General features: G+C 42.4%; 4 protein-coding genes and 2 long non-coding RNA genes across 13 annotated transcripts; 1 reads left to right on the plus strand and 5 right to left on the minus strand.

Annotated features, from left to right (window-relative positions):
- Positions 1-1,808: 1,808 nt before the first annotated feature.
- On the minus strand, positions 1,809-5,183 carry LOC118375763 (CST complex subunit STN1-like). Of its 3 annotated transcripts, none has more exons than XM_052503216.1 (8): positions 4,843-5,183; positions 4,657-4,752; positions 4,255-4,527; positions 3,906-4,020; positions 3,604-3,754; positions 3,348-3,485; positions 3,044-3,116; positions 1,809-2,924 (listed from the first exon to the last, which is right to left on the minus strand). In XM_052503216.1, exons 1-8 carry the CDS (start codon positions 4,988-4,990, stop codon positions 2,767-2,769), a joined length of 1,152 nt encoding a protein of 383 aa, XP_052359176.1. In that variant the 5' UTR covers positions 4,991-5,183; the 3' UTR covers positions 1,809-2,766. The 3 variants fall into 3 exon arrangements, with proteins under 3 accessions (XP_052359176.1, XP_035618266.2, XP_052359175.1); XM_035762373.2 differs by having other exon boundaries at positions 1,814-2,924; positions 3,906-4,026; positions 4,255-4,431; positions 4,843-5,179; XM_052503215.1 differs by having other exon boundaries at positions 1,814-2,924; positions 3,906-4,026; positions 4,843-5,179.
- A 569-nt stretch (positions 5,184-5,752) lies between these two features.
- Positions 5,753-40,865, plus strand: LOC118375764 (STE20-like serine/threonine-protein kinase). Of its 3 annotated transcripts, XM_052503217.1 has the most exons (20): positions 5,753-6,566; positions 8,217-8,381; positions 15,898-15,946; positions 16,308-16,457; positions 19,245-19,317; positions 19,659-19,853; positions 20,168-20,249; positions 21,956-22,087; positions 22,353-23,462; positions 23,654-23,784; positions 24,164-24,287; positions 24,879-25,058; positions 29,420-29,512; positions 30,148-30,219; positions 31,481-31,610; positions 32,620-32,744; positions 33,089-33,280; positions 35,701-35,826; positions 37,400-37,513; positions 37,961-40,865. In XM_052503217.1, the coding sequence occupies exons 1-20, from the start codon at positions 6,414-6,416 to the stop codon at positions 38,105-38,107; spliced, it is 3,543 nt and encodes a 1,180-aa protein (XP_052359177.1). In that variant the 5' UTR covers positions 5,753-6,413; the 3' UTR covers positions 38,108-40,865. The 3 variants fall into 3 exon arrangements, with proteins under 3 accessions (XP_052359177.1, XP_052359178.1, XP_052359179.1); XM_052503218.1 differs by lacking the exon at positions 30,148-30,219; XM_052503219.1 differs by lacking the exons at positions 29,420-29,512; positions 30,148-30,219 and having other exon boundaries at positions 5,755-6,566.
- Positions 25,068-29,410, minus strand: LOC127919535 (uncharacterized). 4 transcript variants are annotated; one of them, XR_008103250.1, is made up of 4 exons: positions 26,383-29,410; positions 26,031-26,230; positions 25,651-25,954; positions 25,068-25,422 (listed from the first exon to the last, which is right to left on the minus strand). It is a non-coding gene; the product is annotated as an uncharacterized LOC127919535 (long non-coding RNA). The 4 variants fall into 4 exon arrangements; XR_008103252.1 differs by having other exon boundaries at positions 25,727-26,230; XR_008103251.1 differs by having other exon boundaries at positions 25,068-25,346; positions 25,651-26,230.
- A 138-nt stretch (positions 40,866-41,003) lies between the features above and the next one.
- LOC118375766 (collagen alpha-1(XVII) chain-like) lies at positions 41,004-48,846 on the minus strand. Its single transcript, XM_052503213.1, has 10 exons — positions 48,835-48,846; positions 48,725-48,784; positions 48,386-48,436; positions 48,167-48,274; positions 47,883-47,968; positions 47,723-47,732; positions 44,048-44,222; positions 43,611-43,772; positions 41,620-41,889; positions 41,004-41,425 (listed from the first exon to the last, which is right to left on the minus strand). Exons 1-10 carry the CDS (start codon positions 48,844-48,846, stop codon positions 41,376-41,378), a joined length of 984 nt encoding a protein of 327 aa, XP_052359173.1. The 3' UTR covers positions 41,004-41,375.
- A 1,029-nt stretch (positions 48,847-49,875) lies between these two features.
- On the minus strand, positions 49,876-57,675 carry LOC118375760 (collagen alpha-1(XVII) chain-like). Its single transcript, XM_052503284.1, has 13 exons — positions 57,501-57,675; positions 57,107-57,250; positions 56,713-56,784; positions 54,675-54,761; positions 54,548-54,595; positions 54,271-54,399; positions 53,730-54,041; positions 53,470-53,520; positions 53,306-53,332; positions 53,175-53,201; positions 53,016-53,078; positions 52,667-52,783; positions 49,876-49,940 (listed from the first exon to the last, which is right to left on the minus strand). The coding sequence occupies exons 1-13, from the start codon at positions 57,673-57,675 to the stop codon at positions 49,876-49,878; spliced, it is 1,317 nt and encodes a 438-aa protein (XP_052359244.1).
- Positions 57,676-58,202: 527 nt separating this feature from the next.
- LOC127919534 (uncharacterized) lies at positions 58,203-59,595 on the minus strand. Its single transcript, XR_008103248.1, has 3 exons — positions 59,474-59,595; positions 58,361-58,408; positions 58,203-58,253 (listed from the first exon to the last, which is right to left on the minus strand). It is a non-coding gene; the product is annotated as an uncharacterized LOC127919534 (long non-coding RNA).
- Positions 59,596-70,287: the final 10,692 nt, after the last annotated feature.

The following is a 70,287-nucleotide window of genomic DNA, read 5'->3' on the forward strand; positions in this document are numbered from 1 at the left end:
TATTGATGTCTAAGCACACTACAGGCAAATTCTGAAAATATAATATAATTGCCTGAGTGTATGATTATTTCAACAGCAGGGTGTTTGAGTTGACAACATCTAGTATGATCATATTTAATGAGATTTATAATAACTTGTTTGTTTGCGATGTAGAGCGGCCCCACGAGTCTGGAGTGTAATGAGATATTGATTCGTATGCCTGCTGAAGGCAAAGTTAAAAAATATCACTTTCCCAAGAGTACAGTAAGCTGCCTTGAGGGACCCATAGGTAGACTACAGTAGCTCTGTGTTCAATTGTACAACACCGAGGATGACTACTAAACTAATAGATGAGTTTATGATAAACATTTAAGGGTAGTCTATCCAATCATTCACTTTGGCTAATGCCTTCAGTACGGTACCAACAGTGAATCCGTCTAATTAAATTTGCTTTAGCTTGAATCGGCAATAAACTATGTCAGGTCTTGCGATTTATAATATAATATATGCCATTTGGCAGATGCTTTTATCCCAAAGCGACTTGCGTGCGTACATTTTACGAACGGGTGGCCCCGGGAATCAAACCCACAACCCTGCAAGCGCCATGCTCTACCAACTGAACCACACTGGACAACTTACGTCATAAGTAGTATGTCGTACCACCATTTATGACAAAGGTTGTTATCGTTCTCATGACATAGTCTCGACAGATGTGGTATTCTAAGAAACTCCCGATATATACCAAAATAGGCTATATTAGTTCCAGTTGAATAATGCATTACAGTTCGGGTTCTCATGTTATTGAAAAAGATACGCCACAGTCGTAACCTGTCATTACTTATAGTGTCTGTATTGTCACTAGTTATAACCCTTCTTTATATTCATGGGTTAGGTTTTAACACATTCAAATGAATGACTGGAATTACATATATGTTCTAAGAGGCCAGTGTCATACACAGATAATATAATCTCCTACACAATTTGATAAATGGAGATATTGATTGGCAGACTGAATCAATAACTCATGAATCATTGGCTAGTTTAATCAAAACTGTGATGAGCTGCGATGACTGGTCTAGGCTATAAGTGGCGAAACCTTTCACCGTGTATTCTATTCATAAATAGATACAGAATATATGAGGTAGTCATTGTAGTTCGGATTTTGAATGGACCCAGGTAGGTAGATAAAGGGTGAGGGGGGTATCCTACTCACGTAATGTTTGGACGGATTGCGCCGCTTCTCCACGTCCACGACTTTTACATCCAACACTGTCCGAAACTGCATCTTGACGTTGGAAATGGCTACAGCGTACACACACAATAAATGCAATATCCCAGTTCCTGTAGTGGGCTATAGCCTCTGCAGTTCAAGAAACGTTGAAGAAGAACTCAAAAAGGACATTCATTGATTGGGTTTGTCGAGTCTAAGGCGCAAGGAATCAAATGTCTTGGCTTGACGATGCGTAATATACCCAAATGCAGAATATATATATATATAGTCGCTATCAATTGAGAATCTATATTTATATGGCTAAAACATTCTGCCCGAAATCCAAAAGGCGATATCTTCACGTTGGACAACAAGGCAGGCTGGCCAGCGGTCGCATGCTGAGAAGGAGGTCACCTCAAATAGGAAAGTGGAGCGAGTTCCTTTGTGTGGACCACAATACCTTCGGCGAGGGGTGCATACCTGTAGGCTATATAGGGTCGGGGTAGGCAAAAAAAGCCACCGAATTCACCGACAAATGCCTCCAGAAGCAAGCAAGGCGCAGAGCAATAATTGTTTTTTTTGGGGGGGGGTTAGTGGGATGGGCTTGCTTGTCGTGTAATGAAGCACTAGGAGGTAAACTGTACTAGAGGGTTGAAGTCCCATTCCAACTCATAGTTTATGGAATACTTGCATGTAGTTCTGAGTATCTTGGCAATGTCTATACGTTTGTAAACATTTAGATATGTTGGAAGAGATGCGTAATCATTGTAATAATCTTCACAAGCTGTAACGGTTCCTTAAAGTGCTCCCAAGAGTGGCTACAATGTAGCTAATGAGAAGAAAAATGTGAACGTCACACTGCGCTTGGACCATGTAAGGATACTTTTTATGGATGTGATTGGTTTCAGCATAACACTTCAATTTCTCCATTATCAAAAGCATGCATGGTTAAATAGCCATTAAAAAGGCTACAAATAGCTATAACAACCTATTTGTTCCTTAGGCCTAGATAGCATAAAGCATTCCATATATTGCTTCTTATGCCTCGCAGTTTCTTTGACAACGGTGGCAACTGAGTCATAAGACGCTATAGGCTGCCCTCATCAATAGTTTGGACGTATGGATACAGATGTTTCAAAGTGGACCAATCAGCGAACGGGCTGCATCGCGTTGCATATTAAACGACGAAATACTGCCCCCGTGTGCAAAATGAACATATGCTCCAAGTTGAATTCTAAATCCAGGTATTATACACATAATTTACATAACTTTTGCACGTTGAAAAAAAAAAATATATATATATAGCACAAAACCGCTTGTCCTGTACTCTTTAAAAATACATTACAAATGTACATAGCTCTAGCATGATTGATAGCAACTGATATCTTGAAGATGGCCATGTTAAGTAATAATCAAATGCATTAAGGGTCATATTCATTAGGGCACACTTGTTATATAGATATATTTTTTCCCAACGGAAAACAAAAACATGCGTTTCTTATTGGACACGGTCAGATGGTACCTCCCCATTTCACTCCCATTTCAGACAGCTTGTCCCCAGAATGTCTAAGTCAGCATCAGAGGATAGTGTAATGACTGTCGATGGTGCTGATGATGTCACTATTACACTCCAGAGCTTTGAGGACCAGCACCAAGGCTGCCTTGCTCACGTTGCGACTGTACCTCTGTCTCACACTGGAAAGGATGTGTAGGATGTGGCAACCCTTTTCCGCATCTGGCAACGCGAGAGAAAGACCATCAATACATATTAGAATACACTGGTATAGCACTGGTGGAGCAGTGTATTTATTGTAAAGTACTCTAAATGAGTAAGAAGAGGGGAAATGCCCTTACATTTCTCTCGTCTGCAATCTTCCCGAAGAATGTCTCGGACTGCCATGAGAAGATCCTTGTCCCGTTCCGTTACCTAAAGGGGAGAAATACAGTAGAATCAAGACTTACTTGTGTCATTCCGATATAACCTTCAGTCACCACAGTAATACAATGAAAGATCAGTCTCAAAATCTTTCATTCTTGTATGCTGAGCACTTTGCTTGTGTCCCACATCCCATGAGCCTCAGGGTCAATGTGTTTGATGAGCGTCGCATAGCACTTAGTTCCTCTGTGATATCTATCTTCATGTGCTGCTGCTGCTTACATGGTAGACCTCATCCTGACATTTGACCTTGCGGAACACCAAGCCTTCGTCCTGCAGGATCTGAAGGCTCTTCTGGAGTAGCTCCCTGAGCTGTTTGAAAGATGTTGGTGGACCCGATGATGGACCAGCCTCAGGCTCCTAGCATCGAATCAGATTTGAAAAAAAAATACAGTCCCACTTTAAAATGAACAACTTAAAAGCTTAATGATGCCTTCGTAAACCCTAAGGCCTACATAGACGTCCATAGATGTTCGACCTGTTCTGATGCCGTCCTCAGAGGTTGTCTGGAGACCAGAGGCTGTAAAAGGTCCTGGACATCATAGGGTCTGAACCTGGTGACTTCTTTCTCTTTCAGGAAGTCCTTCAGGATACGAGTGGCTCTGCCAAGCAGGTATGAAGCAGAACCACTGCAGGAATACCAAATAAGCCATAAAGATATCCACAAAAACATCAGTAAATCAAAGTTTGAAGTAAATAAATATCATACATAATAGCCAAAATGATGCTGCACCTCACTGACCAGCAATTGAATACAGCTAAAGAGATTATCAGACCTACCCTTGAATGTTCTGTGCACTGCTGTCCAGATGGAATGGTTTATCATAGCACTGTCTGTAGAGCTGAGGAACCTCCATCATCCAGGATATCTGGACCGCCATCACCGGGTCTGACACTTTATCTACAACCAAAGAATGGGGGGGCATTAGAGATTGTATGGACAACAATAACTCAGGTTTAATAAACTATGTATAGTTGTGAAATGCAGAAGTGTGTGTGTGTGTGTGTGTGTGTGTGTGTGTGTGTGTGTGTGTGTGTGTGTGTGTGTGTGTGTGTGTGTCCATATGCACATGACCGTGCATGCCTGCGTCTGTGTGACCATATTCATGCGTGTCACCTCTCCACTCACAGTAAGTAGAGGCCATTATCTCTCGCTGTTGTCTGGAGGTCTTGACGGGCCCTCGCACCCTGAGCAGTTCTCCTATCTCCAGGTGGGAGCTGCTATGTTGGGCTTGCCGTAGTTTCTTCAGCTCGCTGGCTGGGTTGAAGTCTTCACGAGCGCTGCTACCGAAAGACCTTGCCCCTGCTGAAGATATTACAGCCAACCGTGAACCGTCACCTTGCTCCCTCCACTGTTCATCTTTCCAGCAAAGGCTGTTTATAACACCAGTACCGTCATCAACTGTGAAGCAATGATAACAGCAGCCATATTGGATTTACATGGACTCAATATTTGCATGTGGATGTTAGTTTGATATAAGGAGACAAAGTAGGAATATTTCAAAATGAATCAACTGAGCTTCATCATTACCTCCGTAACAGAAGAAGTCTTCTCGCTCTCGTTTGTACACCACAGTCCCGAGCACATCAACTTTGAATATCGGGTGAGAGTTGTAGAAGTATATCCCTAGGTTAGGGGAAGTGAAATGGGTTAGCTAGTGAAGTTGAATAAACATGACAGTGGCATTCATGTTGTCAAAACTGGAGGTAACAGTACCTGACACTTGACAGGACTCTCTCATATGTAGGATGTCTTTGACATAGAGCCTGTTGAAAGCGTTAAACATTGGGTCCAGTCCCCACAGCATTGAAGGTGGTTCCTCCCAGACACTATCCTCCTCTGGTTCTGTCGCTTCAGGCTGCATACCATCCTAGGCGACTCACTACACGCGATCAAAAACAACCAAAAGTAGCACGCTAACCTACTTAAGAAAGCTTTACTCGTCTCTCCCTCGCTTGGTTAATTTGTTTTGCTTCATTTTCCCGGGAAATGTTTTGAGATTTGAGCAAATATTTGCACAGCTTCCGCAAAAGTCCGAGTTTCCGGTCACGTGAAGAAGAAAATAGAACAGATGAAATAAACCAGGCATTTATGTAAACATCTTTTAATCGTGAAGGACGATTATTAATATGTAAATGTGGTAAAGACAACAATGTTGAAAAGTTTGCGGCTGTGCGTGCGAGTGCACGTCTCGCATGGATATCTGGGACATGTCGTTTTATGACATTGAATGAGAGAAGAAAGAAACCCATCATTGTATCAGAGACCTAATTATCTCTCATATTGATGCAATTATCAAAATTGAACATTTTCAATATTAGGGGAAATGTGCTATCCTTTTTAATGAGGCTATATGGCTTTTCTTTCTCGTTCAATTTGACTTAGGATTTACAAAACGTTGCAGGGCTGAACAATAGGCCTGGACTATAAATGTATTGAATAGGCTTCTACAAAATGTCGTACTCCTTAAAATATTATTTAAACGTTTCCTTTAATTTATGAATCGTTTCTAAACACATAATGCTGGCCTCCAGTGCTGAGGGTGGAAGCAACGCGCTCTAGATGGTCTTTCCTCCACCATCAATCAAGCGTGAAGAAGTGAAAGAACTACAGTTGCGGGCTCATGAACGCGCATTTGACACCAAATCCTCTAGATTACTGGACCCTGTGCCTCGCCAAGGGAAAGAAGATTGTCTTACCATACCAACGGTGTTTTTATTCGCTATATATACATTCAAGTGACGCTCGGGGATCGAATATAACATTTCATGGAATATAATTCTTTGGAAGGGTCGTTTCTGTATCTTCTCTGTCTCTGCTCTTTGGTTGAGGAAAGAGCCCTGCCGCTTGCGTTGTCAGGCCAGTTTTGGTTCTGAGGAACAACAGTAGCTTCCTGTGCTTATTTTGCACTGTCAAAGTCTATTCTTTGGACGGAAATACAATGCCAGGAGACATCAAAGTGAATATTGTTGGTGTAAGAATCAACAATAGGCCATGATGTCGGTGGAACTTCATTTTGTTATGGGATAACTGGGATATCGTTGCCATAATAACGGGTTGATCATCAATAATTTCAGTTGAACAGTATTTGAAATAATTCTGAATTGTTATAATACTGTAACATATTGAATATGCCACCTCAGAGTCTGCTTGACTCACAAGAACACCAAGGGACCTAAGTAAACACAACAGTTCAAGTCCTATGCGGTAGAACGCACGGATGATCTTCGTGTTGCTGGATATTCATTCCTTTGTCAACTGTCTATCTGAAGAAGGCAGGCGTGAAAATGGCATCCTTTTTCAATTTCCGTAAAATCTTTAAATTAGGTGCTGAGAAGAAGAAGAAACAGTATGAGCATGTCCACAGAGACGAGAACCCAGAGGAGATATGGGAGATCATTGGAGAACTGGGGGATGGAGCCTTTGGGAAAGTCTATAAGGTAGGACAGGTCCTTTTTGGGTCATTGTAGGCCTCTTCTGATTCATTGTAGCAATGATGATGACATAGTGAACACGTTACATTTTACAGGTTTGAAACCATGTTTCAAGAATCATCAATCATGTCATGTGTGTGTTCATCTCAGTCCACTCTGCTGTAACCAATTGGAGTAGTATATCTTACATCGTGTTCCTTGGAATTCTTCCCTTCGGCTACGACTGGAAGTGTTATTTCTTACTCTTATGATTAGGACTAAGCCCAACATCGGATTAATGACTGCCATTCTTTTCATTTTGGTCAACAATGGCAACTACACTGCCTCCAGTCCACGCACGCACGCACGCACACACCTACACAGCTATTTCTTCCCGAACTCTGATTGTTAGGCTATTCACAGCAGCCCTAAAACCATGCTAGATCGAGTCCCAATCAAATTGTGGCATTGTTTTCACCGACCTCGATGCATGGGCAGAGCAAAAAGCATTGTTTACATGAGTGACATTGAATGTGATCACCCGTGAGTGGAGGGCCAAGACCAGTAGCAGGGTGCTTTTGTCGACGCTATTCCAATTAGCGTGTTTGTTCTTCTGTAGCCACCAGCCTATTTATGGACATGGTGTAATGGTATAATAATAGCTATCTGGATCCCTACCATGATTGTGCTCTGTTTTCAATTTATTTCTGATCTATTAATAGAACTGTGTGGTCAGTTATGGTTTTCAAATCGAACTATTACTTGTTGTAGAGAATCCAATATGCCTTAAGTCAGTTTAGTAACAGATGCCATGTGAAGTTGCCTACTACTACAAACAAACTATTGGCTGCTCCATGAACAAAGCATAACAACATTTACTCTAAGACGACTCTCAAGAATAGTATATGATGGACCTTTCTGGCATCACTAGAGCTTCAACAGGCCAATCGAAGCACATCTGTGGAAAGTACATTTTCCAGTAATATTCTAACGTCCTGGGCGGAGAGGCATCGCTACGATACCAACTGCAATATGCTGCAATCTCATGATGAGTCGCCCTATTTGAACCAGCCTCCAAACACCCCATCGATTCATAGTGAAAGAGGTGTGTGTGTGTGTGTGTGTGTGTGTGTGTGTGTGTGTGTGTGTGTGTGTGTGTGTGTGTGTGTGTGCTAAATATGGATCCATCGTGTGTAATGTGATAATACAGGATAAGGTATTGAAATCATTCCGATGACAGACGTGACCTGAGGAACACACCCAGGTTAAGAGGAAGTGCCATATCACCGCGGACCGCATCCAACACATCCTGCTGTGAGACACGACGGAAACAAACGGCAGAAAGTTCCACGTCAAATGGAATTGGGACTTGTGCTGTGAGGGTTTTCATCCAAGATGTGATAAATACATTTGAAAAAAAAACTGTCAGTTGGCTGCTTTTAGCTTTTTGCGAAGGTCATGTGAAATCTGATATCAACTCTTCTCTTGACACCTATTTATGAGAGCAACAACGGGACCCATTCTGTTCTATAATTTCCATTGTCATGAAGCCCCCAAAATAACACACTCACTCTAACCTTGGTGCGTCTTCTGCTCATGTCAACAGAACTCAAGTCTATTCCATTGTCAGAAGCCACCATTTAATAACCCTCTCACTTCTACCTGTGTGTCTCTTAGGCCCAGAACAAGCAAACAGGCATTCTGGCTGCAGCTAAAGTGATCGACACCAAGACGGAGGAGGAGCTGGAGGACTATATGGTAGAGATCGATATCCTGGCCTCCTGCGACCATCACAACATAGTGAAGCTGCTGGACGCCTTCTACTACGACAGCAAGCTATGGGTGAGTAGGGAGGGGCGTTCTCAGCGGAGGTTGGGCTTTGTTAGCGGTGTTGCTGTGACAGTGTATTGATGTTAGTGATAGCACAAACTCTGAATAGCACAAACTCTTGTCTATTCACCGAAACATTGGTTGTGAGATGGAATGGTTCATGGAGAATCGAATCGGCGAAGACCAGCAGTGTGCTGCAGTGTCGTCCTTTGTTGGGGCCTCTTAACTAGGCCGTTGTGACGACTGACCTGTGTCATGGTTGATCATCAGTACAATGGAAGGTTCATCCTCCTCTCACACCTACGCTACCTTGGTTATTGTCTTCCCAGGACAAAGTTCAAACTAGCACCGATACTAGCGGCATTTATTGTAGTTTATTGCCATATTTGATATGGAAATTCATTGTTGTATTACAGTGTATTATTATATTGCCTTTCTCGTCTACATGATATCACTGAGTGATGTTGTGTCTTTCTGTCACCGCTCAAAATAACTGGAGTCTGTCCATATAACCCTCTCTTTGTGTACACATTGTTCTAGTCCTCTCCTTGGGGGATGGTGGTCACTTCCTGTGAATTTTGATTGGATTTGGGGATCTAGTTTCAGGTTACTTTTCCCGGGGCACCCCTGTGTCCGAAGGTAACGTTGAAATAATTGCATTGTGGTCATGCATATATTAGGATATTTGTGCACTCAGGGATTGCAAGGCGTAGTTCGATCATATCGAACTAGCTCGTAAATAAGTGCCCATCTGTTTTGTTGTTGGTGTTCTTGGCATAGGACACCTAAAGTGAAACAAGCTATATAGGAATAAAATACAAAATAATACATATAAATCAAAGGCATTTCCACCTTTCATTCAGGAGAAATGGATTCAACAAATAATACGTAATATAAAATCTAAATCCACAAGTTCAGTTTGTCTAAGGTGCTACCTGATACGTTACATACCCAAGCCTCCCAAGAGTTCCATTGGTTTTCTTCAAGCTGGGAAATAATACGTGGCTCCCTCCCTGCCGACATGGAAACATCCACATAGACATATTATCAGTAATCAGACTCATCAAAAGCTGTGATGATGAAATGCAGTATTTGGTTACACTGCAGCTCTGTTGAGTGCTCGGCCCTTTCCTCTCCGTTGTCTGCCGAACAATGGCTTCTAGCCCAATGGCGGTTGTGTATTGATTATTATCTCTGCTTTTTATTTGTATTTTTTTTTTAACTAGGCAAGTCACTTAAGAACAAATTCTCATTTACAATGACGCCCTAGGAACAGTGGGTTAGGGGCAGAACGACCGATTTTTGCCTAGTCAGCTCGGGGATTTGATCTAACAACCTTTCGGTTACTGGTCCAGTGCTCTAACCACTAGGCTACCTGCCGCACCTACATGCCGCCTACATGGTAGCTGGTGTGTAACTAGAGATTAGCACAGGAGCTCTTGCTGTAGATGAAAGACTTGACGTTCTAAAAGTGTGTGGAAGTCTGTGGAAGTCTGAGGAGGAGGATTTATTTAGTCTTCCTCATTTGATATGGCTCTAATAACGATGTGGTAAAACCACATGATGTTTTTTAAGGGTTAGATTAGTGACCGTAGCCATTTTTATGTTTCATCAATTTCATTTTGCTTCAGTCAGACTGAACTCTTTTTTTTTACCATGCACGTACCCACTTTGCAAGTTAATGTATAGACTAGAGTTAACCCTGTATATAATGCAGAGTGGCCGTGGAATCCACTTTTCTGCATCCTTCTTCCCACCAGCTAAAGGTCCCGAAGCTTCTGCACATGTGCAGGATTCTCTACTTTGCCCACAGTCTCTGCTCTACTTGTAGACAACAGGCCACTCTGGCGAACTCTCGATTAATAAAGTTAGATCAAAGCTGAATCCATGTCTGCAGGATCACACAATGATGGTATTCTACATAACAGAACGCGCCACTAAGGTAAAACGTGTGATTTGATTGAAACCAAACGCGTGTAGGCTACAGTTTAACACCATCTGCTCTAAAATGCGCTCACGGTCCATCATTCAAAACAACACTGTAGGCTACCTCGGAACAACACTGTAGGCTACCTCGAAACAACACTGTAGGCTACCTCGAAACAACACTGTAGGCTACCTCGAAACAACACTGTAGGCTACCTCGGAACAACACTGTAGGCTACCTCGAAACAACACTGTAGGCTACCCTCGAAACAACACTGTAGGCTACCTCGGAACAACACTGTAGGCTACCTCGGAACAACACTGTAGGCTACCTCGGAACAACACTGTAGGCTACCTCGGAACAACACTGTAGGCTACCTCGGAACAACACTGTAGGCTACCTCGGAACAACACTGTAGGCTACCTCGGAACAACACTGTAGGCTACCTCGAAACAACACTGTAGGCTACCTCGAAACAACACTGTAGGCTACCTCGAAACAACACTGTAGGCTACCTCGAAACAACACTGTAGGCTACCCTCGAAACAACACTGTAGGCTACCCTCGAAACAACACTGTAGGCTATCCTCGAAACAACACTGTAGGCTATCCTCGAAACAAAACTGTAGGCTATCCTCGAAACAACACTGTAGGCTATCCTCGAAACAACACTGTAGGCTACCTCGAAACAACACTGTAGGCTACCTCGGAACAACACTGAGATCTAGGAGATCTTACGGTGCCTTCGGGAAGTATTCAGACCCTTTGACTTTTTCCACATTTTGTTGGCTACAGCCTTTTTCTAAAAAATTACATTTCCCCCTTCATCAATCTACACACAATATCCCATAATGACAAATCAAAAATGTGTTTTTAAAATAAAAAAATGTAAATATCACATTCAGACCCTTTATTTAGGACTTTGTTGATGCAACTTTTGCAGCGATTACAGCCTTGAGCCTTCTTGGGTATGAGGCTACAAACTTGGCACACCTGTATATGGGGAGTTTTTCCCTTTTTTCTCTGCAGATCCTCTCAAGCACTGTCAGGTTGGATGGGGAGCATTGCTGCACAGCTATTTTCAGGTCTCTCCAGAGATGTTCGATCAGGTTAAAGTTTGGGCTCTGGCTGGGCCAATCAAGGACATTCCGAGACTTGTCCCGAAGCCACTCCTGCGTTGTCTTGACTGTGTGCTTAGGGTCGTTGTCTTGTTGGAAAGGGAACCTTTGTCCCAGTCTGAGGTCCTGAGCACTCTGGAGACTATTTACATCAAGGATATCTTGGTTTCATCAGACCAGAGAATCTTGTTTCTCATGGTCAGAGTCTTTAGGTGCCTTTTGGCAAACTCCAAGCAGGCCGTCAGGTGCCTTTTAACTGAGGAGTGGCTTCTGTCTGTCCACTCTACCATAAAGGCCTGATTGGTGGAGTGCTGCAGAGATGGCTGTCCTGGAAGGTTCTATACACATATAGGCACTCTAGAGCTCTGTCAGAGTCACCATCAGGTTCTTGGTCACCTCCCTGACCAAGTCCCTTCTCCACCGATTGCTCAATTTGGCCGGGCGACCAGCTCTAGGAAGAATTTTGGTGGTTCCAAATTTATTTTGTTTAAGATGATGGAGGCCACTGTGTTCTTGGGGACCTTTAATGCTGCATAAATGTTTTTGTATCCTTCCCCAGATCTGTGCCTCGACACAATCCTATATCGGAGCTCTACGGACAATTCCTTCTACCTCATGGCTTGGTTTTTGCTCTGACATGCACTGTCAACTGTAACACCTTAAATAGACAGGTGTGCCTTTCCAAATCATGTCCAATCAATTGAATTTACCACAGGTGAACTCCAATTAAGTTGTAGAAACATCTCAAGGATGATCAATGGAAACAGGGTGCACCTGAGCTCAATTTCGAGTCTCATAGCAAAATACTTATGTATACTTTCGCTTTTTTTTTGCGTGTAGATTCCTGAGAAATATATATTTAATCCATTTTAGAATAAGGCTGTAACGTGACAAAATGTGGGGGGGAAAGTCGAGGGGTCTGAATCCTTTCCGAAGGCACTGTAAATGCATATCCCAATGAAACTGATTGAGATCAAAGGGTTGGTATGCAGATGCTTCATGGACTTTCCACCCGTAAAGTCCATGACAGTGAGAAATGTGAATGGAGGGTGACCACAACATTATTTGCGTAAAGGTAGAGAAATATGCGCAGTACGTGATTCAGATCTTCAGCTCTGGGGAAAAGGGACGGATGGGGCTGTTACCTACGGATCTGCAGACTCAGCCATTCTAATTTCCTATCCTAACCCCAATGTACTTGACCTTAGACTGTTAGGCCTAATCATGGGTCAGATCATATGCCTATTTTTTTTCATATGTTGCATATCTTTGTCACACAAACCACAATTTACCTGACCTTTTAACCTTTGGTTAGGACCTTAGCCACACAGCTGCTATCTCAAGAGTTGTGTCCTCCGTCTCTCTTCTACACCGCATGAATGGCTCCTCAGAGGGCTGTGTGTGTGTGCTGGGAGAGGAAGTCATGGTGACAGCCCGGTCGTTCCTCTCTCCCACCGCCTGTCACTGTAAAGACCCACTGTTTGGCCTATTGTACACTATTGTACATGCAGCTGGACTAAAACAACAGCTCGCCTACCAGTGAAACAGCACCACAAGGGCCTGTATGAATGACAAGACTGTTTCAAGGCTTTAGGCTTAGGCGGAGCATACTGTCTTATTTCACAAGAGTTTTGTTGGGTAGAATGAAAGGTTTTTTTTTTGTCGAGTTTTATGTTCGATATGGTTGTAATAAGGCTAAACTAAGATTTTTTTTTTTTTTGTAAAACATCACAGCACAGTTGAAAGATATATGGCACATGGAAATCAACTGGATGGTGTTGAGAGATAGATGGGAGGGGTTGAGTGGAGCTGAAGGATGGGACTTAAAAACAAACAAATATAATATTTTATATGTATATAGTATGTATAAGCTGGAAGTAGAAGCCTAAGAGTTGTTGTCCATTAGTTTAATCCAATTGGGGTGGGAACATAATAAAGGATTTCTGTTGTTGTTTTATACATACATACAGTTGAACTCTGACGTTTACATACACTTAGGTTGGAGTCATTAAAACTCGTTTTTCAAGAACTCTACAAATGTCTTGTTAACAAACTATAGTTTTGGCAAGTCGGTTAGGACATCTACTTTGCGCATCACTTATAATTCACTGTATCACAATTCCAGTGGGTCAGAAGTTTACATACACTAAGTTGACTGTGCCTTTAAATAGCTTGGAAAATTCCAGAAAAAGATGTCATGGCTTTATAAGCTTCTGATAGACCAATTGACATCATTTGAGTCAATTGGAGGTGTACCTGTGTATGTATTTCAAGGCCTACCGTCAAACTCTGTGCCTCTTTGCTTGACATCATGGGAAAATCAAAGAAATCAGTAAAGACATCAGAAAAAAAATATTTGTAGACCTCCACAAGTCTGGTTCATCATTGGGAGTAATTTCCAAACGCCTGAAGGTACCACGTTCATCTGTACCAACAATAGTACGCAAGTATAAACACCATGGGACCACGCAGCCGTCATACCGCTCAGGAAGGAGACGCGTTCTGTCTCCTAGAGATGAATGTACTTTGGTGAGAAAAGTGCAAATCCATCCCAGAACAACAGCAAAGGACCTTGTAAAGATGCTGGAGGAAACCGGTACAGAAGTATCTATATCCACAGTAAAACGAGTCCTATATCGACATAACCTGAATGACCGCTCAGCAGGGAAGAAGCCACTGCTCCAAAACCGCCATAAAAAAGACAGACTACGGTTTGCTATTTCATATGGGAAAAATATCATACTTTTTGGAGAAATGTCCTCTGGTCTGATGAATCAAAAATAGAACCATTTGGCCATAATGACCATTGTTATGTTAGGAGGAAAAAGAGGCAGGCTTGAAAGCCGAAGAACACCATCCCAACCGTGAAGCACGGGGGTGGCAGCATCATGTTTTGGGGGTGAAATAAAGAAATAAAAGCTGAAAAAATAATTCTCTCTATTCTGACATTTCACATTCTTCAAATAAAGTGGTGATCCTAACTGTGTGTGTGTGTGTGTGTGTGTGTGTATATATATATATATATCTATATATATATATATATCTATATATCTTTACACACAAAAAATATGGGGATTGGAAATGATGCAGACAATTACATTGATGGAAGCCACAATCTATCTGCAATATTAAAGATGATCTACCCCTCTTCTTAGAAAGGTCACATGGGTCATTGTTGTAATAATGATGTTTGACTCTAAACCTCAATAGGTGAACAGGTCAACTTCTCTCTAAATACTATCCAGAATGAGAATAGAGAGTACCTAACATTTATCAATGACTGTGTTACACTGAGAAAGTGCGTTTTGTCTCCCTCTTCTTGGCACCTCTCAGCAAATATGTCTTACATTGTTTCACTGTCAGTAGCATTTCCCTATTCTACTCAGCCCTAACTAACTTATTTTTTACTGTATTGAGCACAGTAGGGCCGTGGATCACTTTAGCTTGTTATTTTGTTTTTGTTAGCCTAATTGTTTCTCTGTTGTATCCGTAGTGTTAGCAGCATGCTAGGCTAGGTTATATCCCTGATACCGTCCAAAGTCTATTGACGTATCAGGACTATGCTAGTCTAACGATGCTACCTCCCTACACTGAATGCCTAGGTGTCTCTCTCCTCCAAATACCTAGCCTCATCGCTGCTTCAGCTAAAGATGGCCCCCTCCCACCTGAGGTGTGCATGGAAACTCCTAATCCTATTTGAGGAAAGGGCTATGTTCTGGCTAGCTCCACTAGGCTAGGCTGCATGTGTGTACTCTGAGAAAGCCTTCAGAGCAAAGCAATAGAATGGCCTCTGGCCAATCCTCTTACCTCAGCGGCGCAAAGAGCTTCTTGAAACCATTTATGGCTCAGCAGGTTTCATTCACTGAAGCTGGGCAGGAGGGGGTTCACTGTTCAACTCACTTTCAGATTGTTTTACACAGCAGGGCCTGTATGCACAAAACGTCTCAGTAGGAGTTCTGATCTAGCATCAGGTCCTCTCTAATGCCCATATAATCGTATTCATCCATTGATCTAAAAGGGTAAACTGATCCTAGATTAGAACTCCTACTCTGAAACACTCTAAGAATACGGCCACAGACCGGGGAGTTTGGTCTTTAAAAGAAGGAGACTTTTAAAGTGTTGTTTGGGTATGAAGCAGGCGACGGAGGGGAGGGGGGGTTGCTTTTAGGTATGGAGGGGAGAGGGTTTGCTGGTCCATAGTGGAACAACTTAGGCCTAAGTTATGGATAGGTAGAGTTAAGTGTGTTGCGTCTTGATATCATTGAACTTGATACCGTTTTATAAGACCCTTTGCATTGAATTGTAAGGCTACTGGGTCCAGACAGGACTCCACTGACCAAGACCACGTGTTGTAAATGTATGGTATGTTTACCTGTTACTGTGGTATTTAAGCTGTTATGGTGTTTTTACCTCATTAGATGAATGCTGTTAGTTTAATCCACTGTACTGCATCTACTGTAACCATTCTTCTCTTATTCTGCAGATCCTGATAGAGTTCTGTGCGGGTGGAGCGGTGGACGCCGTCATGCTGGGTGAGTCAGTCTTCCTACATCCTACTTCTAAAGAATGTGATAAGCAGAGGAGCGATAAATCACTGGTGACAATGGTAATGTATTTAACAATATTATGTGACTGAAACGTAATGGATATAACAGTATAGTAACAGTTAACTGATAGTGAACTACCAGTGATTAGCACCCACACGATGTAGACCACGCTCATACTGCATTGATGAGGTATCAGTATTAACATTCTTCATTGATACAGTCGTGGGTGACTGCGTGTGTGTGACTGCGTGTGTGTGACTGCGTTGTGTGTGTTTGACTGCGTGAGTGAAACCCAGTGTGTGAGGAGGAATGCTAAGTATGTGTTTATGTGGCCCCGGTCCCTCAGAGCTAGAGAGGCCCCTGACGGAGCCCCAGATCCGGGTGGTGTGTAAGCAGACCCTCCAGGCCCTCCTCTACCTCCACGACAACAAGGTGATCCACAGAGACCTGAAGGCTGGGAACATCCTGCTATCCCTGAACGGAGACGTCAAACTGGGTAAGAGACTGGAGAAGAGGGGCTGGGAGTTACCTAACCCTGTGTGTTTCACAAACCTCTCCCTGGGGACCTGCAGCCGTTCCATGTATTAGAACTATTCCACAGCTAGCACACCTGATTCAACTTGTCAACTATCAAACCCTGGGATAGGTGTTTCAGGTGATGTAGTTCAGGGCTACACCAAAATTGTGAAACGTGCATGGGTCCACGAGTAGTGGTTTGAAAACCACTGCCCTAACCAACTATGCGTGCTTAACATGTACATTTAGTCCTTTAGTAGAAGACACTATTACAGTCAATGCACACCGCTAAGGTAGAATGCATTACCACACACTCTCTTAGAAAAAAGGTTATTCGGCTGTCGATCCACCATTTCCTTGTTGCTAAAATTATAATAGTTTGCCTAATTTCAGTTTGTGACTAAACAAGCAATGTGTAGAGAATCATTGTACCATCTAAACTACTCTGAAATATATTTTCAATCATCCAAAATACTGCACAGTGCCTTGAAAAAGTATTTGCCCCCTTTGTAATTTTCTCAAATTTTGCATATTTTTTTATGCTGAACGTTATCAGATCTTCAACCAAAACCTAATATTAGATAAAGGGAACCTGAGTTTACAAATAACCAATACAATGTATAGTTATTTTATTTCTTTAATTAACAAAGTTATGCAACAAACAATTCCCCTGTGTGAAAAAGTAGTTCCCCCCTTACACTCAATAACTGGTTGTGCCACCTTCAGCTGCAATGACTGCAACCATATTTTCAGCATTTGAAGCTGGTGTACAAAACCAAAAGTAAAAGACATAAAAATGAAACATAGGAACGGGAATCATAGAAATAGCACACACAGAACAGATCTACCGCTTCTTAGACTTGCTTTCAATGAGAACGACAGATTTTATAACTCACATTTCTATGTGAATTTGGTTGGTTCACCAGTTACATATTGCCGCTTTTAGTAGGGCCAGGGGGAGTTTCTGGATACACCATAGAAGTGCATTCTTGGATGTTAGACAGTGCATCTGTTGGTGCGTTTAGTCAAAACTAAATGCATGTAATCACCGCTATGAAACACCAAATATGTTTAGCGCAGATGTGGAAGACAAAATAGAGGAATAATGTGGTCTTTGTTTGTTAGGTTTATCATAACATTTACAACACAATATACAGACAGAAATGTTCCATCACGTAATATTGTAGCTGTCATCTACGAATCAGTTATGTCACTCAGTTATGGCAATGCTAACTGCCTACAAATCGATTGCGTGTTAGGAAAGCCTGCATGTCATCATTGTTCTGTCATATTGGTACACAGTGAGGGGTTTGCTCCACACGGTAAGCTCCCGACTCATCATGCAGTAGGTTGTGTATTATGGTGAGTCATAGCTTTGTGCCTGTAACAGGCTTGATGTGATGATGCAGTACAAAGTAGGGTTTGTGTCAGTACAGTGACATAACAAAGGTGGCTATGAAAGTGCCTGTTTGCATGTCAGTGACAGGCAGTGAGAGACTTTGTGGGAAAGATTCATCACAAACACAAACACACACACACACACACACTCTGCTATAAACAACACATGATGTCATCGTTCAGATGCACACGTTACGTAAAAATATATGTTTTGTTGTTGCGTGTTTTTCGCGTCGCTAACATGATTACTGTTATGCTTTTGAATAGGCCTGGATTTGGCTGAAGGCCTAAATGTATTTCAGAAACCATTGTCTAACTTGTATAGATTGGCTTAGGCCAGGGGTCTTCAACATTTTCTTGGCCAGGGACCCCCTCCCAGGAAAGCCAGCGACCCTGAGACCACTATCGTACGTTAGCAAAAAATAATTTCACGTCTTATCATCAGGTGAATGATACTGGCAAGGAGAAGTAAATAACATGTTTAAATGAATCGATTTGGTAGATAGTTTTTTCATTATTTTGACCTCTCACATCATCACCAAAGATGCTGGTAACTAACCCAAGATACACCACCAGTGTTGTTCCCAATGGGAGCAAAGTAAGCTTAGTGGGCAGAACAAGCCAGGTTTGGGCAGAGCCAAGCTAGCATGTATTTGCATATTTCTGTTAGGGAAAGCCTAGTCTGTGAACTGAGGGTGTGCAATAACTCAATTTGCCCTTGCTGTCCTAAACAATGCAATTTTTTCTAATTGTTTCTAAAGGGTCAAGTCTACAAAACTTAGTGCACTCTGTTCATAACAGACATTGTCGTTTTTGGAAGAGAACTGTATTGTTTAATCAAGAAGTAAATTGGTTGAATGTCAGCTCCTCCCACTTCGCTCCACTGGACTGCCTCTCATCATTATATGTGCCAATGGAACACAGGAGTGATGGTTGCTGATAATGGGCCTCTGTACGCCTATGTAGATATTCCATCAAAAATCTGCCGTTTTCAACTAAAATAGTCATTTACAACATGAACGATTTCTACACTGTATTTCTGATCGGTTTGATGTTATTTTAATGGACAAAAAATGTGCTTTTCTTTCAAAAACAAGGACATTTCTAAGTGACCCCAAACTTTTGAACAGTAGTGTATGCCATTTTTTTTTATTCTGTTGATGCTAGCGATATTAATAAAAACATTGAAGTAAAACAATAAAATTGAAATCACTTCAATATATACTGTGTATATTTTTGCGGACCCCCTGCAGTACCTCTAGGGGGCCGCGGATCCCAGGGTGAATACCCCTGGCTTAGGTTAATTCCTATGAACAACACGTTGTACCCTAGTTGCTAACAGCAGCACTGTTTCCCATTGGTGTTTCAGCTGACTTTGGTGTGTCGGCAAAAAATACCAAAACACTACAGAGGAGAGACTCTTTCATCGGGACGCCATACTGGTGAGTCAAACATGAGAATCTGTCATGCTGTTTTAATTCATCAAACTACTATTTCTCCCCATTCTTCTGAATTGACCAGTCAGTCAACTTGATATACTTGTATTCCCCCCAAAAAAAAAAAATATTTACTTGCGTTTCAATTTATAGAAACCTTAATGTATAGCCTACAAAATCCCAATATTACTGTACAGAAATGATACAATTACACATTTCCACACTATTAGTTTCATTGCCATTTACATTTCACCTAATATATTTTGTCCCCTTTTCATTGGTCATTCATATTTCACTGAAACATTTCATATCCTCTGATTGGTTCTTTTTTTATCCGTTCTTCCCAGGATGGCCCCGGAGGTGGTGATGTGTGAGACGTTTAAGGACCGTCCGTACGACTACAAGGCTGACATCTGGTCCCTGGGGGTGACTCTGATCGAGATGGCCCAGATTGAGCCTCCCAACCACGAGATGAACCCAATGAGAGTCCTGCTGAAAATAGCCAAGGCCGATCCTCCTACCCTGATGCAGCCGTCGCGCTGGTAAGTCTGGCGTGTCAGTCAGTGATGTGGCAGCCTGGCAGACGAGTTATTTCTGTCTAGATTTGGCCTCAGTTAAATGGGAGGGAAGAAATGCCCTTTTGATACGCTGTCACAATGTTCCTCTTCTTGCACTTTCTTGCCTAGAGAGATTGTATCACTAATTCACTCCTCTCTGCACCTGCCATATCTGTTGAGATGGTTCTACCTACTCTAATTTACCTCAATGCCTTTGAGAGGAATACATGACACTGTTTAATTGTAACCCATTTTCAATGTTGTAGCTATTACAAGTGATCTCCATTCACTCTCTTCAGGTCTCCCGAGTTCAGTGATTTCCTAAGAAAGTGTCTCGATAAGAATGTGGACAACAGATGGAATGTGGCACAACTTCTACAGGTACCTGTTGCCCTCACTTTCCCCTTTGTTCCCTCACCCTACCTCCTCTTCTCCTCAGCCCACCTCCTCTTCTCCTCAGCCCACCTCCTCTTCTCCTCAGCCCACCTCCTCTTCTCCTCAGCCCACCTCCTCTTCTCCTCAGCCTACCTCCTCTTCTCCTCACCCTACCTCCTCTTCTCCTCAGCCCACCTCCTCTTCTCCTCACCCTACCTCCTCTTCTCCTCAGCCCACCTCCTCTTCTCCTCAGCCCACCTCCTCTTCTCCTCAGCCCACCTCCTCTTCTCCTCAGCCCACCTCCTCTTCTCCTCAGCCCACCTCCTCTTCTCCTCAGCCTACCTCCTCTTCTCCTCACCCTACCTCCTCTTCTCCTCAGCCCACCTCCTCCTCTTCAATCCATCCCACGGCCACCTGTCAAAGTAAATACATGGCCATATTGGCCCTGATCATGATCCGATAGCTGCTCAGCCGGTGCATCTAAGGTACATCTGTGTCAGCCAGGTACCTGGTGTGCTAGCCAGCGCTCTAACGACACTTACTTATCCCCTCTGCGCCTCCGTCAGCACAACAGGCTTTTCTTTCCGAAAGCGTTTAAAGAGCGACCGCCAAGCTAGACAGAAAGACGTCCAGACAGACAGACAGTAAGAAGATATGGTGTACGGAGGACATAAACACACATGAGCTCAGTGTGGGACAGCACAACAGGAGTATCGTTGGTGTCGTTTACCAAAAGCCCAAAAAAGGGCGTGAAAATGCAGAACAGTAGTCTACCACCGACGAACGTGTTGATAGCGAAGAAGCTGCAAGTTCTTAGGCCGGCGGTTGATTATGTTCAGCGGGTGTCCTGGCAAAGGAAGGACAAGGTAAGACTTTGGTTTTGTTGTTTGGAAAAGGGATTCATTATGACGGCAGTACCCGTACAGTAGGGAACACAGTGTGCTTTGTCTATTCATCAGGTGGTTATGAATATTGTACTTGACATTCTTTGACTAAATATACACTCAGTGTTCAAAACATTAGGAACACCTTCCTAATGTTGAGTTGCACCCCATTTCTCCCTCAGAACAGCCTCAACTCAAGAGGCGTGGACTACAAGGTTTAGGAAGCGTTCCACAGGGATGCTGGCCCATGTTGACTCCAATGCTTCCCACAGTTATGTCAAGTTGTCTGGATGGCCTTTGAGTGGTAGACCATTCTTTATTCACTGTTGAGTGTGAAAAACCCAGCAGTGTTGCAATTCTTGACACACTCAAACTGGTGTGCCTGGCACCTACTACCATAACCCATTCAAAGGCACTTAAATATTTTGTCTTGCCCATTCACCCTCTGAATGGCAGACATACACAATCCATGTCTCTATTGTCTCAAAGCTTAAAAACCGTTCTTTAACCCGTCTCCTCTCCTTCATCGACACTGATTGAAGTGGATTTAACAGGTGACATCAATAAGGGATCATAGCTTCCAGCTGGATTCACCTGGTCAGTCTATGTCAGGTTTTGTACACTCAGTGTATTTTTCTTTCAATCTTGATTTGTGTGATGTGTCTCAATTGCACCTCTTTGACTGCAATATTGAAATCTCACAAATATTGATGTTCTCTTTTCAGGTGCAATGTGAGTAGTACACTTCAAGGGGACATAAAAGTCTTTATGTCTAAAAAGTGTTCTCAATGTTGTGCATCTTTCTCTTTTTTTTGTTTATCGTTGCAGCATCCATTTTTGAGTACCGTAACCGACAGCAGGCCGTTGAGGGAGCTGATCGCTGAAGCAAAGGCTGAGGTTTACGAGGAGATTGAGGATCACAAGGAGGAAGAGGAGGAGGAGGATGGCGAGACACAGCGGGTATGTCACACCACAGACAGCTCAGTTAGGAAAAGAACCAGATGAGAGTGTGAAACGCTCATAGACGGACAGTGTGTATTCTTCTGTGGTCTTCATCCTTCATTATAAAGAACAGTCTGTGCTGACTTGACAAGAATAAGGAAAGTGAGTGGCTATTGGTTAGAAGGATATATTTATAATCTTCTATTATTTGAATATGCTAATCTAGACATGATCTGTTGATTATTTTGAACCTACATTTTGATTTTCATCACTTCTTCTTCAGGGTCACAAACGTGCGCCGTCTGATGCCAGTGTTGCCAGCACAGAGGATGAGAAACTCCCTCAGTCTCCCTCAGCCTCCATCCTGGAGTCTTTACCGGAGAAAACTGAACCGGTTATCCCGACACCACAGATCGTTGAAAAGGTCCCTGAACCAAGCGTCGCCAAGCCAGAGGAGAACCTGGTTGTGGACACGGGCTCCGTCGAGGAGCCTGGTGTCCCTGCAGAAGTGGAGAAAATGGATGAGATCCTTGGTGTTCCAATGAATGGAGAGGCAACAGAACCCAGTGAGAAACCAGTAGAGGTGACGGGAGAGGAGGAGAAGGTTCCAGAAATAACAGAGGTTTCCCCAACAGAACCCAGTGAGAAACTAGTAGAGGTGACGGAAGAGGATGAGAAGGTTCCAGAAATAACAGAGGTTTCCCCAACAGAACCCAGTGAGAAACCAGTAGAGGTGACGGAAGAGGATGAGAAGGTTCCAGAAATAACAGAGGTTTCCCCAACAGAACCCAGTGAGAAACCAGTAGAGGTGATGGAGGAGAAGGTTCCAGAAAGAACAGAGGTTTCCCCAACAGAAGCCAGTGAGATAGCTTCTTCAGACCCAGCTGAGAAACCAGCAGAGCCCCAACCAGAAGGAACCGTTTCCAATGCTGAAGTCACCATAGGGGACAAGGAGATGGAGCAACTGGCCATATCCAATCAAGATGAAAAGGAAGTGGACACAGCTGAGGTCCAGACGAATGTGATCACTGCAGAAGGGTCAGAGGCCAAGGAAGAGCCAACAGAAGGCAAGATGGAAGTTGAGGAAGAACCAGCCAACGAGGAGCCTAGCGGGGAAGCAACGGTTACCGTGACAACCCCAGAAGAGACTAAGGTGGACGACAAACTCACACCTGCATTTTCAGCGGTCTGGAAAAAGGAGGAAGGAGAGAAAGAGAGAGTGGAGTATAAGCCAACTGCGGAGACCGGGACTCCAGTGAAGTCTAAGGATGAGAAGGAGAGGGATTCGGACTCTGGGAGTAGTTATGCTGCAGATAACGGCAGCATAGACATGAACCTGTCCATCTCCAGCTTCCTGACCAAAACCAAGGAGCCAGGAACCCTCTCCATACAGGTACGGCATCACAATACACTCTCTTTAGAGAATGTCCTTGATCAAATCCATTGGTAATAGCTAAGTAATGCAGTAATAACCCTCATGAATACACCATTGTAAAAATGTTTATAATGACCGCTTTATCCCATAAAGTTGTCCAACTACAGTATATTGATGGTATATTTATTGCCACCATTTTTGTTTTTCAGGACACCAAGCGCCAGAAGAAGACACTGAAGAAGACCCGTAGGTTCGTGGTGGATGGAGTCGAGGTTAGCGTGACGACGTCGAAGATCATCACCGACAATGACACCATGAACGAGGAGATGAGGTTCCTCAGGTAAAGATTTGTTTGCAGGAATTAGCACATTGAGCAATATGCATTGAAATATATGCCAATACTATGCACGGATATAATCCATCTCTCCCGCGGTATAAGCTCAAGCTTAGGCTCTAACTGAACTGAATGAACTAGCGAATGTAGCTATTTTAGTATATTGCGTGTACAAAACATTAGGACCGCCTTCCTAATATTGCGTCGCACCCCCTTTTGGCCCCAGCCCATTTGCATATCAAAGTGCTACTGAGCCGCATGCATCGAGATGTCTTGTTATAACGTTTTCATTGGTCTGTTCCTCCTCCATTGCTTTGGGTTGGTTAATCTCCTTTTGGAGAAAAAGGTGTTCCTCTCTCACGCCCCCCCCACCCTCCTCTCCCAGGCGTCAGGAGCTGAGGGAGCTGCGTCTCCTGCAGAAAGAGGAACAGAGGGCCCAGCAGCAGCTCAGCAATAAACTGCAGCAGCAGAAAGAGCAGATCTGCCGCCGTTTCGAACAGGAGACGACCGTGAGTCACTATCCTTTTTTTTTTTTGTCAACGCCTCAATGGGAGGTGCTTTGAAACCTATCGACAGGTACAGTGTAGTACTGCAATTGCATGTAGTGCTGTGGTACTATAATTGCCTATTCGTGACCCTGGCCCCAGTCTTACTGTGTCCAACCTAGCACAGTGACAGAAGGTTGCCGACTGTTGTGGTCACAACCAATCCTGAAGGAGCATGCTAAACCACACACGGCTCTGAAACAGTAAGCTGAATTAACCCAGTAAGACCAGTTAGTCCCTGCCCAGTATTACAGAGGTATGTCCCGTCCACACCACACCACAGCTTCCATGTGCCTTTTGGTCCTGTTACGTCATTACTTATTTCTGGACGAGGTAAATCCTTCTGTATGTCAGTCAAACTGCCACTCACAGTTTAGACAGAGACTGAATCCACTAGCCAGCTTGTAAATCCAAGGCAAACGGGATGCCATTGAAATGCCATGGCTTTCTGTAATATGCCAGTCATTCATTGATGACCAGTGTTTGGATACCAGTTCTATTTCTAGTGAAAGGGACGAACTGACACCGAATCAAAATGACGTCCTCATTCTGCAGAGTAAGAAGCGCCACTACGACCAGGAAGTGGAGAACCTGGAGAGACAGCAGAAGCAGACCATCGAGAGGCTGGAGCAGGAGCACACCAACCGGCTGAGGGACGAGGCCAAGCGCATCAAGGCCGAGCAGGACAAGGAGCTGTCCAAGTTCCAGAACATGCTCAAGAACCGCAAGAAAGAGGTAAGGAAGTAGAGGGCAGTGTATGTTAGTGTTGCACGGTATACCCAAACGTCAGGACTTTTTCTATACTAGAACATGAAAAAACGGTTTAGTGCTAGAATTTTTGGTACTTTCGGTTCTTCTGTCAAATGTGTCTCACGTCGTTTACTGATTGAGAGAGGATCAAGTCTGTCTATCAGCACAGCCCGGTCCACTTATAGCGTGAGAGCACCGTGCCTGCTTCACTTACCCATTGCTGGCTGTAGTCTGTCCTGAGGAACCACTGCTCACACTGGGAGTCTGGGCTGCCTCATGTTAGCTCTCCTCTCATACTGGCTCCAGTCTGTCCTGAGGAACCACTGCTCACACTGGGAGTCTGGGCTGCCTCATGTTAGCTCTCCTCTCATACTGGCTCCAGTCTGTCCTGAAGAACCACTACTCACACTGGGAGTCTGGGATACATCCTGTTAGCTCTCCTCTCATACTGGCTCTAGTCTGTCCTGAAGAACCACTGCTCACACTGGGAGTCTGGGATACATCCTGTTAGCTCTCCTCTCATACTGGCTCTAGTCTGTCCTGAAGAACCACTGCTCACACTGGGAGTGTGGGCTACATCATGTTAGCTCTCCTCTCATACTGGCTCCAGTCTGTCCTGAAGAACCTCTGCTCACACTGGGAGTCTGGCCTACATCATGTTAGCTCTCCTCTCATACTGGCTCCAGTCTGTCCTGAAGAACCTCTGCTCACACTGGCAGTCTGGGCTGCCTCATGTTAGCTCTCCTCTCATACTGGCTCTAGTCTGTCCTGAGGAACCTCTGCTCACACTGGCAGTCTGGGCTGCCTCATGTTAGCTCTCCTCTCATACTGGCTCCAGTCTGACCTGAAGAACCACTGCTCACACTGGGAGTCTGGGCTGCCTCATGTTAGCTCCCCACTCATACTGGCTCTAGTCTGTCCTGAAGAACCTCTGCTCACACTGGGAGTCTGGGATACATCATGTTAGCTCTCCTCTCATACTGGCTCTAGTCTGTCCTGAAGAACCTCTGCTCACACTGGGAGTCTGGGATACATCATGTTAGCTCTCCTCTCATACTGGCTCTAGTCTGTCCTGAAGAACCTCTGCTCACACTGGGAGTCTGGGCTACATCATGTTAGCTCTCCTCTCATACTGGCTCCAGTCTGTCCTGAAGAACCTCTGCTCACACTGGAAGTCTGGGATACATCATGTTAGCTCTCCTCTCATACTGGCTCTAGTCTGTCCTGAAGAACCACTGCTCACACTGGGAGTCTGGGCTGCCTCATGTTAGCTCTCCTCTCATACTGGCTCTAGTCTGTCCTGAAGAACCTCTGCTCACACTGGGAGTCTGGGCTGCCTCATGTTAGCTCTCCTCTCATACTGGCTCTAGTCTGTCCTGAAGAACCACTGCTCACACTGGGAGTCTGGGCTGCCTCATGTTAGCTCTCCTCTCATACTGGCTCTAGTCTGTCCTGAAGAACTACTGCTCACACTGGGAGTCTGGGATACATCATGTTATCTCCCCACTCATACTGACTCTAGTCTGTCCTGCTCTAAGTGTCTGGGCTGTATCATGCTAGCTCCCCACTCACGCTGCGCAGAAGTTAACACACTGGAATAATGCAACACAGCACGTAGAAATTGAGCAACTGTTAATTACTGTTCGCAAAACAATGTCCATTACAGGCTAGAACACTACAATGTAATCAGATCACTTTTTTTCGCTTCCAGCTTTGTAGGCTAACTTTCCTTGCTAGCTTACAGCTGAAGTCCACATCAATTCACCACCCTAGTACTCTGTTTGTGATAATAATGCAAACCATAATGCAACACATGCCGATATCAAAGCTGATTTGTCGCCAAAAACCACACGGTCGTTGCCAAACACGTTATTCATTCACTTGGTCTCCCTCGCCTCGGGTCTCTCCTGTCAGTGTGTTTGAGTGACGTCATTAAGTGTTAAAGACACTGCGCACACGTTTATAAAAGAAGATAAAACAAGGCCACGAATGGAAGGGAAATGGATTGTTTGTCATCTGTTACCACGTTAAATCAGCCAAAACAAGCACTCACTCCCAGGGCCTGATTTAATACAGGTGCTTACAGGGGCCGATTCCTCGGAGCCCAAGAACATAAGGGGCCCAAAAGGCAGAGCCATTTTTTTTAAATATATATAAGAGGTTAGGGTTAGTTGATTCATGCATGGCTATCTGGATCAAGTGCCATTCTGTACATTTGGCAATGCGCCTTTTTTTAGCCATGGTATCGTTTCTGATATTGAGTATCGTGATGGTATCAAGTACCAAGTCACATTTTTGGTATCATGACAACACTAGTGTGTGTGTGGTATGTGAATGTTGTAACTGATGCTGTAAAGGTCTGGCTGTGTGTGTGCTTGCGGTGTTCAGTACATTTGTGGAAAAGAAACATGTTGATCCGTCATAGATTAGGCTAAGCAGCGATTGGACTCTCATTGGCTGTCTGGGATTTGCAGGATTGTTTTCACTACAATGTCTTGCTGTTACATTTGACCTTTTAGTCATTTAGCATACTCTCTTATCCAGAACAACTTACAGTCAGTCACCTTAAGATAGCTTGGTGAGAATATCACCGTTGTCACAAGTACATTTCTCCTCAGTAAAGAAGCTATCAACAAAGTCAGTGCTGGTAGGACAAGACGACAAGGAATAGTTGTCTTTTCAACAACAGCAACACTTATTGACAGACAAAAAATATACTAAGCTACTCTTGCAGAAATGAGTTGTTTTCCCAGGCTATCGATGAGCTCTGTTGAACTGGATCACTAAGAGTGGTTTTAATATGCATGATGTACTGTTGAACTGGATCACTAAGAGTGGTTTCGATATGCATGATGTACTGTTGAACTGGATCACTAAAAGTAGTTGATATGCATGATGTACTGTTGAACTGGATCACTAGAAGTAGTTGATATGCATGATGTACTGTTGAACTGGATCACTAGAAGTAGTTGATATGCATGATGTACTGTTGAACTGGATCACTAGAAGTAGTTGATATGCATGATGTATTGTTGATCTGGATCATTAGAAGTAGTTGATATGCATGATGTACTGTTGAACTGGATCATTAGAAGTAGTTGATATGCATGATGTACTGTTGATCTGGATCATTAGAAGTAGTTGATATGCATGATGTACTGTTGAACTGGATCACTAGAAGTAGTTGATATGCATGATGTACTGTTGAACTGGATCATTAGAAGTAGTTGATATGCATGATGTACTGTTGATCTGGATCATTAGAAGTAGTTGATATGCATGATGTACTGTTGAACTGGATCACTAGAAGTAGTTGATATGCATGATGTACTGTTGAACTGGATCACTAGAAGTAGTTGATATGCATGATGTACTGTTGAACTGGATCACTAGAAGTAGTTGATATGCATGATGTACTGTTGAACTGGATCACTAGAAGTAGTTGATATGCATGATGTACTGTTGAACTGGATCATTAGAAGTAGTTGATATGCATGATGTACTGTTGAACTGGATCACTAAAAGTAGTTAATATGCATGATGTACTGTTGAACTGGATCACTAGAAGTAGTTGATATGCATGATGTACTGTTGAACTGGATCACTAGAAGTAGTTGATATGCATGATGTACTGTTGAACTGGATCACTAGAAGTAGTTGATATGCATGATGTATTGTTGATCTGGATCATTAGAAGTAGTTGATATGCATGATGTACTGTTGAACTGGATCACTAGAAGTAGTTGATATGCATGCATTGTCGACATCATCATGCCACAAGAAATGAGTCTTTATAAACTAGTCTTACTTTCAATATCTTACGTTTCACAGGGCAGTTAAGTCCAGCTGACAAAGATGATATATTCTCAATCTTGTTTGGAAGGGGTCTCCTTGTTTAGCATTGACAGTCGTGTGAATGTTTTCGATGTTTATCCATGTGCACCCCAGTTCGTCCTCAGTATTAATCCCATAGTGTGTAAGAGGATAGCCCAATCAACACGGCAATCCAATGTCTATTTATAGAAGCTAGCGTTTTACTGACACACCCGCGGTTACAGTAGATCTCTCTCTCATCGGGTTTATATAACCTGTGTCTGAAACAGTCACTTCTCATCACCGGAACCCAGATCTGTAGCCTATGTGCTGTATCCAAATGATTCTGACGGGGCTATAGTCCGTGATGTTGGTTTATGTAGCGCGCGCTTACAAATCTGGCGTCAGGCGACTTCTCATAGACTTTGGCGAATGAGTTGAAACACAAATCCATATCAAAGCCTTGTGGTTGTGTCTGTGTTGTTTCTGCTGTCCCTGTGGTGTGTTTGTTTGTGGGCTGCCTCGTGCCATAGTTCAAACAGGAAATGCGACTCACGCCCAGGCACAGGAGGAACGCTATCGTGAAACGGGGGAAAAAGGACATAACCACAACTCCACGTGAAGAGGTAGTTTGCTGTGGGGAAAGTGTTGGTGTGGCTTTCTGACATGGACTGTCCCTTCAATGTCAGTCTACTATTCTTCTGTTGGCTGCTTTCAAGACCACTGTCATTTAGCCCCTTTGGGAATTTTTGGGCTACTCTTCTTTTTTTTCTTCTCCAAAACTTGTCTTTTGTGTGGTTTGTTTTTGGTTGAAAATAGAGTTTATGTATGTATTATTTTACAGTCGATCATTTTCATTCAAAACATTCATCAAGTAGGCTTACAGTATCTTCCAGCACAAGTTACAGTATAGTCCAACACTATTGATGTGTTTTCTAACAATCCACCCACCTGTGAATCACAGTGGAACACATTGCCTGTATATTACGGGGGTGTAACAGTGTGTCGGTGTAATGGTTAACTTAGCCAGCAATGTTTATGGATGAGTGGCTGATGATTAGTAGAGTATTATCTGTTGTGTGGCCCAGGTTACTGTGCTGTATGGAGCCCGAGTGCCAGTCTGCTTGTGCACCATTGCCAACTCCTTTCCCCTTACGGTCATACATGATAACGAGTGTTGGCAGTAATGCAACAAACGGACTGGCATTCAGGCTACATTATGATTTAGTAGAGTACAGGTCTAATCTGTTGTGATTGACAGGGAGTGGCCCAGGGTATGATTCTATCTTTTCAGTTGTCCTCCTGCACTCTCTTCAACGCCCCCATGCAGGATGTAAGTAGTAAGATGCCCCCCTTGGTTTGAAATGTGTTCTCTTCCTGCTCTCTCACATGGCAGTAGATTCACTCACTGACTTTGAGACTGCAGGTTTTATATCGGTGTGTGTCTGTGTGTGTGTGCAATGCTTTGTGGGCCTTCTCCTTTCCTTATAACCTGGACTGATCAACATGCGGAGGGCTGGTTTAAAGGGAATGCAGCAGTGTTCTGTCGTGGGATTTGACCGACACATTTCTGTAGAGGAGATGTCATCAACCCTGAACTTAGCATTTCAATCAACCTGGAACTTAGCAATGAGAAAACAACATTCCCAGTGCATTGCCCATAAAACGAATCAATTCCGCCAGTCGACGTCCGGTGCTCTACGTTTTCGATGACCCAGTCTACTTCCTGTCGCCACGTTGTTGCCGGCTTCCACAGTGTGGTACATTAACTCAAGCCGTACTTATCCCCAGGTAAACTCTTTAAATATATTTTTTTATGGAAACCCATAGTCCAGACCCCATACAGTAGGGTTGATCAGATTATGCGTCTGTCCTGGTGGGGTGGGGGGTGGGGGGTGGGGTAACATCAACAAGCTAGACCTGTCTGCCAGCCTCAATACTCTAAGGTGACTCTCTCTCTCGTGCTGTTGGAGTCGACTGGGGGAACGAGAGCAGTTGAGGTGAGGTGAAGACAGCCATTCCAAAATGACGGACAGACATGTGTTGTTTGGCATCGCCAGCCTGTGGTTTTTGTTTGCCGTGCTTTTACGGTTGGTTTCAATCTCTCTTCTGTTCATCTCTTAAACTGTACCGACACAGTTCTCTCCTGGTGTTTCTTCATTTACTCAAGTGACATTGTAGGCCTGGTTTTAGGGCTGTACTGGCAATCTGAGTAAGTGTAACAACTAATCAACTACCTTAAGAAATGACAGCGTGTTCTGTGACTCCTGGTGCGTTTTGGTTCTGTGAATTTGGTCTCAGTTGGCCTGCTAATGGCGTTTTTCATTTGACTAAATCACTCTCTCTCTTCTTCTGTCTGGATCACACAGTGTATAGCAGAGGTACTCTGACCCTAAGAGGTCCGGAGCCTGCTGGTTTTCTGTTCTGCTTGATAATGAATTGCAAACACCTGGTGTCCCAGGTCTAAATAAGTTCTCAATTAGAGGGGAACAATGAATATATGCAGTGGAACTGGCTTAGAGGTCCAGAGTTGCGTTTGAGGGGCATATAGAGATTCTTCACTTATCCAGCTGTCTTTCCCTCTTCTTCCTCAGGAGCAGGAGTTCCTGCAGAAACAGCAGCAGGAGCTGGACTGTGCCCTGAAGAAGATCATCCAGCAACACAAACACGAGTTGGCCACCATCGAGAGAGACTGTCTTAACCACAAACAACAGCTCCTCAGAGGTGAAGATGCATCTCTCGGCGTGACACATAGACTATAGATAGGTATTCAGTCATAGCACCTTCTCAGAGGGGAGAAACCGGCCTTAACCACAAACAGAAGATGTGTGAGATGAAGGTAGCACAGATGCACATTGCAGTAGGATATATACAGTACCTTACAAAGGTCAGAGTCACCACATAGAAACACAGTCTACCCTAGCCGCTATCACCAGCGTACTTAAAGGAAATGTGGTAAACTTTACTGTATGTGTGTGAGATGGAAACCGCAAACCCACAGTGACACAGTATATAACTGAAAACAGAAGCTCTACAGAGTTCAACCTAAGGCCCCGTCAGGCCTTGACTAGTTGAGCCATAAGACACGGGAGGGGGGGTATATGGCCAATATTAAGCACGACACAACACGGAGTGCCTGGACACAACCCTTAGCCGTGGTATATTGACCATATACCACAAACCCTGAGCTGCCTTATTGCTATTATAGACTGGTTACCAATGTAAAAATACATGTTTTGGCATACCCGTGGTATACTGTCTGATTTACCACGGCTTTCAGCCAATCAGCATGCAGGGTTCGAACCACCCAGTTTATAATACCTATTGATGCTGAGAATTTAATATGAACTGAACAGCAGCCCACTAACCCTGCCTGGTCAGATTCCAGTCATCCCATACACATCAGCTTACAGAAAAAGCTCCACAGAAATGTTCACAAGCTGTAGGCCTTGATGACTTGCTGATTTTAATGGTATGAACCATGTTAGAAAGGGGAAGAAAATCAAAGTCTGAAGGAAATGTCTCACAAACACATTCCAAGCTAACCAGTTAGTCAAATCTAGTGACATGTGTTGTTGTTGTTGTTGTTGGGTGCCAAGATTCGTCAACCTCAAATACAAAGGATGAAAGATGTGATTACAATGGTGGGGTTTTGTATCTGGTAATAAAATGCTGAACTTCCGTGTAATGCAGTGTTTCCTTGTACTGAGTTTGTGTGTTTTGCTCCTGGCAGCACGGGAAGCAGCAATGTGGGAGCTGGAAGAGCGTCACCTACAGGAGAAACACCAGTTGTTTAAACAACAGCTGAAAGACCAGTACTTCATGCAGAGACACCAGCTGCTCAAGAGACACGAGAAGGTACAGTACAGCTTCCAGACAGACAAAAACAACAGCCGATTCAGGATCAGATCTCATAAGCCTAGTCCTGAACAGAACCACTAGGAGCAAAATACCTGAACAGTTTGGGGGATAAAGTGAGGCATAATACTGAATGACTAGTTTTGACTCATGACACCTTAGATCAGATTGGAAATATGCCTGGGTATATCTGTTTCTGCATTCAACAATGATGTGTCATTGTTTTGCCAAATGCGGACTGAGTAATGTTGACAAGACATCTACATGCCTAACACTCTCTCCATCTCTCTCTCTGTCCGTCTCTCTTTCTCTCTGTGTCTGTCTCTCTATGTGTGTGTCTGTAGGAGATGGAGCAGATGCAGCGCTACAACCAGCGTCTCATTGAGGAGATGAAGAACAGGCAGACACAGGAGAGGGCCCGCTTACCCAAGATCCAGCGCAGCGAGGCCAAGACTCGCATGGCCATGTTCAAGAAGAGCCTCCGAATCACTGGAGGCCCCATCACACCCGAGCAGGAGAGGGAGAAGGTCAAACAGGTGAGAGATCAAGGTCAAAGAACACATAACTGAGAGTGGAAACCTATGTATTTAAATGTTATTTTCAAAGTATAATCAAATCAAATTTGATTGGACACATACACATATTTAGCAGATGTTATTGATCACATACACATATTTAGCAGATGTTATTGATCACATACACATATTTAGCAGATGTTATTGATCACATACACATATTTAGCAGATGTTATTGATCACATACACATATTTAGCAGATGTTATTGCGGGTGCAGTGAAATGCTTGTGTTCCTAGCTCCGACAGTGCAGTAGTATCTGACAGTTCACAACAATACACACAATCTAAAAGTAAAAGAATGGAATTAGGATGAGCAATGTTGGATTGGCATTGACTAAATACAGGAGCATAGAATACACTGTATACATATGAGATGAGTGAAGCAGGATTAAAGTGACTAGTGTTCCATTATTAAAGTGGCCAGTGATTCCATGTCTATGTATATTGGGCAGCAGCCTCTGTGATGCCGGGTTGAGTAACCAGGTGGTAGCTGGCTAGTGATGGCTATTTAACAGTCTGATGGCCTTGAGATAGAAGCTGTTTTCCAGTCTCTCGGTCCCAGCTTTGATGCACCTGTACTGACCTTGCCTTCTGAACGATAGTGGGGTGAACAGGCCGTGACTCAGGTGGTTGATGTCCTTGATGATATTTTTGGCCTCCCTGTGACATCGGGTGCTGTAGGTGTCCTGGATGGCAGGCAGTGTTCCCCCGGTGGTGCACCACCATCTGGAGAGCCCTGCGGTTGCGGGCGGTGCAGTTGCCGTACCAGGCGGTGATACAGCCCGACAGGATGCTCTCAATTGTTTATCTGTAAATGTTTGTCAGGGTCTTAGGGGCCAAGCCAAATTTCTTCAGCCTCCTGAGGTTGAAGAGGCTCTGTTACACCTTCTTCACCACACTGTCTGTGTGGGTGGACCATTTTAGATGGTCAGTGATGTGTACGTCGAGGACCTTGAAGCTTTCCACCTTCTCCACTGCGGTTCTGTCTGTGGATAGGGGGGTGTTCCCTCTGCTGTTTCCTGAAGTCCACGATCAGCTCCTTCATTTTATTGACATTGAGGGAGAGGTTATTTTCCTGGCACCACTCCACCAGGGCCCTCACCTCCTCCCTGTAGGCTGTCTCGCCGTTATTGGTAATCAGGCCTACCACTGTTGTCATCTGCAAACTTGATGATTGAGTTAAAGGCGTGTGTGGCCACGCAGTCATGGGTGAACAGGGAGTACAGGTGGGGGCTGAGCACACCCCTGTGTTGTTTCCTACCTTCACCACCTGGGGGCAGCCCGTCAGGAAGTCCAGGACCCAGTTTCACAGGGCAGGGTTCAGACCCAGGGCCCCAAGCTTAATGATGAGCATGGAGGGTACTATGGTGTTGAAGGCTGAGCTATAGTCAATTAACAGCATTCTTACGTATGTATTCTTCTTGTCCAGATGGGATAGGGCAGTGCGATGGCGATTACATCGTCTGTGGATCTATTGGGGCAGTAAGAAAATTGAAGTGGGTCTAGTGTGTCAGGTAGAGGTGATATGATCCTTGACTAGTCTCTCAAAGCACTTCATGATGACAGAAGTCAGTCATTTAGTTCAGTTATCTTTTCTTTCTTGGGTACAGGGACAATGGTGGACATCTTGAAGCAAGTGGGGACAGCAGACTGGTATAGGGTGAGATTGAATATGTCCGTAAACACTCCGGCCAGCTGGTCTGCGCATGCTCTGAGGATGCGGCTTGGGATGCCGTCTTAGTTGGCATCCTTGCGATGGTTAACACGCTTACATTTTTTACTCACATCGGCCACGGAGAACGAGAGCCCACAGTCCTTGGGAGCGGGCCGCGTCAGTGGCTCTGTGTTTTCCTCAAAGCAGGCGAAGAAGGTGTTTAGCTTGTCCGGGAGTAAGACGGCGGTGTCCGTGATGTGGCTGGTTTGCCCTTTGTAATCCGTGATTGCCTGTTTGACCCTGCCACATACGTCCCGTGTATGAGCCGTTGAATTGCAACTCCACTTTGTCTCTGTACTGACGTTTTGCTTGTTTGATTGCCTTACGGAGGGAATAACTACACTGTTTCTATTTGACCATATTCCCAGTCACCTTGCCATGGTTAAATGCGGTGGTTCGCACTTTCAGTTTTGCGCCAATGCTGCCAGCTAATGAGGGATTATACACATTGCTTTCTGTGGAGAAAGAAGTAAAGTCTCAGAGCTTGTTGATCCAAGTCAAAGGGACTTTCCCAGGCACTGAAGGATTTACAGTACATTAGGCAATGCTAGGTCAAGCTTGAGACTCCCAGTGCAAATTAAGCATGTATCAAGTTCCAACTGTAATTGGGCCTATTCTAATACTCGTGGGAGTTGAATAACTGAGATGTTTCTGTGTGTTTGACAGTTTGCAGCCCAGGAGGAGAAGAGGCAGAAGAATGAGAGGCTCCACCAGCACCAGAAACATGAGAACCAGATGAGAGACCTGCAACTGCAGTGTGACGCCAACATCAGGGAGCTGCAGCAGTTACAGGTACACTCTCAGAAATAAAGGTGTAGATTTGTTCCTAAAAGATTACAACTTATTGTCACTGGGGTTGTACCCTGTAAGGTCCTCCTTTATACTTTTAGTTATGGGTACATGTTTGTACCCACGTTCATACCTCAGATAGTACCCTTCTCCACAGGTACAAAAGCATGCTTTGTGCTTTTATAGTATATAGTACCATCAGTGACAAAGCTATTTCTTCCTTGTAAGTGGCAAAAATGGACCTCTACCATTGGCCACTTAAACTTGTACAATATTTCCACTCACGGGTGGCCAAAAATAACGATCTGAAAGGCACTCCAACGCTGTGCCAAGCCTCCAATACAATTTCCCAATTTGCCTTTTTGATTGAATTGTAGAGTTACCACCCATGACTGTATTTGTTAGTAATCTTTCATTTTCAGTCATGTGGCCTTCACCAAGTGAGTTCCTAAGCATATATTACCATTACATTTAAACTCTTTATGACAACACATGACATATCTCACGAGGCCTTATTTTGAGGCCTAGTTTTACTCTAATACAGTGTCATGAAACTCATGGTTTATAGGACACATCAGGCCTGCTTCCAAAATTACCTGATTTTTGGAAAATTCTGTTTGAAGCATTTTGTCCTTATTCCCTCCTGTTTCCAGGAATCTTCAGACTGTGATTTCTAGGAAACCTGGGAAATTCACCTGAATTTTGCGAGTCTACCTGCAAGTCATTTTATGCTGGTTTGCAAAGTGATTGGTAATTCCTATTGGAATCCACACATCCAACTGTTGGAATTGTACTCACCTGCAACCTGCATTCATAATGACTGCCAGAGTTAGGAACATTTTGAGGAGACTACCTAAGCCATTTAAATTGGAACAACCATTTCAGTAATGGGAGACAAAAAAATCAAACTAACTGATTGGATTAGTTTAGAAACATTTATGTTATTTATCTTTTTGTAGCATAAGATTAATAAATATATGTACATGCAAACACAGATATTAAACACAATTATTTAAAAAAATCAACCTGCAGTTGAGCATGCTGGGAAATATGAAGATAATAATTATGGTACAAATGTGGCTTTTTGGGATACCACCCCAGTGACAAAGCCGTTAGTTCCTTTTAGGTGGCAAAAGGTTAGCATTGTATGCGTGTTGAGGGTAAACAAAATACATTTGTAACCTGGGAAAATAGTCTTCACATTGTACCCCTTTTTTGAGTGTGGTGATTGTACCTTTTTATATTCATAATATGGGTAACAAAATTACAAAAATGTACCATTTATACTCTTTGTCTGCACATGTACCCTAAAAGGTATGAAACAGTACCATGTGAGATCATTATGTTTACCTCTGAAGCCACATTATGCGTATTTTGATATTTTTGTACTCCAGGGAACAATACCGTACCCTTATTTCTAAGAGTGTATGGTATAAAATATATAGCGCACGCATGCATGCATATCAGGGAATCTGCAATTGCACAAGGAGCAATAGAAAACGCACACCAACACACTTTGATTCGTCTGTGACTCAGTATACCGTGTAACACCCAATGTGTGTATTGTGTGTTTCAGAACGAGAAGTGCCACATCCTGATAGAGCACGAGACCCAGAAGCTGAAGGAGCTGGATGAGGAGCACAGCCAGGAGCTGAAGGAGTGGAGGGAGAAACTACGACCCAGGAAGAAGGTAACCATCACACCAGTTAACCCTTGACAGGAAATGATTTATCGTTCTATTGAATATTTGGCACACATTTTGTTTCGGAGATGGAGATGCTTGTCGTTGAAACACATGGTGGCAGGTAGGGTGGGAGGGAGCCGAACGGTTCGAGTGTTGGGCCAGTAACCGCAATCCGCTAGTTTGAATCCCAGAGCTGACAAGGTGAAACATTTTCCATGTGTCCTCGAGCAAGACACTTAACCCTAATTGCTCCGCTGACAATGCCTGACCCTGACTGTGACCTCACTCTCTGAGGGTGTCTCAGGTGGATATGTAAAAAAGTCAAATAAATCAAATAAAACACGTGTATCTTGTACATGTGTGAAACAGTCCAAATATAAGCCGCCGCCAAATTATTATTCTGTGATCTCTTGCTTGTGATCCGCTCGCCGACCATTTGTCTGTTGTTCTTAGGCTCTGGAGGAAGAGTTTGCCAGGAAGCTTCAGGAGCAGGAGATCTTCTTTAAGATGAGTGGAGAGTCAGAGTGCCTTAACCCCTCAGCCCAGAGTCGCATCTCCAAGTTCTACCCCATCCCCAGTGTCCACTCCACTGGCTTCTAGGAGTTAACCCATTCATGGCACTCCGGATGGACATGAACATACATCCACACCCACATATTAAAGGCACACTCAATGAATAGATACACACACACACACACACACACACACACATACATACATACATACATACATACATACATACATACATACATACATACATACATACATACATACATACATACATACATACATACATACATACATACATACATACATACATACATACAAATAGAGTGGCGCACACACACACACATACACATACAAATAGACTGGCTCGCACACACACACACACACAGACTAATAAGACTGAGCCTCTGCTGCCTTGCCCCATCTCCACTGATGACAATCAGGGGGACGAAGGGGCGATATCTCCGAGGGGTGTGTTTCTACCCCTCTATCGGCTTCTGAACGAGGATGAGACAGTAGCCCTCAAGCTACAGACGGTGTTAATCATGAAGACCCTTTTAATGGTGATCTGTTATACATAATTTACCCCATTTTCATTGTATAGGGAGGGTCGTGTTCAGTCGGGCACACCGTAGCAAGAGTTGGAATTTGTGTTCTTATTGTAGAAGTAGTACCTCCCCGTTTTTCACTCCATTTCAAATCATTTTCTACTGACTGAACAAAACCCAGTTTTATTTCTTATAGCTTCCTCTTTTGAAATAAGTTATGAAGGAGATTCTTGACATTATGCATTTTCAAATTTGATACTTTGGCACTGTGTTCCTCAAATCTTAGCCTCCCAAGTCACTAAAGTGTCTCAAGGCAGATTCTATTATTTTTTATTATTGCTGATTCCTTTTCATTTGTGAATTTTTTTTTTTTCTTCCTTGAAGAATCTAGTGCCTGTATACTTTTATTTCAATGGAATGGCTTTTCAAATGTAAGCTTCCTCTGGAGGAAAAAAACTATTGCTGCTCGATTTTTATCCCATTAGTTATTTGCACTAAATCAGGGCTGCCCAACCCTCTTCCTGATTCAGATAGTTAGGGTCTTGTTGAGCAGCTAATTAGTAGAATCAGGTGTGTTAAATTAGGGTTGGACTGAAAACCCACAGGACGGTAGACCTCCAGGAAGAGGGTTGGGCAGACCTGCACTAAATAAAAAGAATGAACATTTTGTACCAGAAGTCTAATATAATGAACTTATATATTCAATATCTATGGTAATGTTTGAGAGAGCTCATGATCTGATAAGAATGTACTTTTGGTAAAGGATGAAAAGCACATTTCTTTTATAATGAATCTTGACAAAGGCATGATATATTTTATATGCAATCACACGCATCTTGACAAGATATTGAATTTAGTTTCCAATGAACTAGGGAGTGACTGCCTGAAGTTGTGCATGAATTTCAATGCAAGCTTGACTTCTTATGTTATAATTATGGTATCAAATGTTTTTTTTTGGAGCTTACTAACAACAGTTTGGGATTTATATTTTTCTGTCGGAAATGGTTCCTTTCTTCTAGCCTGGAATCCAAACTGAATCACTACTTTCACTGTTGTTTTACTTGTACATTGGTGAAACGGTTGAGATTCCCAGGCTAGTATCTTTCTTCAGGTTTCATGAGCATGCCTTTCATCTTCAGCACAACTCTTGAGATTTGTTTCTCTCTTTTTGTAATTTGGCGTAGTCGGCGAGTGGCCATTTTGTTTTAGCATACCAAGGAGGGGTTATTAATATGGTGTTTGTTTATATATCCAGACAGAGACAAGGTTTTCACTGTGGTTACTCAAATGGGGGCGTTATATAATTCGATAGAAATCTGTGAGGACCTATATGAAGGTCTGTTTTGTTAGAATTTCATGCAAATGTTTGGTATGTCTGTGTATTGTTTATGAAATTGCCTCCCATTACCATATTCTTCAGTTGATCTGCATGGCTTTTGGGTTTGTTTGTAAGGAAACTATGATACTGTTTTATTATCATTCATACTAGCTAATAGCCTTAATGTTTTCAACAAAACGTATGAAGATACGGTATTCATGTTGTGGCCCTCTGTGTAGTTATTTTAATCAGACTTAGTTCAAGTCCCGCCCCAAGTGATCTTTATATCCGTATAGCCTCTACTGTATCATAGTCAAATGTTTTGTTCGTTACTTATTTAATCTAAGGATAATGAATATGACGTTATCATGAGTTGAACAGTTTTGATAACACTTTCAGAACTATAGTTTTAGCTTATTTTATGATAGATATGCATGATCTTCTCTAAAGTGGTGGTAGCCTATAACCTTCAATACAGTTGAAAATCATTTGTTAAAAAGGAACTGTTGGACCCGACTGGTTTAGGCCATCATGACTTCTGATTGGTCTATTTTGTTATCTCACCCTTTTGTGATTGGCTGCAGGAACAACAATCAGTCGATGCCATTTTATAATTGGTCTGTAATAGTGGCAAACAAAAACAAAACATCATATACACAATGAAGGAGTGCTGTGCACCTTACACAAAATGAAGATACTCTGTGGAAATGTATCTTTACGCTACAGTATTGTAGTTTCCTCAATTGTCAAATAGTTCTGATCTGAAATTTAAACTGAATTGAAAATATAATTAAATACCAATCATGTCAGTGTTGTTATTAGTGTCATGATTTCCTTCAGATTTTCAAATTGTATCATGATTGATTTCAGAATGTTGTTTGAAATTGAACTACCCTTAAAAAAATGTGTACTTTATAGTTTATAGAATGACTATGTACTGTAGATTTACATTGTTCTGTAAATAAACAATTTCCTGTATACAATATCATGTACCTGTTTGTTTCCTCAGTGAGTCTATAGCAACAATGTGAACCGTAAGTTCCACTTTGATTAAATAAAACAAGCTTTATTTTTAGGTAGTGATACCAGTACATTCAAAGAAGATTTTGACAGTTTTGTTCGATACGAAATGTGTTTTTCCTCAAGTACAATAACGATAATGGTACAAAAGCTATTGAATAAAAATAGCACACCCCTATTTGTCACATAGTTGAACTATTCTTGCTATCAACATGCAAGGAGGTGAATTAGAAACATACTCCAGATCAAACACTAGTAAAAAACTAGATCATAAAGACGTCTTTGACACAACATAATACATCAGCGCATGGAATTACTGTCCTGTTCAACAGTTTCTCCTGTAGAAAATAATATATTCACATCGGTAATGTCTCCAAGGCATTAGGTCCCCACACATGTATGCTCATGACTCATGACATATTTCATTAGGACTTTCATTCACCTTTTCAATGGGTATTTTAACAATCATATCATCTCAAACACCAACATTCCTCCTCCTTCTGTGCGTCACGAGTGTGTGTTCTCCTGTGAGAAAATGTGAAATCTTAATGAAGCCATATCTCTTTCGCATAACTAGGTCAGATCGACACATCATGCATAGCAGGGACACTTGTATTGAGGGTACTATCATCCTAGAATGGATCCTACTGTAGCATCATGCTTAAGTATGTTGGTAAAGGGAAAACTTGAGTAGGTTTTCTGTGATTATCATGACATACCTTTTCCACTCCAGACCAGGGAGGACTGTCCTTCCTGGGATTCCATCTGGTCCTTGTCAACCAGAATTCCGACTGATTGTATGACTTTGTCTTGCCTGAGTCGCTTAACACAATGGTTTGCAAAGACCTGGCAAATGATCAAGAGCGCAACTCTAAAGATTTCAAAGGCGTAATGGAACAAAAAGGTATCTCTCTCGCCTTTGTGACCTGTATGTCCTATGTCCCCTTTCTGTCCTGGCCTTCCAGGGGGTCCCACAATGTTTCCATGGGCTACGGATGATACATAAGGTTATTTCATATAAAGCCCCACCAATGTTCAATCGTGACAAATTGGACTTCACACTTGGTACTGTTCTTTATTAAAATGTATAATGTGAAATAAAGTACCAGTCAAAGGTTTGGACACCTACTCATGGGTTTTTCTTTATTTTTACTATTTTCTCCATTGTAGAATAATAGTGAAGACATCCAAACTATAAAATAACACATGTAGTGTACTGTAGTGAACAAAAAAGTGTTATTTAATTTACGTTTGAGTTTCTTCAAATAGCCACCCTTTGCCTTGACGACAGCTTTGCACACTCTTGGCATTCTCTCAACCAGCTTAATCAGGGAGTCACCTGAAATGCATTTCAACTAACAGGTGTGCCTTGTTAGAAGTTAATTTGTGGAATTTCTTTCCTTTATGCGTTTGAGCCAATCAGTTGTGTTGTGACAAGGTAGGGCTGGTACACAGAAGATAGCCCTATTTGGTAAAAGACCAAGTCCATATTATGTCAAGAACAGCTCAAATAAACAAAGAGAAACGACATTCCGTCATTGCTTTAAGACGGGAAGGTCAGTCAATCCAGAAATGTTGAAGAACTTTGAAAGTTTCTTCAAGTGCAGTCGCATAAACCATCAAGTGCTATGATGAAACTGGCTCTCATGAGGACCGCCACAGGAAAGGAAGACCCATGGATACCTCTGCTGCAGAGGACAAGTTCATTAGAGTTAACAGCCTCAGAAATCAGCAATTAACTGCACCTCTGATTGCTGCCCAAATAAATGCTTCAAGTAGCAGACATCTCAACATCAACTGTTCAGAGGAGACTGCGGGAATCAGGCCTTCATGGTCGAATTGCTGCAAAGAAACCACTACTAAAGGACACCAATAAGAAGAAGAGACTTGCTTGGGCCAAGAAACACGAGCAATGGACATCAGACCAGTGGAAATCTGTCCTTTGGTCTGATGAGTCCAAATTTGAGATTTTTGGTTGCATCCGCCGTGTCTTTGTGAGATGAAGAATAGGTGAACGAATGGTCTCCGCATGTGTGGTTCCCACCATGAAGAATGGCGAAGGAGGTGTGGGGGTGCTTTGCTAGTGACACTGTCTGTGATTAATTTAGAATTCAAGGCACACTTAACCAGCATGGCTACCACAGCATTCTGCAGCAATACGCCATCCCATCTGGTTTGTGTTTGGTGGGACTATCATTTGTTTTTCAACCGAATAATGACCCAAAACACACCTCCAGGCTGTGTAAGGGCTATTTGACTAAGAAGGAGAGTGATGGAGTGCTGCATCAGATGACCTGGCCTGCACAATCACCAACTCAACTCAATTGAGATGGTTTGGGATGAGTTGGACTGCAGAGTTGAGGAAAAGCAGCCAACAAGTGGTGCTCAGCATATGTGGGAACTCCTTCAAGACTGTTGGAAAAGCATTCCAGGTGAAGCTGGTTGAGAGAATGCCAAGAGTGTGCAAAGCTGTCATCAAGGCATAAGGTGGCTACTTTGAAGAATCTAAAATCTATTTAGATTGTTTTAACACTTTTTTGGTTACTACATGATTCCATATGTGTTATTTAATCGTTTTGATGTCCTCACTATTATTCTACAATGTAGAAAATAGTAAACATAAAGAAAAACCTTTAGGTGTGTAGGCGTGTCCAAACTTTTGACTGGTACTGTACGTTAATGAATTGCATTAATACTGTATTATTCTCACCTCTGATGTATTCCACAAGGTCAGTGGCGTTACTATGGGATCCAAAAACACGGCTGAATCCTGGCGCACCGGGAGGGCCAGGGGGTCCTGGGGGTCCTTGAACAACCTGTGACTTCTCCAGCTGAGACCGGTTCTCAACCACGTCCCTCAACAGACCATGGTCTGCGGGATGGGAAACAATCAAGACCAGAGATAGCATATGCATTTACATCCCATGACCAGCAAACGTAGGACTCTTCATTCATTGACAATGGTCAAATTCAAGTAATCTATTAACTTTTATTGCCTGGTTTAGACCTACAGGGTGGATAATGGCAAACTAACTATTTCTGTACTGTTGTAACTCTAGGAGTCTTTGGATAGTACTGTAAAACCATATCATTATCCACTCAGTAGAAAGCTATTTATGAAACCCTTATTGATTTGACCACACTCACTCTGTATGTAGTCCTTGACCTCCTCCAGCCTGTATCCAGAGCTGCTGTAGGGGGCCTGTCCTGAAGGACCGGCAGGGCCTTGAGGGCCAGCAGGGCCTGGGACACTAGGTGGACCAGGAGGCCCCTGAGCGCCCAAGACGCCACTGTATTCAGCATCTAGAAAGGACAGGCAGAACTGACATCAGTCAAACTGTTAATAGGAATAAATATGCAGACTGTCCAGTAAGTCATTCTGGCTCGAGACCTACGGCGCATTCGGAAAGTATTCAGATCCCTTGACTTTGTTATGTTACAGCCTTAATCTAAAATGGATTAAAAAACGAAAATAAAAAAAATGTCTCCTCAATCTACACACAATACCCCACAATAACAATGAGCAAACATGTTTTTAAAAAATGTGTGCAATTTATTACAAATATAAAACAGAAATACCTTATTTACATAAGTATTCAGACCCTTTGCTATGGGACACTCGAAATTCAGCTCAAGTGCATCCTGTTTCCATTGATCATCCTTGAGATGTTTCTACAACTTAATTGGAGTTCACCTGTGGTAAATGTAATTGATTGGACATGATTTGGAAAGGCACACACCTGTCTATTTAAGGTGTCACAGTTGACAGTGCATGTCAGAGCAAAAACCAAGCCATGAGGTCGAAGGAATTGTCCGTAAAGCTCCGAGACAGGATTGTGTCAAGGCACAGATCTGGGGAACAGACCAAAACATTTCTGCAGCATTGAAGGTCCCCAAGAACACAGCGGCCTCCATCATTCTTAAATGGAAGAAGTTTAGAACCACGAAGACTCTTCCTAGAGCTGGCCGCACAGCCAAACTGAGTAATCAGGGGAGAAGGGCCTTGGTCAGGGATGTGACCAAGAAATCAATGGCCACTCTGACAACTATCTCTGCAGCACTGCACCAATCAGGCCTTTATGGTAGAGTGGCCAGACGGAAACCACTCCTCAGTAAAAGGCACATCACAGCCCACTTGGAGTTTGCCAAAAGGCACCTAAAGACTCCCAGAACATGAGAAACAAGATCCTCTGGTCTGATGATATCAAGATTGAACTCTTTGGCCTGAATGCCAAGTGTCACATCTGGAGAAAACCTGGCACCATGGTACTGGCAGCATCATGTTGTGGGGATGTTTTTCATTGGCACGGACAGGTAGACTTGTCAGGATCAAAGGAAAGAACAGAGCAAAGTACAAAAATATCCTTGGAGCAGGAAATAGCTTACTAGTTAGAGCATTGGGCCAGTAACTGAAAGGTTGCTGGATCGAATCCCCCAGCTGACAAGGTAAAAGTCTGTCATTCTGCCCCTGAACAAGGAAGTTGGTGGTCCTTCTGTAGCTCAGTTGGTAGAGCATGGCGCTTGTAACGCCAGGGTAGTGGGTTCAATTCCCGGGACCACCCATACGTAGAATGTATGCACACATGACTGTAAGTCGCTTTGGATAAAAGCGTCCGCTAAATGGCATATATTATATATTATTATATTAAGTTAAGCCACTGTTCCCCAATAGGCTGTCATTGTAAATAAGAATTTGTTCTTAACTGACTTGCCTAGTTAAATTTAAAAAATCCTTGATGAAAATGTTCTCCAGAGTGCTCAAGACCTCAGACTTGGGTGACCTTCCAACAGGACAACAACCCTAAGCATGCAGGCAAGACAACGCAGGAGTGGTTTTGGGACAAGTCTCAATGTCATTGAGTGGCCCGGACTTGAACCCAATCGAACATCTTTGGAGAGACCTGAAAATAGCTGTGCAGCGACGCTCCCCATCCAACCTGACAGAGCTTGAGAGGATCTGCAGAGAAGAATGTGAGAAACTCCCCAAATAAAGGTGTGCCAAGTAGGACTGGGCGATAAATCAATATCAATAATTATAGAGGTAATTACTTCCCTCAATAACGATATAAAAATGTTTGGATTCATTTTTGATAATGTCGATATAGAATAATTAGGTCCAGCAGTCCATTTCACCTCTGTGACGCAGCAGGAACGTGCGGAGAAGAGACAATATGCACGTGGAGAGGTATACGCCCACTAAAAACCACTTAGCACCTTGAGTGATGGAGTCACCACTATTAACCACGACAAATGAGTCATGTAGGCAAAAACAGTGGCAGTGATAGCCATGGAGAAGGAGCAGCTTCCAACGAAGAAATTATTGGTAAAAAGGGTTAAACTGTTTCAGTCATTTGGAAGTGGTTTGTATTTTTGAAGTCTGACAAAGAGCAGAGCAATGTTCAGTGCAAATTGTGCCGTAGACAGGTGGCTACAAAGTCTGGTAATTACGACAAACCTTTTTCAACATCTGAAGCAAAATCACTCTTTGGAACATATAGGAAGTTTGAGGTTGCGCCACGGTATTGATAAACACCTCTCAAGCACCAGCCAATCTAGGGATGTTCATCCGAAGCAGTCAACACTGACAGCGTTTATACCCTACAAGCAAACATTGAAAAGACAAAGACATCACAAACGTTATTATGCATTGCATTGCTAAGGACATGCTGCCAATTAGCACAGTCGAAAAGGAAGGTTTCAAGAGGCTTATCAATGTAATTGACCCCAGGTACGTGTTCCCTGGCCGCAAACATGGAACAATTTTCCTTAAATATAATTTTATGTGTAGCTCACATAATACATTTTTTAAACTTTTATTTAACTAGGAAAGTCAATTAAGAACAACTTCTTATTTACAATGACGGCCTATCGGGGAACAGTGGTTTAAGTGCATGGTTCAGGGGTAGAAAGACAGATTTTTACCTTGTCAGCTAAGAGATTCAATCTAGCAACCTTTTGGTTACTTGCCCAACGCTCTAACCACTAGGCTACCTGCCACCCTAAACATAATTTGATTAATATCGTGATACTTATCGTTATCGAATGAAAAAATATATATAGATATCGTGATAATTTATTTGCCATATCGCCCAGGCCTAGCGCCAAGCTTGTAGCGTCATACATGCCAAAGGTGCTTCAACAAAATATGAGTAAAGGGTCTGAATACTTATGTAAATGTGATATTTCAGGTTTTTATTTGTAACTAATTAGCCAAAATGTCTAAAAAACGATTTTTTTATTTGTCTTTATGGGATATTGTGTGTAGATTGATGATGGAAAAAATATATTTCATCCATTTTAGAATAAGGCTGTAACGTAACAAAATGTGGAAAAAGTCAAAGGGTTTGACTACTTTCTGAATGCACTGTATGATAGATGATTGGAATATAATGTGTGGCCAAAACCGTGTCCTTTAGCTCTTGCAGAAAAAACATGTGCTAAACGCTAATGTTAGTATAAATTCCGTAGTCAGAACTAGGGTTGCAAAATTCCAGGAACTTTCAATTCCTTTCCAGGTTTTTCTGATGTCCCGGTTGGAGGATTCCGGACTTCCTGCTTTTCCCTTCTGATTCCGGAAATCCTCCAGCCAAGGTTTTGAAAGAAAATTTAATTTATTGAAAGTTCCCTGAATTTTGGAACTCTAGTCAGAGCTCTTACTTTGCAGAAGATAAGAGATGTCACTGTAGGACCCAGGTGGGCCGGGAGGTCCAGCGGGTCCGAGCATGCCCACCATACCCTGCTCTGATGACAGACTGATGCCACAACCAATCACAATCCTGAATTCTTATCATGTGACCATTTTAAATCAATTAAACTACTTACCGAGATCCATCTGTAGGTCCCGGCCCACCATTTGGGAAACACTTGCACACGCTATGGTTAAAGAAGCTAATGGTGTGTGTATGAATCTAAATGTGAATCTGACATGGCTGTGTCACAGTGATTCCTTACCATTCATTAGATTGAGGACTCGTCCAGCCACCTCATGGGTATTAAAGCCATAGCCTCCTCTCCATGGGATCCCTGGGATGCCAGGAGGTCCGATGACGTAGTGTCGCACTTCCTCCCCTGAGAGGGGTACAGATAAACATTGTTGAAGTGATGCTCCAGAGCTTTTGTATAATTTTAGCCAGTAGATTTGAAAATAGTGCTCACGAGCCAAAACAGGTTCCAGTTTGAATTGTTTTTGCGATTCGTATGATATGTTACGAATGTATAAGTGCTTAAGATCCCAGACTGCATCTTTAAAGGGGTGTAAGGGTGTACCTTTTGGACCCGGTTGCCCCTCGGGGCCCTCTGGACCTTGGGGCCCTGGAAGTCCACTGTCCCCTTCTGGTCCTGGACCTCCAGGTTGTCCCTGGGGTCCAGGGAAACCTGGGGAGAAAACAATACAATGAACAATACAACATATACCCAAAAGGATCAGGCCACAGGTGTAGGCTTGGATGTTTAACTACGCCTCTGTTAAATATTTGATCCACCCACCGACACCGGGATCTCCGGGAACTCCTGGTAAACCGGGCTGACCTGGGTCACCTGAAACAGTGATAAAATTGCATTAAGGTCGACATTTTAAGTCTATCACTAAGTCTGCCATGTAAATAGTATGTGACTGAGTCAGTTCATAGCCTACTATGATATCAATCCATCCTTTTGACATGGACATGCCTTTGAAATTGCTTACCTTGGTAACCCTGGGGACCTGGTTTGCATTAGGAAACAATAAAATGATTTACAAGATGTTTGCACATAACCTCTGTTTCAACCAAATTGACTATGATGAAAACACAAATGGTATAGACAGTGAGTTGGACCCCTCTATACCTGGTGATCCCGGAAGGCCAGTTGGGCCAGCAGGTCCTGGTGGCCCAGCGAAGAAGGTTCCTGAAAGGCAACACAGCATTACACGACAATATTACATTGCGTTACATTACGTGACCTTCCATATCATACCATATCATATGGGGCGGCAGGTAGCCTAGTGGTTAGAGCGTTGGACAAGTAACTGAAAGGTTGCAAGATCGAATCCCCGAGCTGACAAGGTAAAAAATCTGTTGTCCTGAACAAGGCAGTTAACCCACTGTTCCTAGGCTGTCATTGAAAATAAGAATTTGTTCTTAATTAACTGACTTGCCTAGTTAAATAAATGTCAAATATATACTGATCAACAGCTTCTATCTTTGACAGTAGAGTGATTGTGTTGAGTGATCAGATGGTAACAGTATGGATAGTGTAGTTTTGGTCACCTACCTGAGTTGGGCACGAAGCTACCTGGCTCTCCCTTATCTCCTCGGGGGCCGGGCACACCAACACCTGTGGGAGAAATTGGTCAGGTTGACTTGAAATTCATCAAAGTGGTTTGAAAAGGAACTTTGCAACAGATGACGCAAACCAGTTCTTACAATAGCTTAATTATTTTACAATATAATTTCAATATAATATTGTACATTCTTCTCAGGTAGAAATGTTATGGCTTACCTGGTACACCTAGCTCTCCTTGAGGACCTTCAGGACCTGGGGGACCCTTACCTGAGAAGGAATAAGGTATGAATTAGCTTTTTAAAAAGGACAAAATCCATAAGAAAAAGAAATCTGAACAAAATAAAATAAAACAGCTATCTGTCCAAAAATATATTGAAGTGCATGGAGAATGAACCACATGGCTTACCTAGAAGACCCTGGGCACCTGGTTCTCCTGGGGGCCCTGGAGGGCCAGGTGGTCAGGAAGACTAGCCACAGGTGCACGTCCTGTTGTAAGAGGTAGAGTAAGTTTAGAGGTAATAAGAAAGTCATACACTAAAACAAGAACATATTTTCAGCCAAACATACTCACTCTCTGTGGTTTCCACAGTCTGTACAGTAATACCAGGCTTTCCCTTCTCTCCTTCCTCTCCCTTTTCTCCCCTGGGACCTATAGAAACAAAGACAATGAACAATCAAAGGGAAAGTACGTACAGTATGTGGACCCTGGTGTCTCATTGGATATCTGAGAAATAAGTCTTACCAGGCGTCCCAGGAAGACCAGCAGGGCCAACAGGACCTGAGGAGACACAACAGAAGCACTGAGCACACAGCTTACTGTACCTGAAAGTCTATGAGGAACTTCATGAAGATCTCCAACATCTAGATCTTCATCCAGATCTGGTCAAGGCGATACAGTGTTTACTCAAACTGTAGAGCAACGTCTTAGAACAGAGGTTCCCTAACTTTTTATAGTCCTGTACCCCTTCAAACATTCAACCTCCAGCTGCGTACCCCCTCTAGCACCAGGGTCAGCGCACTCTCAAATGTTGTTTTTTTGTAAGCCTGCCACACACACGCTATATGATACATTTATTAAACATAAGAAGGAGTGTGAGATTTTGTCACAACCTGGCTCGTGGGAAGTGACAAAGAGCTCTTATAGGACCTGGGCACAAATAATAACATAATAATAGTCAATAATTTTGCTCTTTATTTAACCATTTTACATAATGAGAAGGGTGTGCTTGAAAGGATGCACATAACTCTGCAATGTTGGGTTGTATTGGAGAGAGTGTCAGGCTTAAATCCATTTCCACACACAGTCTGTGCCTGTATTTAGTTTTCATGTTAGTGAGGGCCGAGAATCCACTCTCATATAGGTACATGGTTGCAAAGGGCATCAGTGTCTGGACAACACGATTTGCCAAGGAAAGAAACTCTGAGCGCAGCCCGATCCAGAAATCTGGCAGTGGCTTCTGATTAAATCAAATTTTCACAGAACTGCCTGTTGCAATTTCAATGAGGCTCTCTTGTTCAGATATCGGTAAGTGGACTGGAGGCAGGGCATGAAAGGGATAACGAATCCAGTCGTTTGTGTTGTCCGTTCCGGGAAAGTACCGCTATATCACATTTGACATTGTCCGTAAGCTTGAGTTCATTTGCACACAAAAAACAATACAACAATGGAAAGACCTGTATGTTGTCCTTGTTAATTCAGACAGAAAAGAGCTCCAACTTCATAATCATAGCCTCAATTTTGTCCCACACATTGAATATAGTTGCGGAGAGTCCCTGTAATCCTAGATTCAGATCATTCAGCGAGAAAAAACATCACCCAGATAGGCCAGTCGTGTGAGAAACCCGTCATCATGCAAGAGGTCAGACAAGTGAAAATGGTGGTCAGTAAAGAAAACTTTAAGCTTGTCTCTCAATTTTATAAAACGCGTCAATACTTTCTCCCTTGATAACCATCACACTTATTTCTGTAACTGTCAGACATTCCCTTGGCAGCAAGAGCCTCTCGGTGGATGCTGTTGTGTACACAAGTGGCGTCGGGAGCAACTGTTTGTACATGCATTACCACTCCACTATGTCTCCCTGTCATGGCTTTTGCACCATCAGTACAGATACCAACACATTCTGACCACCAAAGTCCATTTGATGTCACAAAGCTGTCCAGTACTTTAAAAGATCCTCTCATGTTGTCCTGGTTTCCAGAAGAGGATGTCTTCCTTAATTGACCTCCCATAAACGTAACGGACATATACCAGGAGCTGTGCCAGGCTCGCCACTTCTGTTAACTCATCCAGCTGTAATGCATATAATTCACTGGCTTGTATGTGAAGCAGTAATTGTTTCAAAACATCTCCTGCCATGTCAGTGATGCATCGTGAAACAGTGTTGTTTGATGAAGACATTGTCTGTATGTTTTTCTGGCCTTTTCCCCCCAGCATTGTCCCAGCTATATCCGCAGCAGCAGGAAGAATTAAGTCCTCCACAATAGTATGGGGCTTGCCTGTCCTAGCCACTCGGTAGCTCACCATATAAGACGCTTCTAGCCCCTTCTTATTAATGGTATCTGTTGCTTTTATACATGTCTTACTACTTGAAATTTGTCTTTATTCTCACTCAAAAAACTCCCGTGGCTTATTTTACAAATGGTCATGTTTTGTTTCTAAACGTTGTAAGAGTGAAGGTTTCCTGTGAGAGAGTAACGGTTAATGTGATTGGATGTTAACTTTTTGACAAGGCTACCTGTATTTGTCACAACTTCTGCCGAAGTCGAAGCCTCTCCTTGTCCGGGCGGTGCTCGGCGGTCGACGTCACCGGTCTTCTAGCCATCATTGATCCATTTTTCATTTTCCATTGGTTTTGTCTTGTCTTCCTACACACCTGGTTTCAATCCAATTTATTACCTGTTGTGTATTTAACCCTCTGTTTCCTCTCATGTCTTTGTCAGAGGTTGTTTATTGTTCAGTTTTGTGTTTGCATTGGTGCGCGACGTGTCCTCGGACCCATTTTGTTTTATTATTATTCATAGTTTTGGAGTTGTTTTATTTACAATCATTAAACAACTCAGTTTCATTCAGTTTGATTCTGCTGCGCCTGACTTCCCTCCCACCTACACACACAACTCTGACAGTATTTGACATTGTGTTTTTTTTTGTTTTTTTGACATTGTTATTTCGCTGAACACTAGATGGTTTAATTTTATTTTGGGCAGTGAAATAAGGCTACTCAGGCGAGAGAAAAAACTCACCCAAATGTATAGCCTTGTTGGAAAATATAAATGTACTATTTGAAAATGTGAAGACATTTTTTTGGTAAAATAAATAAATATATATATATATATATATATATATATATATATATATATATATATATATATCAATATTTAATTTTTTAAAAGTGAATCATGTTTTTGTTTGTACCCCTGGCAGCATTGCACATACCCCGCCCGCATACCCCAGTTTGGGAATACCTGTCTTAGAACATTTTAGAATTTAGAGCTTCAGTACCAACCTGAGAGTCCAGGGGATCCGGCAACACCAGTGGGTCCGGGGATGCCTGGAGGTCCGGGGATGCCTGGAGGTCCGGGGATGCCTGGAGGTCCGGGGATGGCAACCGAACTGGAACCAGCTGGAATTCAAACAGGAGATTGATTTTGATTGATTTTACCTGGGAGGCCTGCATCTCCTGGAGGTCCTGCTGGTCCTCTTGGACCTGGTAATCCATCCGATCCCTTGTCACCTGGAATGGTAAAGTTATCAATTATCCGGTAAAAATCTCAAAGTTGTTATATGGACAACTTGATTTTCCTACCAAAATATATTGTTGTGGTTTCTATCGACAAAAGGATGCTGTTGTTTACCTGCATTTCCTTTAGGTCCCCTCGGGCCCTGCAGTCCACTGTGACCCATCTGACCTGGTGGACCTAAGGAAGAGAAGCCAAACATCAGTCTGCTATCATTCAGCAGATGATTATTTCCTGTAGCCACTCCAGAATAAAACTAGTAGTTTGTGTTCCTACCTGGTAGGCCAGGGAATCCGTTATCACCTGAAATAAATGAATGAATTCCATTTGTACAGTATAACTCTAACATGTACAGTATTTGCTGTGTGACATCATTGAAATGAAATGTAGGTCTATGGCTCACTGACCTTTGACTCCTGGACCACCTTGGTCACCTGAAATAAAACAGCTGAAATGTTAATCAACAGACACAGCCAAAACTTGCTCTGCCAATACAGTTAGTTTCCATCTATGGATGGATGGATCCCTCTACGTATGTTTCCATGTCCATGCAGTGGATGCCCTACAGTACCTTTGGTCCCAGGCTCTCCTCTCGCTCCTTTCATTGAGTGTGCAAGTGTTGCTGTAACAAATAAATAAAACATGTTGTCAATATACAGAATCCAATGAAAACCACACATGTATAAATCTTTCAAAAATATTCATACAATTCACACGTTTGCATGATTTGGGATTTTTGACTGAATCATTCCTTTGTTTTAATGGTTGAAAAGCTCAACATATACCCACAAAACACAAGGCTGGTGCACAGTGTAAGTTCTGGTTCTGTACCTCGTACAGTATCGGACTGCAGCTCAGTCCTGACAATCTGCTGTACTGTCCTTTGCAGAGCTACCGAGTCTTGGCCTCGTCCATTAGCTGAGCCTAAACCTGCTTCTGCTGCCACTCCCAGATTGATACCATTATCAGAGTGGAGCAGTGTGGTAGAGGAGGTAGAGGAGGTCTTGTCTATGTACGCAGACCCCAGAGGGTCTATGATGTTGATGGCAGAGGACGAGGAGAGGCGACTGGACTGGGCTGAGGAAGAGCTGGAGGCTTGTTCCAAGGCATCCACACGAGCTTTAAGACGTCTGACTTCTTCGGCTGTAAGTGGTTGGAAGAGAAAGAGAGGGGGGGGGGGAATTGAGAGGGAAACAGAGAGAAACAAGGACAAAGGTTGAGTGAGAGAGAGAAGCGAGAAACAGATAAATACAGGAGAGAAAGAGAGGAGGAAAAAACAGAGAGAGATTTACTTCGACACGGACGTAACTCTAGCGCTCTATGACAGAGGCAACTGCCCCAGTGCCCTACAGCTCCGCTCCTCCTCTCTTACCCAGGGTGATGAGTCCCAGGAGGAGCCCCAGGAGGAGCAGAAGACCCAGCAGGAGGCCCAGCAGCCACTTCCACCAGGAGCAGCAGGACCAGAAGCCCAGACCTCCTCCAGACTCGTCCTTACGCATCTCTGACCGAAGAGAGGGGTAGAGGACAGGGGGCTCAAGAACCGGCATCAGTAGAGTATCATGAAGAATGCATAAGAATAGGCACTTAGGGCTGGAGATTGTTACGTTGGGATTCAGTCATTTCAATTTCAAAGTAAGGTTAGACTATACCTGGATAGGTTGCTTTGTCTTTCGTTGACACTTTCATCAAGGATCCAGCTTTAAAAAACAGCAGAACAGCGTGTTAGTAACACAAGTCAAGGTGTGGGGAAAATGTCTGTTCACTTCCGTTATCTACCGTTAGTTTCTGTGGTTCTGGCTGTAGCTGTCTCCACAAAGCTGGACACCTTCTTCTTCTCCTTCTTCAGTGAGTCCTCAGAATAGGCTAGAAAATGTGAAAAGAGAAGTTGACTTCCCCATAACTCACAGACAAAGGCTAACACTAAGACAGTGGGACTGTAGTATGTTATTGGGCATGGAAACATTTAAGATCTGATAGGACTGTTACCATTTTTCCTCAGAAGGTTATTCTACTTGAGCAGACAATTGAATATTTAGTAAATGTTATGTATTTAGTGAAAACCCTCCTCTACGTGTACATTTCTGATATTTTCACGTACTGGATTGCAATATTCCAGTAACTTTCCCCCAATTCCCATGTTTCTAGAAATCATGTTATGAAGATTCTCAGAATAGCAGGGAATCTGGAATCCTCCAACCAAGATTTCATGAAAACCTGGGAATTTTGGGAAAGTTACCGGAATTTTGCAAACATATTGCTCTTACAACAACCTCTCCCTCTACGTCAGCAAGACAAAGGAGTTGACTACAGGAAATGGAGGGCCGAGCAAAGCCTCCATACACATCGATGGGGCTGTAGTTTAGAGTTTAGAGCTTCAAGATCCTCGAGAGCTTCAAGTTCCTCGAGAGCTTCAAGTTCCTCGAGAGCTTCAAGTTCCTCGAGAGCATCAAGTTCCTCGAGAGCATCAAGTTCCTTGAGAGCTTCAAGTTCCTCGGCGTCCACATCACTAAGGATCTATCATGGTCCATACACACCAACCCAGTCGCGAAGAGGGCAATGCAACGCTTCTAAACCCTCTGAAGGCTGAAAATATTTGGCACGGGCCCTCAGATCCTAAAAGCGTTTCACAGGTGCACCATTAAGAGCATCTTTACAGGCTGCATCACCGCTTGGTATGGCAACTACTTGGCATCCACCAACAAGACGCTACAGAGTGTAGAGCGGCCCAGTACTCCCGAGCTCCCTGCCAACCAGGACCTCTATACCAATTGTCTTAAACTCCAGCCACTCAAGTCATAAACTGTTCTCTCTGCTACCGCATGGCAAGTGGTACTGATGCACCAAGTCTGCAACCAACAGGACCTTGAACGGCTTCAACCCCCAAAACATTCAACTGCTAAATTGATGGTTAAATAGTTAGCCAAATAGCTACCCGGCTATCTGCATTCAGCCTTTTTTGTTGTTGACTGATCACATTTGCTGCTGCCTCTACTGTTTATCATCTATCCTATTGACTAGTCAGTTTATTCTTAGTTATATGGACATATCTCCGTCAATTACCTCGTGCACATCGACTTAGTCCTGGTACCCTGTATATATAACCATTATGTATGTATTATTACTTGTATTATTACGTATTATTACCTTTTTCTATTATTTTTCCATTTTCTTTCTCTCTGCATTGTTGGGAAGGGCCCATAAGCATTTCACTGTTAGTCTACATCTGCTGTTTACGTAGCATGTGACCAATAACATTTGATTTGGTTTGCGTGTCGCCAGATCAGAGGCAGTAGGGATGACCAGGATGTTCTTTTGATAAGTGTGTGAATTGGACCATTTTCCTGTCAAAATGTAACGAGTACTTTTGGGTGTCAGGGAAAATGTATGGAGTAAAAAGTGCTTTACTTTCTTTAGGAATGAAAAACATATATATATTAAAAGTCAAATAAAGTACAGATAACCCAAAAAAACGACTTAAGTAGTACTTTAAAGTATATTTACTTTACACCACTGCAAAAAGGGTATAGAAAAGTATTTTGTATTTTAAAAATACAAATTACCGCTCTCGAAAGTAACTTATTATGTAATACATTGGAGTGAAGTTCAGCCCAGTGTAATGCTAACGACTAAATACTCAGAAAGAATTTAAATACATATTTCAAATACATGTAAAACAAATACTGCCCGTCTCTGCATAGCAGTCACTTACTTTCAAATCTGTGAAGGGAAGAAAACAAGTGAACACTTTGGGCGAAAGGAAAGATTATTGGGATGCATTGATAGAGAGACGATAGATGTTGAGGGAGATGTTTACCAGTGCTAGAGGCAGAGAGTCCAGAGTTCATGGATGTAGAGCTGAGGGACAGGTTGTTCTGAAGCCCTGTGGCTGTAGAAACATTGATAAACACCCACATCGATTGAGTAACACCCACAGTAACATATACAGTATTCATTGACAATGAGAAAATTAGGAGACATTTTCTTTTTTATACTTTCTTGTGATTCTTATGTCGCACACAAATCGTGTTCATTTTAATCATGTGCTTTTTATCTCTTGGACTAAATCTGTTCAGTTATATAAATAGCTTTGTTGATGGTGTGAAGGATTAAATTCAGATTACATTTCTGTTGGCACTATTATCACTCCGTATCATGCCATTCTTATTAGAGTAATTGTGACTGTATATTTGGTGATGTCTATTGCTGACCTGTGAGTGTGATAGGTGAGTGTTGGAGGGTGGAGGTGGGGGACAGGTTGATGGCGTTGCTGTGGTAACCATAGCCTCCAGCCGTGGGGCCTGACCACACATAGGAAGGCATTCCTAAGTCCAGGGTGGCGCTGTCGTACTGGCCTGGGAGAGAGGGAACGGGTTACTGGTTTTATGTATGTTTATTTAACCTTTACTTAACCAGGTGAGTCAGTTAAGAACATATTCTGGCCATCTAATGCATCAGTGATTATTTATGTACGTATTTGCTTGTTTAATTACTACTTATGTACCTATTCATTTATTTCAGAGTGCATTGAAACATTTATTTATTACAGCATTTATTAATTTACCTAGTTTTAATCAGGATTATATTGGTGAGGGTGTATCTGACTATGGGGGCTGTTTGGCATGGTTCTGGTCTCTACACTGGCCTTCCTGGGAATAGGGAGGGTGCTGGTGGGGGAGCGAGGGGGGCTGATGCTGCTGGAGCGACTCCCCTTCAGCAGCCTCTTCACGTCTTCCAGCTCCGTCCCTACACGCCACGGGGGAACAGACTCTGGTGTCATTTAAAGTCACTTCGGAAACGTACAGTGTGCAGGCTTTTCAACCGTTTTTTAATTATAAAGACCGATTTTTATCCAACTGTATTTATCTTTATCTTCAAGCATCCACGTTCCATTTCCTTTCCACGTTTTCTGACTGAGTCTTATTGTCCCCCTATTTGTTGAAGTCAAACTAATATCATCTTGGTCCACGTGTATTTTCTAGGGCAGATCGGGTGAGTCATAGGTTAGTGATAAGAGCCCGCGTGGTACTAGGCAACTCACATCTTTTGGCTGTGGGAGAGGCACTCTGCAGTCTGCATCTGATCTCACTCTCTGGAACAGGACACACAGAATATAATAGAATAGGATATAATATAATAGAATAGAATAGAAAAGTATAGAATAGATAAGAATAGAGTAGTGTAATCAGATGTGTTCTATTTTATTCAAATGCCGCTTCTTAAAATTACAAAACAATAATAAGTGCATTCTGCAGTAGTGTATGTATGGTTTGATTGATGGTGCTGTGCGCTAACAGCCAGTACCTCTACTGTGGCTCCGCCCTCTGGTGGGTGTACTGGCAGCTGCACTTGCTGCAGCTGAAACAATCAATTATCAAAAATCAATTATGTCATTTTTAATATCCACTTTTATTAAACATAGGAATGAATTACATTTTGAAGTCACATTTAAGATTGGTAGTTACCATATGCTCTCCTTGTGTATTCCGGAGATGAGTTTCCACTGGATCTTCCTGAATACACGGAAGAAAAACACCACTATTGACGACTTTTCCTTCTTCGTGTCATAACTGAAGTCATACGTCAACTTCCTAATGATATTCTTCATGACATTATTATTGACATCTGCACCTGTACTAAAGAGCATCAGAGGACCTTAGATCGGGCCAGTAGTTTCCTGACCACATGACATGACCAAGAAATGGTTGCACTCCCTCGCTCAGACGTTGCACGCGTCAACCAATGGTTACGTGCCACGTCATCGACTGTGTCATTGACTGACAGATTGCTATAACATACGATGCGGTTAGCTAATAGGTAAAATACCTATCCAGGCATTGTAAGATCTAGCAGGCATCAGCAACACCTGGGCAGAGGAAAGCGCCAGATATCTGATCTTAGACCCCAGAGGTCATGTGGTCAGGAAGAAATCCTAGCCCTGGATATAAGGCTACGTTCATAACCAAATGGGAAGGTGCTATTTACCACATATGACTGGGCAAAGTCCACTTGAATGCCCCTCCAACTGGTAATTACTAGTGGGAACCTTGTCTATTATCCCTGAGCTTCGACATGCTGACCTCTGACATCTGGTCCCTCTGACCTCTGGTCCTTCTGTAGCTCAGTTGGTAGAGCATGGCGCTTGTAACGCCAGGGTAGTGGGTTTGATTCCCGGGACCACCCATACGTAGAATGTATGCACACATGACTGTAAGTCGCTTTGGATAAAAGCGTCTGCTAAATGGCTTTTTTTTTTTTTTTTTTTTTACTAAGAAAATGACCTTGATAACAGCATTTTCAGCAGTTAAATGCAACAACAAAACATTATTTAAAAAAATAAATCTATTAATATGGTTTTTGAACCCTATAATTAGTTTACAAGCATGATAGCTGTACGTTTAGTTTATGGTTGACGCAGCTTGTTGGCCATTAGCAAATCTGTGTTTCTCAATGAGTTCAGAGCTTGCATTGAATGCACCCAACTGGTATTTATGGCTTCACAACTGGTAATTACCACCTTCTCACTTGGTTATGAACACAGCATATGAATAGGGTTAACCTTTGACCTTGTCACTGACCTTCGTAGCCCATGGAGCGGGCGGTCATGGTGGTGGTCATGCACTTTCTCTCCGTGGGGTTGGGGGAGAAGCTGACAGCAGAGGATGCAGACCCCTGTGCCCCACCCCTCTTCACGCCTCCTGAACCTGCCCCTGCCGAGGAGCTGTAGTTGGACCTGGTAACCATGGAAACGGTCACAGAGCCCAAGCCGCCGGCCGACATTTTGGCACTAGAAGAACCCCCTCCTCCGATTCCGGTACCAGAACTAGAGGCAAAACCAGAACTAGAACCAGAACTGGAACCAGTGACAAAACTGCCTCCTCCTGCTCCTGCTCCTGCTCCTTTGGAACTAGAGACAAAACCAGAACTGGAACCACCAGTAAGGGAACCAGTGAAAAAACTGGAACTGGAGCTTGACATAAGACCCCCTCCAGAAATGCAGAGGGAGCCGCTGGTTTTGCTCGCCCCAAACTATGCCCCAGAGGCCCCTGAAGACCGAAACGCTGCGCCAGAGGTCCCCAAAGCACCATAGGATAAAGAGGGGGACTCTATAGTGGTATTGGTGGTTGATTTGCTGACGGATCTCCCTCCGTACCCAGACTTAGCTCCACCCCCAGACCCGGCTGCAGCAGAGGAGGATACTAGCACTGAGCTACTGCCTCCTGTGATGGCTCTACTGGTAGACTCTCCTCCTCCAATAGAGAGCAGCCCACTCTTCGAAGAGAGACTACCTGAGGCTGGAGGGGGAAAGGAGAAAAATAATGATTAGAACAGGGTGGAGAGAGAGTGAGTCTCATTCAGTACATTTAGTTATTGTTTGCTTTTCTAAAGTCTACAAACTTTGCCAGCAGGCATGCCAGCTAAGATAGTTATACAAGCTAGCTACTCTAACTTGAAATTGCTTCATGGTAGCTAGTTACGAGGTTGGGAAATTGGGAACCTATCTGAGCTAGCTGAAGCCAACTTCTTAAAATTGCCAAGTGGCTAGTGGTATTAAAGAGAATAAACATACAATCACCAAAAAAGTGTATATATATTTTTTATGTAGGACAAATCTCAGGGGGCACTTGCCCCTGTGCCCCTTATGGGCATGACGCCTCTGAATGTAGCTTAGCTGTCTATATATCTATTGAATCCTATAAGTAATGGAATTATATATCAGTTACCATAAGAGTTCTATAGGAGCATCTAAGCTCTTTCGTTGGAATAGTTTAGGCTGTGATTGACAGTACAAGAAAAATGGTATTTTACAGGATTCTGACTGTCTTCCAAATGAGCAGGTGTTAAAAAAAAGAAAAAAAGAAAAATGACATCTAGATTTTTTTTTTAAATGTAGACTTTTCCCACTGGCTCTCTGTCTGAACATGTTATGGTATAACTACTGCTGCTGCTACCACTGCTCTGAGAGATGACCTTCCTCTCCACAACGGAAACTCCACTTGAACTGCTCGAGGACACGCTCTTCTAGTTGGAGAAAATGATCATGAATAATCTTCACTACCAATAATTATAGTATGAAAATATATATTTTAATGAATTATAGAAACTCAACGTTCGGATGGACAGAGGATGAATTCATATTTATGGGATATTATATTCACAGGTACATTTAGTGTGTATAAATTATGAAAACCTTCAGAAAGGACACAACTCACTTGGCGGCAGTGATGTCAACCGGGTTGTTGTGGTTACTGTTTCTTTGACAACTATGAAAAAAAGATACATTGACAATTAAGAAATAGGTTTCATGTTCAAATGTATTCCTGGCCAACACACTTGTAATAATCTATTTGAAGAGTACCAGGTTCACGGTATCACGGTACACTGCAATAATGTGTTGTGGCCGATAGGTGATATCTATAGATCATATTTGGTCATTGAGAACGACTACAAAAAGACAAATCTGTATTTGTGTCATTCCAAACCTTCAGCGTGTATCAAAATCAAAGCAAGCTTCTATAAAGCCAAAACAGCAAAGCAAAATCAAATGTATTTTCTCTAGAATATTCAGTGACCTCTTACCCTTGCCACTGGCACCAGTATTTACAATTTTGGTTGTCGTTAGATTGTCCATCCCATGTTAACTGTTTCAAAACAGAACATGTATTTCTTTTTACATCACATTCATCACACTGGTGCATGCAGAAAAATCAAAGGAAGTTACTGTATGGAAATATCAAACTAACTAACAGGACTTCAAACTATATAGATTTGTCAGAATTTGTATTTTTTATGGAATTTTTACAAATTATTTCACAATTTTTGGCGTTATCTACTACTAGTACTCTCTCTCTCTCTCACGCTCACACTCTCCCTCTCTCTGCTATAAACGTTCCAAAGTCCCCTGATTGAGAATGTGTTGTTGATTTAAGCGGAGACCCTAGCCTTTGGCAAGGTACGGTGTGTACTGTATAATTTATTCACCTGATAAACGAGAGCTCTTTTTATAGGGAGCAGTGATTTACTGGCCTATCGATTTTCCTGTGAAACTGAAAGGGGAAAAAGACTGAAATCAAACCTGGGTGTTGAAATCATTTGGAAGTTAAGTTCACTATACCACTGATACAAGATTTCAGTCATGGCCAAAGGCTCCTGTCTAATAACATAACATGACATAGCATAGCATAGCATAGCATCTCACATGACTTAACATGTAATCTGACACAACAGCTTCTCTTGGACGGGTTGTTTCAACAGCATTGACTGATGGATGTAGCGTGGACAGGTTCTACGGCAGAACCATGGCCATGATTTAGCCTACACTAGGAAGGATAAAAGGAAGGACAAAACTGTAAAAATGTACAAATACACTGGCCACAAACAGATGCTAATGGATATTTAAAAAAAAAAAGGAAAATACTGTGTATATTATTCTAACGTAAGCTCATCTTCTTATTCAAGAACAAAAATGTAATCCTCTCTCTAACACGTCAGTGTCATTTGCTGTGGATGCTAACATGAACAAGGCCAGACCTAATACCTGTGTGGATTCCTTATTGGCTGCCTCAATTTTCTCAATTTCCATGTAGATTTTTTAAATTGATTACTTGAATCATTTGAACACATACTTGAATACTGAATTCTATGTGAAATTATGATGTTTTATAAATACTGAATAGGCTGCTACTTGAATCACTGTCATTCCGAAATGCATATCAACTATTGAATATGAAATATGACCCCTTGTAAAGTAATTCATGCTTTATAGCTACCCCCACATGGTACACCACGGTGTCATGTTACATAGTAGATGACCTATGACCTCTAATTAGCATCACCAGGTCACGAGGGCAGCCAATGGCAGCATCCAAAATGGCACCCTATTCCTATAGGCAATCCAGAGCCCTATGGTCAAAAGTAGTGCACTATGTAGTGACTATTTACTCTAGGGTGCCAATTCAGACACTTAATACACAAATACTTGAGGCAAATAGGATTATCTATACAAATAGATACAGATGAAATCATTAGTATGTGGTGGTAATTGACTGTCAAACATAGTTCAATTACTTGTTTTTTTGCCCTCAAGAAAAGCGGAGGAAGATGTTGAGGTTGAGAGAAGGAAGTATCAGTTGCCATAGGCTGTGTGTACACGTGTCTCACACCTGTGTATCACCCCTTCAGTTACAGGCTATTTGCAATCTGTTTATCTCTTTGATGTATATGAAAAAACACTGGCATACTAAGCACTGAATCCATCACAGTCTTGATATGGTGCGATATAATACTATAATTATAATAACTAATTGGCACATTGGATTTGGGATTGCAATTAAATGAGGAAATTATAATTCAGGGTAGGCATAATTACCGGAAGGCATAATTTGGCAACAATTAGGCGTAAATATCTCAAAGAGATTAACTATGCAGACAGCAACACAATTATTCCAATCGGCCCTTGAATTTAAAGGGATGAACATGTGAATGTGTTCCAAAACAATGAATCGGCATTCCTCCCCGCAATGTGTAAGAAATGTGTTATTATGTCTACACAGGCGAGACATAAACAGGGGATAGATTAGTACTGCCTCTATTTGGATTGTAAAACTATTTGGATTGTAAAAAAATACAATTTAAAAAGCATTATGTCTACCCCCGTTTTCCAAAGATGATCTTCCTCTCCTCTCTCCTCTATTTTCACAGAAAATGATTTGATGGCACCAGCGATCCTATGTGCTTCTGCAGTATCTCCAGGTGCGTTGTGGATACGGTCCGCGGTGTTCATGCGCTGTATGTGCCTGGCCCGTTTATGTATGAGTCTTTTCCCATTTGGGACATTTAAATGTTCTATAGCAACGAAGTAAATACATTTTTGCCTTGCATGGCCTATTATGCAGTTGAATTTGACCTGGAAGTTAAAAAAGGTGAAAAATACAATTAAAACATACCTAGATAATTCTGAATGTTAACATGGACTGGCTTTGTTTATTTAGGCCTAGTTAAGGCAGTGAGTTGTCTAGGCCTATCAGGTTGCAAAGTTGAGAGAGGAAAATAACTTACCTTTAAAAATCTTACATAGTCTACTCATAGTCCATGTGCAAAGTCTAAGCTACTGTGATGGGGTGTTTTTTTTATAATTATGTGGGAATCATAAAGTAGCATCAAATTCCACACTGTGTATGCAGTGTGGGGGGCAGTGAATGGTACATAACTTTCTTGCTCGTCATCAGGCTATCTATCATGTAATCACACAAATGAACTAAAGAGAAAGCTTCTGAATAAAAGACACAGGTGAGGGTATATATTTGCACGGAAGAGTGTGTTGGCATGCTTGAATCTAGGAGTGTCAGTGAGGCCTGTTGTTTAAGTGTAGTACATTCACATGGTGTTAGGCTCCCACCTGAACCAGGAATGCACTAATGGCCTCTATTTATATCCAGTGTAGCTGAGAAAAGTAAGAACTATTTGCACTGTTTTCCCTCGTCAAGCATCCGGATCTTACAGTGATTAGACAAAAATCTATATTTAAAGGTTGGAGTGATTTGAGATTCTACAGTGAAAGGATTTTAATACAACCATGTACACACCCACATGTTTTTTCTTCTAAAGTTTTGGCTGTTATTGGCTGTGCATGGATTACTGACAAAAAATGCATTTGTCTTTCCCAAACTGTAAGAAAAATGGCTGAGAGCAAGACATTCATGTCAATACAGCCATTTCCATGATGTTTAAAACCACTAAAGCTGTCTGACTCCGACCCTGTTTCTGCAACCCACTTATCGCTCAAGTTGTTCGATTCTCAAAAGACTAATTTGTTGTTTAGCCAAGTCTTTCCAAGAATTTTGTAAGATTTTGTACTTTCAACAAGACAGTGTCGTTGTCTGAACAAGTCTGAATGAAACATCCTGAGCAAAATGGGGTGTCAAATTCTTTAGTGTCCATTTTGATCATTCAACTCTCATGGAGTTCTCTGGACTACAAAAAAATATATACAGTAGCGTAAATCCTTTTTTTTCTACATTCTTTGCAATCCTATCTAGGCATATATGTTATTCCTCTTTATTGACTAACAAAAAAAACTGGTTGGTAGGTTGGTGTAACGATGTCCGCTGAGAGTCGGGAAGCAGGTTCAGGGAGTGAATACATTTAGTAAATAAACGAACATGAACAAAACAAGAAACCCGAACAGCGCACCGACATGACACAGAAACAATAATGCCTGGGGAAAGGAGAGATAAATAGGGCAGGTAGTCCAGGTGAGTGTCAATAAGCGCTGGTGCGCATGAAGATGGTGACAGGAGAGTACATGATGTTTGGATGGCTGGCAGATTTCTTTTGACCAGTTAGCCTGGTTCGGCTAAACAGAGCTGTCACTTCAGCACCCGTAATATGTAGATTTACTATGTTTTAACTCATAGCCCATGCGTGCATTTAGTGACGGTATTAAAAATTCCAAACTCTTAACCTAAAGGCAAAGAAAAATCAGAATGGCATGTTCGAGTCTAGGCAGGCATGGACGGTGGATTTCAATCCACTCCTCACTGCTATTACAATATAGAGAGAGGATGAAGAGTGTCTATGTCTGTAACCCAAATGGCAGACTATTCCCTACAGTGCACTACTTTTGACCAGGGTTGTGGTCAAGCGTAGTGCACTATATCGGGAATAGTCAAATAATGCTTAATGGTGTTGAGATTTAGTGCATATGCCAATGTCTAAATATATTCCTTCCCAAACAAACAGTGGGTTGTAGCCTATGAATCAAATATGACTATGTTCCCCTGGCTGCTTCTGAAGGCATGTGGTTGTTAACAATGTTTGGGAAAAGCCTGAGAGATAATACATATTGTACCTACATGTATCTTAAGAAATGCATGTAGCTTTGTGCCTGTAAAGGTTTTCGCGCGAAGGATCGGAGGACCAATGCGCAGCGTGGTAAGTGTCCATATAGTTTAATAAAACATCAACTGAACACTCAATGAATACAAAACAATAAACGTAAACGTGAACAAAACGAAACAGTAAACGTGAACAAAACGAAACAATAAACGTGAACAAAACGAAACAATAAACGTGAACAAAACGAAACAATAAACGTGAACAAAACGAAACAATAAACGTGAACAAAACGAAACAATAAACGTGAACAAAACGAAACAATAAACGTGAACAAAACGAAACAATAAACGTGAACAAAACGAAACAATAAACGTGAACAAAACGAAACAATAAACGTGAACAAAACGAAACAATAAACGTGAACAAAACGAAACAATAAACGTGAACAAAACGAAACAATAAACGTGAACAAAACGAAACAATAAACGTGAACAAAACGAAACAGTACCTTGTGTCAAACAAACAGAAACAAACACCCACCAACAAACAGTGAAACCCAGACTACCTAAATATGATTCTCAATCAGAGACAACTAATGACACCTGCCTCTGATTGAGAACCATACTAGGCCGAAACATAGAAATCCCCAAATCATAGAAAAACAAACATAGACTGCCCACCCCAACTCACGCCCTGACCATACTAAATAACGGCAAAACAAAGGAAATAAAGGTCAGAACGTGACAGTGCCAGGTCCTCATCATACTTGTAGTCCTTTTTTTGTTGTTAAACAAACAGTAGAATATAATAGTTAGTCCTCCGAGAAGGAAATTATTTTCACAAACATTTTTCATGTACTTTGTGGTTCAATCCAAGCTATATGGTACGTACCTGATTGTGTATGTATGAAGGTAACGTAAGGGGTTACATATTCTGATGACTTCTTTGATGAATCACAGATTTTAATAGTGTCGAATACTATATGCCTTAGGATAGCCTTAGTAGGACTGCTATGGATCTTCTCCCACAATGCACTATTGTTAGTCATTTGGCCTCTGGGTGATGTTGAAACTAGGTCCCACTGAACACCTGTCCTGTACAGTGCCCTAAATCCTATAGCATTCATTTGACTATATATTTTTTTGTTATTTATTTATTTATTTATTTATTTATATGAATCGTCTTTTACCATTCACAAGATAAATATGTCTTTTCAGATTAGGCCTATAGGCTTCTTCTAAACATTTCAAAGTAATGCAGCATTGTGAAGTTCCTTCTCTGTTATGTGGTTGCATGGGTCAAGCCTTACAGAAGTGGACTATAAACTGAAGCAACGCATAGTCTTAGTCCGTTTCTGTTCTGCAGTGCCTCAAGAAAAGACTGACTGGTTAAGTCACACCTTGTAACACATTGGGTACAAGATCCTGAAAACGGCAATGCACCACAGACAGGGATTTACGGTTGTGTCAGAGAGTAGTAGCAGGCAGCTTACCTTTGAGATGCTCTAGTATCTTACCATGCAGTCATTGTGACATTAGCCTAAATGTTACAACCTCCACAGACACACAACCATGCAAGGGTGAACCTTATAGCATGTTCCTGAGGAGCAGGCAGGCCTATCTCTACTAACCTAACTACACTGAGTGGACAAAGCATTAGGAACACCTTCCTAACATTGAGTGGCACCCCGTTTTCTAGTCAGAACAGGCTCAATTTGTCGGAGCATGGACTCTACAAGGTGTCGAAAGTGTTCCAAAGGGATGCTGGTCCATGTTGACTCCAATGCTTCCTACAGTTGTGTCAAGTTGGCTTGATGTCCTTTGGGTGGTGGACCATTCTTCATACACACAGGAAACTGATGAGAGTGAAAAACCCAGCAGCGTTGCAGTTCTTGGCACGAACAGGTGCGAATGGCAACTACTACCATACCCCGTTCAAAGGCACTCAAATATTTTGACTTGCCCATTCACCCTCTGAATGGCACACAAAAACAATCTATGTCTCAATTGTCTCAAGACTTTAAAATCCTTATTTAACCTGTCTCCTCCCCTTCATCTAAACGGATTGAAGTGGATTTAACAAGTGACATCAATAAGTAATCATAGCTTTCACCTCGATTCAACTATGTCATGGAAAGAGCAGGTGTTCCTAATGTTTTGTACACTCAATGTATAGAGTACTTGTCAAAAGCACCTACTCATCCATGGCTTTTTCTTTATTCTTACTATTTTCTACATTGTAGAATAATGATGAAGACATCATAACTATGAAATAATACATATATGAAATCATTTAGTAACCAAAAAAGTGTTAAACAAATCAAAATATATTTTGTATTTGAGATTCATTCAAAATAGCCACCCTTTGCCTTGACAGCTTTGCACACTTTTGACATTCTCTCAACCAGCTGCATGAGGGAGTCACCTGGAATGCATTTCAATTAACAGGTGTGCCTTGTTAAGAATTAATTTTTGGAATTTCTTTCCTTCTTAATGCATTTGAGTCAATCAGTTGTGACAAGGTAGGGGTGGTATACAGAAGATAGCCCTATGTGGTAAAAGACCAAGTCCATATTATGGCAAAAACAGCTCAAATAAGCAAAAAGAAATGACAGTCCATCATTACTTTAAGACATAAAGGTCAGTCAATCCGGAAAATTTCAAGAACTTTGAAAGTTTCTTTAAGTGAAGTCACAAAAACCATCAAGGACTATGATGAAACTGGCAGTTACCTCTGCTGCAGAGTAAAGGTTCATTAGATTTGCCTGCCTCAGAAATTGTAGCCCCAATAAATGCTTCACAGAGTTCAAGTAACAGACACATCGAATTGCTGCAAAGAAATCACTACTAAAGGACACCAATAATAAGAAGAGACTTGCCTGGGCCAAGAAACATGAGCAATGGATATTAGACCTGTGGAAATCTGTCTTTTGGTCTGATGAGTCCAAATTTGAGATTTTGATTCCAACCTTTGTGTCTTGTGAGTCGCAGAGTAGGTGAACGGATGATCTCCGATTTGTGTGGTTCCCACTGTGAAACTGATAAAATAATTTATAATGGTAAAGATAAATGATTAAATAATTCTACCCAGAAACTTAACCGTTAGGTATTAGAGGTTATGCAGCATGGATAATGAGTAATTAAAAATATTAAACATAAGTCCGACTAGGTTAGACTGGGAGAGAGAGGAATGTGTGTGTGCCTAAGAAAACACCTAGAACAATTAAACTGTGTTTGGACCGACCCGGCTATAACTCTGAGAAAGAATGATAGGACAGGGAGTACCCCTCCAGGTTTCCCTTATCTGGGGGGGGACTGGAACTGTCAGCTGGGTAGTGATAAACTTTGGTGAGAATTCTGGAGAAGAAGATGGCTCTCCTGATGTTAGTGTGCATGTGTGTGCGTAAGTTAGAAGAACGTTATAGAAGGAATGTCTTTGTGTATGAACGGCAGAGCTCTCGTGAATAAACTTTGATTTGACTATTGTGAGCTGGGAATTCTGTCTGTTTCATTTAAACCAGAACTTTACACATTCTGGGTTGCAGACACATTAGAATAATTTAAATTTAGGAACATTGATAGCAAAATTCCATATCAGAAACATGGAGAAGGAGGTGTGATGGTGTGGTGGTGCTTTGCTGTTGACAATGTCTGTGATTTATTTAGAATTCAAGGCACACTTAACCAGCATGGCTACCACAGCATTCTGCAGCGATATGCCATCCCATCTGGTTTGCGCTTAGTGGGACTATCATTTTGTTTTTCAACAGGATATTAACCTAAAACACACCTCCAGGCTGTGCAAGGGCTATTTGACCAAGAAGGAGAGTGATGGAGTGCTGCATTAGATGACCTGGTCTCTACAATCACCCGACCTCAACACAATTGAGATGGTTTGGGATGAGTTGGACCGCAGAGTGCAGCCAACAAGTGGGAAAAAAGCAGCCAACAAGTGCTAAGCATATGTGGGAACTCCTTCAAGACTTTTGGAAAAGCCTTCCAGGTGAAGCTGGTTGAGAGAATGCCAAGAGTGTGCAAAGCTGTCATCAAGGCAAAGTTCGGCAACATTTTAAAATCTAAAATAAAAAGTATATTTGGATTTATTTAACACTTTTTTGGTTAATACTTATTCCATATGTGTTATTTCATAGGTGTCATGTCTTCACTATTATTATACAACATATAAAATAGTATAAATAAAGAAGAACCCTTGAATGAGTAGGTGTGTCCAAACTTTTGACTGGTACTGTAAGTCTATGATACTAACCCACAGTTTTGGGACATATTTCTGTGAAAACAAAGAGACTATATCAAATGGGGAAATTACAAGGAATATGCCAGGGGGTTTCGACTTGTGATGTTGAGGCTTGCATGGCATGGTATTTCATTCATGTGATGGAATTCTGAAGGGTATAAATCTCATGAGGTCGACAGAGTACATATGACTCACTTATGACCTGACCCTGTTTATTGCAATTTTGACATTTTAGTCATTTAACAGAGTGGGACCAATTCCGGGACGTGTTAGGGAAGGATTTTTGGTGGAGCTTTCTCTC

Source organism: Oncorhynchus keta, unplaced genomic scaffold, assembly GCF_023373465.1.
Source record: "Oncorhynchus keta strain PuntledgeMale-10-30-2019 unplaced genomic scaffold, Oket_V2 Un_contig_1690_pilon_pilon, whole genome shotgun sequence".
In the NCBI taxonomy this organism is placed as follows: Eukaryota; Metazoa; Chordata; class Actinopteri; order Salmoniformes; family Salmonidae; genus Oncorhynchus; species Oncorhynchus keta.

Bases quoted from the DNA above. Each gene is read 5' to 3' on its own strand.
- LOC118375763 (XM_052503215.1), bottom strand. From the start codon at position 4,990: ATGCAGCCTGAAGCGACAGAACCAGAGGAGGATAGTGTCTGGGAGGAA. The intron at 4,027-4,254 runs GTGAGTGGAGAG...CTTTGGTTGTAG, and splicing joins GATAATGGCCTCTACTTACT to ATAAAGTGTCAGACCCGGTG. The intron at 2,925-3,043 runs GTAAGGGCATTT...TCGCGTTGCCAG, and splicing joins AGATTGCAGACGAGAGAAAT to ATGCGGAAAAGGGTTGCCAC.
- LOC118375764 (XM_052503217.1), top strand. From the start codon at position 6,414: ATGGCATCCTTTTTCAATTTCCGTAAAATCTTTAAATTAGGTGCTGAG. The intron at 19,318-19,658 runs GTGAGTCAAACA...CGTTCTTCCCAG, and splicing joins TTCATCGGGACGCCATACTG to GATGGCCCCGGAGGTGGTGA. The intron at 31,611-32,619 runs GTGAAGATGCAT...TGCTCCTGGCAG, and splicing joins CAAACAACAGCTCCTCAGAG to CACGGGAAGCAGCAATGTGG.
- LOC118375766 (XM_052503213.1), bottom strand. The intron at 48,437-48,724 runs GTATAGAGGGGT...TCACTGTTTCAG, and splicing joins TGGCCTTCCGGGATCACCAG to GTGACCCAGGTCAGCCCGGT. The intron at 48,275-48,385 runs GTGGGTGGATCA...TTTTCTCCCCAG, and splicing joins TCCCGGAGATCCCGGTGTCG to GTTTCCCTGGACCCCAGGGA.
- LOC118375760 (XM_052503284.1), bottom strand. From the start codon at position 57,675: ATGACACCAGAGTCTGTTCCCCCGTGGCGTGTAGGGACGGAGCTGGAA. The intron at 54,762-56,712 runs GTAAACATCTCC...CACATTTTCTAG, and splicing joins ACTCTCTGCCTCTAGCACTG to CCTATTCTGAGGACTCACTG. The intron at 53,079-53,174 runs GTAGGAACACAA...TCTCTTCCTTAG, and splicing joins CGGATTCCCTGGCCTACCAG to GTCCACCAGGTCAGATGGGT.